Source organism: Cryptomeria japonica, chromosome 9 (assembly GCF_030272615.1).
Source record: "Cryptomeria japonica chromosome 9, Sugi_1.0, whole genome shotgun sequence".
Taxonomy (NCBI): Eukaryota; Viridiplantae; Streptophyta; class Pinopsida; order Cupressales; family Cupressaceae; genus Cryptomeria; species Cryptomeria japonica.
In genome coordinates, this window is record NC_081413.1 from 278969747 (window position 1) to 279041835 (window position 72089).

Below are 72089 nucleotides of genomic sequence, written 5' to 3' on the forward strand. Positions count from 1 at the left end.
GATCTTTTTGGTGTCTTATCTTAATATCTTATGTTAAAGGTTTCAGGTCCCGAAAAACTATTTTTTTAATTAATCAGAACTTATTATTTTTCATCAGTTATCAACTGTTACCCACAACCACTTCCGAGTTACTCTTAAAGTCTCTTGCAACAACTCATGTATTAGATTGGTTTTCATTCAACACTATTTGTACTTTCACTAGTTAGTATTTCTTTGTGCAATGATAAGAAGCTTGAGAAAGCCTTTGTTGCACATATAATGATAATACCATCTTTAAAAATACATCCCTGGTCCATAATTAAGTGAACCCCCATTTAGGACATAAAGTTGCCCTAGTGAATATGTCAATTGGGTTGAGTGCATGATATATTGTACCAATGTTATAGACACAGCGGAGGCTAGTAGTTTTTGGCACCATTGCAATTTAGGACTCTTAAGTTTATGATTATTCTTGTTAGTTGTTTTATGCAAGTTCCTTTTTTTCATACTTTCCAGTAACATAGGTTATATTTCAAAATCGGCATTAACCTCTTTACTAACAAGTTCAGGAAGACAAACCATAAGATCAACACTTCCATTGCATGCACTGGTAGAGGGAGGCTAGAGGAAGGTTTCTTCCTTATATAACAAGTGAAGTTAACATCTTGGCTTTAGGAGAAGGGCTAGAGGAACTACTGAAGTCAACACAAACATCATAAGATTTGTTTAGTGCACATTAAGATTGAACATATTATGACAATACATAAGAAGAACCTACTCAAGAACGTGTACAAGAAACAAGGGTAATAATGGGCGATGTAGACAATCTTGATGCACCAGTTACCTTTGCATTTCCAATCACTAACCAAGAGAGGGCAAAAACATTGAAGAAAATACCCCCAAATACCCTTCCCAAATTCTATGGCCTAGTCACCAAAGACCTTGATACTTTTATGTTTGAATTTGATGTACTATGTAGAAGCTATAATTATGTTATTGATGCCCATCATCTGAAAAAAAAATTCTGCCACTTTGAAGGATTCTGCACACTATGATGGTTTATGGGGTTAGGTAGCAACACCATCACCAACTAGGATACCATGAAGGATAAGTTTTTGCAAAAGTATCAGAAGTGTTCTAGAGGTGTAGATACTAGAAAGGAAGACATCTTAAGGATGTCCCAAAGAGAAGACAGATCCCTTGAAAATTACATAGATTCCAATTTTGTTTGAAGATATCTAAATGAAATAGGCTCACTCCTAAGTCTCTCAAGTTGGTCTTCATCTGGGGAATCAATGAGGAATGCATTGATGCACTCAATCTATTGGGTGGAGGTGAAATCACCCAAGAAAATTTTGATGATATTTGCAGTTTTTCTAGAAATTATTCTAGTTCTACTTTAAGAAAGAACAAAATTCATCTGATGCTTCCTACCACTAAGACATCTACTGGTATCTTAAGGGTGGAATTGAGCAACTTCCTTTCTGACAAGAAGGAAGATATAATAAGTCATTTGGCAACCCAGTTAGATACTCTTTGCATCAAGAAGAAAAATAAGTAGAGACAACACTTGGAGAGTATTTCCCTCATTGTAGGTAGAAGAGGTCCAATTGCAAGTGTAAAAAGATTGTTGCCATTTTTGAAGAGAAGTTGGTCCATCTAGATTTTCATGCACTAGGAGATGAGGATGGATAAGTCTTCTACATTTCTCAATACAAGCCATGGAAACAAAGAAAATGTATGCCATCAGACCCATTATCTTATAATTCTTCATTTCTTAAAATTCAACAAAATATCGCAAATTAGAATTTTCAGCCTTGGAATGCCATGCAAAATCCATAGTTGCAAGGTAATGCATCAAATTGGATGCCACAACAAGGTTCATGGCCACCTTAATATAAATACCCAAGTTATAACTAGTGGTAGGGCCCTCAAAGCCCATGATGTCAACCATGGTGTGGAAACCGACAATGAAAACAATCCAATGTTAATTACCCGCAACAACAACAACATGCATCTAATCAACCTACACTGATTCCCAATGTACCTCATCAATATCTATCCATTATTCCCAATCAAAATACAATGACCTTTTCTCCACCACGAGCACCACAATTTCCCTACTCAACTAACACCCGATCCTAATAATAAGCCCATTCAGCTAGCTTATTCTAACAAGACAACTCCATACTCAACTTATATAATTGATATCAATGATAATTACCTAAGTTTAGGAAAGAATCTTCTTGGTCCTAAATCCTCTTAGATAATAGAACTTTTTGATGAGGATCTAGTGACAGACATCACTAACCAACCATTGGACCAACCACCAACACATGTTGAGTCACCCAGTAAAGATTGACCTTTTCTTGAGAGGTTAGCCACACAAAATACCAACCCGCATCTAAGTTTGACCTCTTAGGACAATTAAAAAATATATGTGTGAAGATACCTCTCCTTCAGGACATCAAGGATGTTCCCATTTATATGAAGGATATTAGATAATTATACCTTAGACATCCAAGAAGGAAGAAAGAGGACCCTAAAATAGTACATGTCATTCGATAGTTGGTTGAAATTATGCTAAGAATATTAGTGGTTCCTAAGTAGTAAAACCTAGCAAGCTCAAAAGTGGATGTCGACATCAACAAGACCCTCATTAAGAATGCATTGATAGACCTTGAGCAATAATAAACACTAAGTAGACAATGAATGATTTGTAGTTGGAAAACATATGACTGACACCAATAGTGTTACAAATGGTAGATAGGTCCATTGTTAAACCAAAACAAATAATTAAAGATCTGCTGATAACTATAGATTTATGTGAATACCCTATTGATTTTGTAGTTTTACAACTTAAAACCAATTTGGGTGGCTATCCACTTATTCTAGGACAACCATTGTTGGCCACTGCTGGTGCTTTCATTGGTTGTAAGTTAGGAAATATGACAATATCCAAGGGGGATATAATTAAGAAGTTGGTACGTTATCCTCCAGATCAACCTCATTCAGATTTGGAAGAACCCATATGGCCCACACTCGAGGAGGAGGAAAAATATTCTTTGTAGGCTCTTGTGACAATTGATAGGCATCCCATAATGGAAGTGTAGGATAAATATTATTTCCTTGCTAGAATCATACATAATTCCTATGGCTTGGACCAGTAGCAAGAGGAGTTCCTATCTTGCCCGACTTGTCCATTCCATAGTTTGATGGTTGATGAAGATTCTTCTACTCCACAAATATTTACTGATATTTTAACTAATGATTTTAGTCTTAAATATTATTGATCTAGATCTTAATTTAGTTACAAAATTAGCCAGTCCCATAGAAGTATATCTAGGAAGAACACTTAACATCAACAATGAGTTAACAACAACACAACATGACCAACTATTGTAGATGCTACAGACACATATTATCATTTACATGGGACTACCATGATATGAAAGGCATTGATCTATATATTTGTATGCAGAAGATATATATCAATGAAGGTTGCAGAATGGTAAGACAACCACAAAGGTGAATGAATCCAACACCCAAAGACATAGTTAAGGCCAAATTGTAGAAACTTCTTGATGCCAGATTCATATATCCAATATCAGATAGTGAATGGGTCTTACCATTGTTCATTTTCCTAAGAAAGGAGGAAAGTGGCGAGTATGTGTAGATTACAAGGAGTTGAGTGCTCCAACTAGAAAAGACCATTTCTCACTTCCTCTTATTGATCAAGTTTTGGACTCATTGGCTGGTAAGAGGTATTTCTCTTTCCTATATGGATTTAGTGGTTATAATTAGATTAAAATAGCCCTTGAAGACCAAGACACAATAACTTTTATATGTCCATAGGGACATTTTATGCACCAACTACCTTTCAAAGGGCCATCTTAAGTATATTCTTTGATTTTTCTCGTAATACCCTGGAAATTTATAATGATGATTTTACAATCTATGGTAATAACTATGATGAGGCACTAGCAAATTTGGAGAAGGTACTACCAAGGTGTCAAGATCACAATATATCTCTTAGCCATGGGAAGTGTTTCATAATGATGAAGGAGTTATCCTTGGACATTTTATTTCAACAAATGGCATTTAAGTTGATCCAGCTAAGATTGCTATTATCTCAAAGTTGTCAGTGTCATAAAAGCAACTCAGGATGTTAGAAGTTTCCTTGCACATGTAGAATACTATAAGAGTTTCATCAAGGATTTCGACAAGATAGCTTCACCACTCTACACATTAATAATAAAGGAATCAAAATTTGATTGGACTTCCAGTCGCCAACAAGCATTTGAAATACTCAAAAGATGCTCTTACACAAGCACCAGTGCTAAGAGAACCTAACTGAACCATACCTTTCCACATAGATATTGATGCACCATATTTTGTAGTTGGAGCAATATTAAGAGAGAAGGAAGGTAATATTGAATATGCTATTTATTATGTTAGTAAGAATTTACAAGGTGCTAAAGTTAATTACATGATTACTAAAAATGAAATGCTTGCAGTTGTTTATTCCATAAACAAATTCAGGAATTTCATCATTGGTTTCCCTATTTTTATTCACATTGACCATGCAACAGTCCGTTATTTGATGAAAAAATTGGTGGTAAGTGGGAGGCTTGTAAGATGACTACTCTTGTTGCAAGAGTTTGAGATCACCATTGTTTACAAGTCGGACAACGCTAATGTTGTTGTAGACTTCCTTTATCGATTGATCAGTTCAATAGAGGACCCAATGGTGGATGACTTATTTCCTGATGAAAATATTTTTACCATTTCAGTCTATTCACCATGGTATGTTGATATAGAAAACTACCTAGTTTTAGGTAAGATGACCTCCACACTTTTCTGCAAAGGAGAAGAATCAGTTAGTACATTGTAGCTTTTCTTATTCCTGCATAGCTGGATACCTCTTCTACATAGGGCTTGATAATATTATGCATAGGTGTCTAAGGGAGGATGAGACATATGACATAATTAAATCTTGCTATGATGATCCTCATGGAGGCCATTTTGTAGCCAAGTGAACTGCAATCAAAATAGTTAACTCTAGATACTACTAGCCTACTATACACAAGGATGTTGTCAACTATACAAGGTGATGCAACCGTTGTCAAAGAAAGGGAAGACCTACAAAAAGTGAAGAGATGCAACTTCAACAATAGTTATCCTTGACACCATTTGATAAGTGGGGATTAGACTTTGCTGGACCTATTGAACCCACATCCAATGATAAAGCCTACATCCTAGTATGTACTAATTATTTAACAAAATAGGTAGAGGTCAAAGCCTTGAGAAATTCTAGAGATACCAAGGTGGCTCAATTTTTCTACGAGGAGATATTTTGCATGTATGGAGTACCGCATGAAATAGTAACTGATCAAGGTCCACAATTTACATCCATATTGATAGCACAATTGGTTAAAGAATTTGAAACAAGGCATAAGAATTCGACACCCTACCACCCACAGTTTAATGGTCAGGTAGAAGTAACAAACAAAGAATTGGAGAATATCATAACTAAGATAATGCAAGTTCACAAGAGAGACTGGGTTGTAAGACTACTTGAATTGGTTTAGGCATAGAGAACCACATGGAAGACAACCATAGGGTTCACACCATATGAACTTGTTTATGGGACAAATGTAGTTTTACCTATTAAGTTTGGATACAAGAAATTGAGAAAAACATTGGGCCTATATTTTAATATTGATTAGACTCAAAGGGATTGATTACACCAATTGAATGCATTGGATGAAATGTGCATGATACTGAACTTGTTCAAAGGAAAATGAGTAAATGACATGATCAGTATATCAAAACAAAGGAAGTCATTGAAGGGGACTAAGCGTTGCTATATGATTCTAAATATCAAGACAACAAGGGAAAAATTCAGACACATTGGTTAGGTTCCTATGAGATTCAACCAGTGTTTTCCAATGGAGCTGTTCAACTCACTACAATTAACCCAGTCATATTCAAGTTAATTTTCAATGGGCACATATTAAAGTTGTACAAGAAACCTATGAACAAAGGAGACTTTCTACTCCACCTTGATAAAAAATTCACATCACCATCTTCATCCACCTCACTTGAATTTCCATTACCTTCCACTCCATCCATCTCATATCTTTAACCCATTCCACTACCACCAATTATAGCAGAGGGTTACCCAATTTTTACAAATGAACCTTTTGGTTCACTCACAACCACTACCTCTACATAACTTAAACCACCAATAGTCACATGCACACACTACACATATTTCTTTCATGTTATTTAAATTTTATTTTCAATGCCACAATAAAATTTCTACTTGGGACGATGCAATATATTTCGATCGAGAGTTGACTCAATGCATTAATCAAAACTTTCGTATTTTCATGTAGTACATGCTTTTCTTCAAGTTACACATAGCAACGACATGAAAACCTTCAAATGAAATCATTCATTTTCATTGCAATCAACACACTTTCCATATGCATGCATATTCATGTTTCCACCACTTATCAGATCTGCATGTGGCATCACCACAGTATGACACTACTGCCATCATAAAAGCTTTTTTTGTCACATCAATCACATCTATAATATTATGATTGTATTACATATCTTTTATGACGTCTCTTGCTAGATCACCCATTGTACTTCAAATAATTACATATGATAACAACATGCATGATCCACATCAAATCTCATTTATGACATACTTAGCAATATTTTCAATTTTGCAATTCACATCAATTTACATCATAAATTGGGCCCTTGATACTAGGTGTGCCCCTTTTAATTTAATCTTGATTTAATCCTAATATTACCCTAATTTAAATCTTCAAGATATATTTGCACATCTACACATCTTGGTTTGAGCCACTGAGATGGATTTAGCACTAGAATCACACTATCTTGCATCCCTAGAAAATCAATTTTTTTTTAGAGGACAAAGTAGTATACTTCATGGTCCTGCACTTTTTTCCTTGATTTTTGAGAGAATATTAAGGCAGTCTTACCCTCTTCAAATCCTTCTTGGTGTCAAAAATCATCAATTCTAAGTCAAAATTTTATGAAATTTAAATTTAGGGTTTCATATATATGACAGGTTTTTCCCTCATTTGAGGATCCCTAATCTAGCAATTGGAAGGAGATCCTTGTGGAGTGTAAAGTGTTTCTTTATGTGAAGTCTCAGATCTGCAAATTCATCCATTAATCAAGTCTTCATCAGCGTCTTCATCAATTATGGAAGCTTTAGGATATATTGGAGAATAATAAGGGAATCACCGACTGTTGATTGGCTTGTACCTCTTCCTTAGGATTTGGTATGATTTCATGTTGTTTTCATGTCTCTATATTGATCTTAAGATCTACATCACATTAGTTTTAAGATTTGCATTAAAATTGTGACTTAAAGTATTCTTATTACAAGCATTTAGGGTTTTCTAAAAAATACAAGGTTGAACTCTAGTTTGTATTTAGCTCAACAATCTTACAAACACATAATATTCAAGAGCACACACAAATTTTTAGTTACAATATCGACTATTTATGGTGTTGACTAAGGCAAACCCCTCTACAACCACAACACCACAATTCTTTTTAGATTGCAAGTACAATTATAGGTTTCCATTAGATCAAATAGTTTTCAGAAGATCTCAAAAATTAGGTACAAACCTCTTGTCATATTTTGGGCTTGGTTGTCCTCTAGGACTAGGGTGCCCCATGTCTTTGGTCCTCCTTGTTCAACTCAAAATTCTCAGGATAATGCTTAGATATTCTTAGAGATTGGACCTCTAGTTTACAACTCATCACAGTTTCTCAGACAAGGGCATACAATGCCCTGGTCCTATTAATTCAAGCTTATTTTTTGATCATAGGTGCACAACAAAATTCCATTCTTAGATCTGTATTTATTTATCCAATTGTGTTGTCAATAAGTTGATTGTTCTTGCTATTTTATTTAGTTTTGTTTACATTCTCGTCATAGTTTTACATTACCCCTATATCTCACATATTCCCTTTCATAGCAACAAAGGAATAAAATCCCTAAAAGTATCCCTTGACTCTCTTTCACAAGAGTTAATCAAAGAGGATCACTCCTTTGTGCATTGACACCAATTTACAAGCCTATTTGTAAACCTCATCTGATTCCAAATATCCCCTGAGTACTCCTACTTCTACCATTAAAGATGAATCACCATATCCTCCTAAAGATACCTCTTCATCCGAAGAGGTATTCCTAGATGATGATTGGGGGTCTCTAAATTTTACACCATTTTTTATCGGAGAATTTAAAATCTCACCAATAGAGCCTGAGACTTAAAAGGAGGATGATATGGTTGAACTTGAAAAACAACCCACTTTTTCTAAACAACTGATTAGCAACTTTGTGGTTGCTTCAAAATCAAATACTTCTTCTAATTCATCTACTTATAAAATTGAGACATATGAGGCTCTTCCTCCCCTTATGGAAATGACTACTCTTTATGGTCCTGGTTTTCATATCTTAGATAAGAGTGGATACAATGGGATTGGTTGTGGTGTAAATTAACAAGGGATAAAAGTTTCTTTAGAGAATCACGCAAATGAGGCATCTTTTGTTCTTGGCTATAATCCCTCTAAGCCCACGAAAGTCTCTAAGAGATCATCCCTTAATGCCAATATCATCTTTTCTTTGAATTCTATTTCATTAATACATCCTTAATTAATTGCTTCTAACTCATTCCCTTCCCTTGACATCTATTCTACGAATAATTCTGATGCAGAGAGTCTTGGAGCTAATCCTATTCACCTTCTTGTCTTTCTTGTCTCACTCAACCCTCTATCTCATCAAGCCCATCCAATGGTACTTGGTAGGGGTTTTGATATATATACCTCTAAGGTCTAATCCAATTTGGCTTGCCTCCAAGGTATAGCCACTGATCTTAATCAATCAACTCTTCCTATTGAGGATTCCACCTCAATCCCTAACACACTCCCAAGGCTCCAATAACCTCTGCAAAGGATCTTGCTTCTCCAACCTGTTCTATGTGAGTAACATGAGCTTACATAGTGTGTTTGATTAATTTTAGGGGTTTTTTCACCTTCAATCCCATTGCCAATCTTTCCTAGCCTCACTTAATCTCTACTGGCTCTAAATAGGCCTAATACAATTAGCCCTCCTATGACAGTTTTTAGGGCTTAGTTTGAAAAATTACCACAAGGCCAAAAACAAATTGCAGATTTGAGTACCCTTTTTAGAGTTACAAACAATATTTAAGAATTGCATCTAGGTTCTTGGTACACATATGGGAACCAAAACTATCCTATTTACAAGGGTTTAGACCTCCCCGGGTGACTCACAAATCTGGTCTTAAAAACCTTCACTAGTCAAATCATCTGCACAAATAAATTATGAACTATTTAAGGAAATTCAAAGGGATTTACAACCATGTCTCAATTTTGGCTCCACCAATCCATATGTGCTTTTAAAACACACCTCTTGTTGTCCTAGACTCACCAACTCCTAGTTGTGAGCCTAGGGTTTCATTGTAGCTCCTCCACAAAGGCTTGCAAAATAACACAACCTATTCTAAACCTATTTAAAAACCCTAAACTATAATTCCACATGATTACATCTAGTACCATCAATGGATGCTCAGGTTAGAGCCATTTTCCCCTTAAACCCTACTTTGCAAGGGTTTTACACCTAGTCATAGAGAATGGATTAGATCTTTGCAACCATACGCAAACAAAATTGCTAATTTACCTTGCTGGAAAGAATATTCAACAAACTCCCATGCCCTGCAATGAGATTCTACTGACAAGTCTGCACTGGACTGTACAATGCAACCAAAAACAAAGAAAACTGCCAAATCGATGAAAAGACAAGATTTGTTCTTGCAAAAAAACTTACTTTTGCATTCCAGATCCTCCAACGCGTACAATGAAGTTGTTTTTGGCTTATATGCTCATGATTCAATTGGTTGAACTAACTTTTCAACACCAACATCCAAAAATGCAACTTTTGCAAAATGTTGCAAAATGTTGCTCAACAACTTTTACATTTTTTGTCACTTAGGATGCAACTTTGCATTCGAGTGTATAACAAGGCTCCCAAAGGCCCTCTAATAATCCTAGAAGAACTAAAAACAATACATTAAACCCCTATTACATGATGACTTTTTTTTAGAGTACTTCACCTGTGATCAACATCAACACTACAACTTCCTAGGGTATCAACAACCTAAACATATCAAAGCTTGGACAACTCAACCATGGCTTCACTGAGTCTCAAATGGTTGGTCCATTATTACAACTTGAAATAAAACACAAAAACTTAGAACAAACCAAAATTGCTTTCTTGGAGTGATGTGTGCCTTGCACCATACTCCCCCAGGACAAAGAACTCAAGTCCCTTGAGTTAAGAGGTCTCCAATTTCCACACCATGCTGGAGTATATCTAATTCTAAAATCCACATAGCATCTGATTCAGGTAACCCTACCCACTTTACAAGATAATGCTTGTATACACCTTTCCTTGTCTTCTTGACTACCTTGGTGTCCAAGATACTTTCCAACTTGACCGGTTGGCATGGTGGCAAATCTCTCACCCAATCTTCATTAGCCTGTGATGAAGTGTCCAACTAATTTATTTGTGATTCTCCCTTGTAAGGATAGAGATCACATACATTAAAGATAGGATGAATGCCCAAGGTGGGAGGGAGTTCAACTTCATATGCATTATGTCCATATCTATGTACCACCATGAGAGGCCCAATCTTCTTTATCAATATCTTAGTAGGCTGCCCTTTTGGAAGTCTCTCTTTCCTTAGGTATGCTAGGACCAAATATCTAATCTTAAACTACACATTCCTCCTTATTTTATCAACATTCATCTTATACTGCTCGGACTTTTGTTGTAAGGTCTGCCTTACCTTATCATGCACTTCTTTGATACCTTCTGCAAAATTCTCACCTTGTGCACTCTTGGGTGCCATAGAAATGAGATCTATGAGCTCTAGTATGCCCCTAGGATGAAATCCATACACTATCTCAAAGGGACTTTTACTTGTGCTTCGGTTAATTGAGTCATTGTATGCATATTCTGCCTAGCCGAGTACCAAATCCCAAGTATGCCCATGTTGTTTTGTAAGGCATCTTAGCAGATTACCCAATGATCTGTTGACTACCTCTGTCTAACCATTTGATTGAGGATGATAGGTAGATGAAAAGGATAATTTGGTGCCCAACTTTCTCCAAAGTGTCCTCCAAAAGTGGCTTATGAACTTCACATCCCTATCACTAACTATGCTGATTGGAAGGCCATGAATTCTGACTCTCTTTGAAGAAGAGTCCTGCAATGTAGGTGGAATCATTGGTGCTCTTGCAAGGTATAAAATGTGCCATTTTGCTGAACCTATCTACCACTACATACACACTGTCAAATCCCCTTGGAGTTCTTGGTAAGCCTAACACAAAATCCATACTCAAACATTCCCAAGGCCTCTGAGGGATGACCAAAGGTTGGTATAGACCTGCATTACTTGATGAACCCTTTTCTCTTTGACAAATTGCACATTGTTCTACAAACCTTCTCACTTTTGATTGTAACTTGGGCCAATGGTAAAACCTACTAACCTGCTCCAAAGTTTTATCAATGCCAAAATGACCTCCTAGACCTCCTTGACGATTTTCTTGGATAATGTTTTGTCTCATAGAACATTGGGGAATTCAAAGAAGATGTCCTTTGAACAACAAACCCTCTTGTATCATATATTCTGAATAAGAGACATTAGAGGTGTTAGATAAATTAGTACAAACAACATATATCTCTGCAAAATCTTTATCATCCTTGTAGAGGTCTTTTAACTCAGTCAATCCCACACTTTGCAATTGTATCTACTGCATTGTCATGGCTCTCCTACTTAATGCATCGACTACCTTGTTTGTAGTGCCCTTCTTGTGCTTCATAGTGAAGGTGTAGGATTGTAGGTATTCAACCCACTTTAGGTGTCTTTGATGCAACTTCTCTTTCCCATTAAGGAGACTAAGGGCATGGTTGTTAGTGTAAACTACAAACTCTTTGGGCAGCAAGTAATGACACTTCTTCAATGCTTGCACCATGGCATACAACTCCAAATCATATGTGGATTATCTTTTCTTAGCTTCATTCAATTTCTTTGAGAAGAATGCTATAGGATGACCTTCTTGGCTTAAAACTGCCCCTATTGTCGTTTGGCTAGCATCACATTCTACTGTAAACAACTTACTGAAATCAGGCAATCTAAGGGTTGACAACTCTGCTATCTTAGCTTTCAATAATTCAAATCCTTATTGGCTTTCTCTGTCCACTTAAAGTGAAATTTAATCCCTCCTTTAATAGTGTTGAGTACAGGAGCACAAACATGGCTAAAGTTTCTCACAAACTTCCTATAAAAAGATGCCATTCCATGAAAACTCCTAACATCACTTATGCCCCTAGGTATAGGCCAATTAAGTATTGCTTCTAGTTTACTTGGATCCATTTTTAAACAACCTTGTGAAATGACAAAACCAAGGTAAACTAACTCTGTTTTCAAAATCTCACATTTTTCAAGGTTGATTTTGAGTTGAGCCTCCTTCAACTTCTTCAAGACCATCTCCACATGCTTAAGGTGTTCCTCCTTGGACCTGCTGAAGACCAAAATGTCATCAAGATACACTATAATAAATTTACCAATAAACTCAACTAAGACTTCATTCATGAGCCTTTAAAAGGTACTAGGTGCATTGGTGAGGCCAAAAGGCATCACCAACCACTCATATAGCCCTGCATTGGTTCTAAATTTTATCTTCCATTCATCTCTAGGTCTGATTCTTATCTAATGATAACCAGATTTCAAGTCTACCTTTGTGAAGTAGCTTGCTCCACCTAGATTGTCCAATAGGTCCTCTATCCTTAGCATGGGAAACCGATACCTTATAGTGATCTTATTGATTGCTCTTGAGTCAGTGCACATCCTCCATTTTCCTCCTTTTTTAGGCACTAATACAGTGGGAACAACACATGGACTCAAACTCTTTTTAATAAACCCCTTTTCCAAGAGTTCTTGCATTTATTTGGCGATCTCTTCATTTTGGCTAGGTGTCATTTTATAAGCAGCTTTGTTAGGTAGATTTTCCTCTGGTATCAAATCTATTTGATGATTTACATCTCTCATTGGAGGCAAATAATCAGGCATATCATCTCCTATAACTTCTGCATATTGGTTTAGTAAACCTTGCACCTCTTGAGTCACTTCACTCATTGGATCTGTCTTTGCTTCATCTTTAGGCTTTAACATTGTAGCATAGCCCTGATTTCCCTCTTTTTTTAATACTCTAGGGAACTCTTTACCACTCAGCAACATAACACTGGAACCTACTTGCTTTTCCTCCTTTGGATTATGTAATGGATCCATTTGATACTTCTTACCATTTTTGGTGATGAGATAACTATTGTTTTCTCCATCATGAATGGCTCTCACATCATATTGCCATGGACGGCCCAAAAGAAAATGACAAGCATCCATAGGCAATATTTCACATAGAAGTTTGTCTTTGTAGTCACCAATATCAAAGTCCACCCATGCTTGTTCATCAACTAAGACATGTTGACCCCGGTTGAGCCATGACACCTTATAAGGAGTGAGATGAGGCAATCTTTTCAGTTTGAGTTTGTCCACCATTTCAACTGAGACAATATTCTATGTGGAACCTGAATCCACAATCACCTTACAAATTTTCCCAGGTGACTTACAAGTGGTTCTAAATAAACTTTTCCTCTGTGGTGGCTCTTGAGCTTGGGGTATCTTAAGCATTGTTCTTCTCATGATTAAGTTTTATCCATCTATCACTGGCCCTGCCTTACTGATTGAAGAGGTATCACTTTGAGTATCCTCCTCTTATGCTAACTAAGTCCTTCTTTCACCCATGTATGAGCTTGTTGAAATTGAGGCTTTTCCTGAGCACCTGCTCATGGTAAGTCCATCTTGATTGTAGTGATAACACCTACTGATGAAGATTGCATTTCCTCTTCTTGAGCTTCCAAACCTGCCCCTAAAATTGCTTCTTCCTCTAAAGGATCCTCTATATGTTCCTCTTTGTGAGTCCCCACTTCCTTCTTGGTTTTGAGGTTCTTCATTTCTTGAGGCATTCTTCCCTCTGCCAAAGGTTCCTCTACCTCTGAATTTTTTACCACCTCTATGTTTCTGATTTTGCTCACTTCTCCTTTTGACCTTTTCCTCTGCCTTTGATGCCACCTGAAAAAACTTATGAACAGTGTCTGGTGTGAGGATGCTTATTTCATCTTGTATGTTTTGCCTAAGGCCATTCATGTACTTGGCCAATTTCTCCACTTCATTCTCATGCTTCCTAGCCCTCAAACTTAGTTTTTGGAATTCCCCCATGTATGCATTGACATCTAGTTCCCTTTGTTTCAAATTTTGCAGTCTCTTGTGGATTTGAACTTCATAATCCCCTGGTAGGAATTGAGCCTTAAGCCTTATCTTCATACGCTCCCATGAAGTTATCTTTTTCTTGCCTTCTTGTACCCTTTCTTCTTGCACCATGTTCCACCAAACCAATGTTGATCCTCTCAATCTTGACTTGGCCACATTTACTCTTTTCTCCTCTGCTACCTCCTTATAATCAAAATTATTATTTAATGCTTCTATCCAATCTAGTAACTCCTCTCCATTGAAATTTCCTCCATAGGTGGGTAATCCATCCAAGTTATCCTTGGAGATGGATTTGACTGCATCCAAGAATAGTTTTTGGTCTTGGTGAATTTCTACTACTGTCTAGTCATCCTCATTTTCCACTTCTTCATCCATCTCATGTCCCCATTCTGTCTTAACCTTCCCCTTCTCCTTAACATCTCTGGTTCCTTTACTTCCTTCTTGATCCTTCAATCCTTCTAACATCTCTGCCACCATTTGCCAGATGGCTTTTGGAGTCATTTCCTTTGGAGGCATTGAACTTGCTTCTGATTCCTCACAGTCTGACATACACCAATGTTTCAAAGGGTGTCTCTAATACCACATTGATGCAGAGAGTCTTGGAGCTAATCCTATTCACCTTCTTGTCTTTCTCGTCTCACTCAACCCTCTATCTCCTCAAGCCCATCCAATGGTACTTGGTAGGGGTTTTGCTATCTATACCTCTAAGGTCTAATCCTCTTTGGATTTCCTCCAAGGTATAGCCACTGATCTTAATCAATCAACTCTTCCTATTGAGGATTCCACCTCAATCCCTAACACACTCCCAAGGCTCCAACAACCTCTCCAAAGGATCTTGCTTCTCCAACCTGTTCTATGTGAGTAACATGAGATTACATAGTTTCTTTGATTAATTTTAGGGTTTTGTGCACCTTCAATCCCATCACCAATATTTCCCAACCTCACTTGGTCTCTACCGGCTCTAAATAGGCCTAATACAATTAACCCTCCTATTATGGTTTTCAGAGCTTAGCTTGAAAATTTACCACACAAGGCCACAAATAAATTTCAGATTTGAGTACCCTTTTTAGAGTTACAAAAAATATTGAATAATTGCACCTAGGTTCTCCATACACATATGGGAACCAAAACTATCCTATTTTCAAGGGTTTAGACCTCCTTTGGTGACTCACAAATCTGGTCTTAAAAACCTTCACGAGTCAAATTATTTGCAAAAATCAATTAGGAATTATTTAAGGAAATTCAAAGTGATTTCCAAACGTGTCTCAATTTTGGCTACACAAATCCATATGTGCTTTTAAAACGCACATCTCTTGCTGTCCTGGACTCGCCAACTCCTAGCTACGAGCCTAGGGTTTCATTGTAGCTCCTCCACAAAGGCCTAAAAAATCACACAACCTATTATAAACCTATTTAAAGACCCTAAAATATCATTCCACATGATTACAAATTGTGCCATCAATGGATGATCAGGTTAGAGCCATTTTTCCCTTAAACCCTACTTTGCAAGGGTTTTACACCTAGTCACAGAGAATGGATTATATCTCTGCAACCAGACACAAACAAACTTTCTAATCTACCTTGATGGAAAGAATATTCAACAAAATATCATGCCCTGCAATGAGATTCTACTAACAAGTCCATACTGGACAGTACAATGCAACCAAAAACAAAGAAAACTGCCAAAACGGTAAAAAGACAAGATTTGTTCTTGCAATAAAAACTTGCTTTTGCATTCCAAATCCTCCAACGCATACAATGAAGTTTTTTTTGGATTATATGCTCATTTTTTAGTTGGTTGAACCAACTTTTCAATGTCAACATCCAAAAATGCAACTTTTACATTTTTTGTCACTTAGGATGCAACTTTGCATTCAAGTGTATAACAAGGCTCCCATAGACCCTCTAAGCATCCTAGAAGACCTCAAAACAATACATTAAACCCCTATTACATGATGACTCTATTTTAGAGTACTACACCTGTGATCAACATCAAAACTACAACTTCCTAGGGTATCAACATCTTGAACATATCAAAGCTTGGACAACTCAACCATGGCTTCACTGAGTCTCAAATGGTTGGTCCATTATTACAACTTGTAAGAAACCACAAAAATTTAGAACAAACCAAAATTTATTGCCTTGAGTGATGTGTGCCCTGCACCAGATTCCTTTCCCGAGTTGTTGGGATTCTATGATAATCTTCCTCGTTATCACCATAATCATAGATTTCCTTATTATTTAAATGTCAAGGCATACTTTGGGAAAGACACAAAATTAGGAGGTGATAGTGAAGAGATGCTTCATGAATTTCCTCAACCAATGGATGTTCCTCAATAAAGAAATATTTTTGTGAGTGATACTATTGATGCCAAAATAGATCCTCACAATGAGGAGAAAATCATAAAGATCAGAAAGTATTTAAGCAATGATGAGTAAGATGATTTTTTTTCTCTATTACGTGAATTACCTTAAATATTTGCTTGGATATGTTTATATATGTATGGTTTGATCATAAAATTACGACTCATAATATTGTATTAATCCCGAATTCTAAAATCCATAAAGTGGAAGATTAGGAAAATGAACCCTAAGATAGCTTTTCTTGTTGAAATAGAAAAACTTCTAGAAGTTGGCTTTATTCAGTCTATTGATTATTCCCCTTGGATTTCAAATACTGTTGGGCCATTTCCAAAATTGATAATAAGATTAGAAGGTCAACCAAATTTCGCGATCTCAATAAAGCTTCTTAGAAGGATGATTTTCTACGTTTGAACATTGATATCATAATTGATTCTACGACACTTCTTCAATGGATGGTTTTTCTGGATACAATCGAATCTTTAATAATCCTCAAGATCAATATAAACTTCTTTTACGACTCCTTGGGGTACATTTTGTTGGGTTGTGATGCCTTTTGGGTTGAAAATCGTTGGCATCACCTATCAACACGCTATGATCCTTATCTGTTATGATTATATGCATAAATTTTTGGAAGATTATGTTGATGATATCTTGGCTAAGTCTATTTCTCATCAAGACCATGTTGGGATCCTTTGCCAAATTTTTGAAAGAATTCACAAATATGACATGTGCTTGAATCCTTGAAAATGTGTTTTTGGTGTGGATAGTGGAAAACTATTAGGATTCATTGTTTGGCATCATGGTATTGAGGTGGATACAAAGAAAATAGGTTCCACTGTGAGCATGCCACCTCGTTGAAATATCTTTGTTGTGAAGTTTACAAGGAAAAAATCAAGCTATTCATAGGTTTGTTTCACAGCTTGCAAATCAAACTTTCCCTTTTACTCAATTGCTTAAGAAAGATACTACTTTTTGATGGAGCACAGATTGTCAAAAAGCTTTTGAATACTTGAAACTTTATTTGGCCAATCCTCCTATTTTACAATTTTCTATTCCTAGTCAACCTTTGCTTCTTTATATTGTCACTTCTTCTCATGCTCTCACATTTTATTGGCACAACATAATAGTGATGGTAAAGAATGTACGATTTATTATATAAGTCGCACTTTACTCGATTATGAGGTACAATATACTACGATAGAAAAGTAATGTCCTGCTCTTGTTTTTGTAACTCAAAAGTTAAGACATTATCTTTTGAATGCTGAGACACATGTATCTTATCGTCAAATTTGATCCTTTAAAATATATTTCTAAAATCGATCTTTTAGGATGTTTGGCAAAATGGGTCATGTTGTTTCCAAATTTGACCTTAAGTTTATTTCTCAAAAAGCGATTAAAGGGCAAACCTTAAATGACCATTTGACAAATGCTCCTTCTCCTCTTACTTTACCTAATTAGGATTCATTACCTAATGATTTTGTTCTTCCTGTGGATATTGATAACACTTGGGAATTGTATTTGGATGGATCTAAGTGTCTAACTGGTTCAAGCATTGATATTATTCTGACACCACCTTCTGGAAAACCTATCCCTTTATCCTATTGCCTTAATTTCCTATGTACTAAAAATATCATTGAGTATGAAGCCCTTATTGTTGGTTTAAAGGTGGCTTTATCTTTTAATATTCAACATTTGCATATCTATGGAGATTCACAGCTGATTATAAGACAAGTTATGGGAACATATCAAGCAAAAGAAAATAAACTATCTCAGTATCGTAACTTTTCCTTATCATTGCTAAAGAAGTTTGCTTCTTATACCATAGATCTTATCTCTCAAAAGGATAATAAACATGCAGATTCAATGGCGAGCTCAACCTCCCTTATATCTCTTGATGATACTTTTGTGGATTATAAATTCATCATTCATAATCTCAACTCACCTGTTGTTACTGACAATCTTAGTGAGGTAGATTTTTGTTATGATTTAGATCCCAATGAGTGGTACTCTCATTTATTTTGATACTTGACTGATGCTATCTTTCTAAATTCTACAAGTAAAAATACTCGAGTTTGAATTCGTAAACTTGTTGCACAGTACATTATTCTTTCAAATGTCCTTTATTGATGAGCTTATAATGACCTCCTTCCTTGTCTCAACAAATTAGTGATCCACATTGCTCTTGAGGAGGCACATTTGAGTGCTTGCAAGGGGCATTTTGGGGGAAAATATTTTTTTCAAAGGTGATGCAGGAGCACCGATGTAGTTCTTACCAGTAGAGCAGTTAGCAATGGAACTGCTTGGAGATCGTGGCATTTCTTCTTGTTTGAGAGTTTAGCGTTGTGGATTTGGATTTATTCCCTTTTGTTCATGGTCTTTGTTGTGTTCACATTTCATGGCATTTGGATTTGATTCCAGTGAGATATCGATTCTGGTATTGGCCCATTGATATGTCCTTACCGGTTAGTCTTGCCATGTGTTGAGTGAAGTTGAATCGGGTTGCGGTTGATCTTCGTGACTTGCAGATCATTGATTTATGTTTATTGTGCCTTGTCCGATGTTTCCGGAGAACCACGTAATGTTTTATGCATTTTTGAGTTGTTCTTAGTTATTTGAGCCAACATATTACCGTTAGCACGTTTCATGAATCGGTTGGTCTTTGGGCCGACTTGATCAAGTTATTATTATTTGCAGACGATATAAATTGAAGTTTGCGAATCATTTGAGAAGATAAAAAACTGAAGTTTGAGATCAAACGAAGATGTAGAACTGGCGAGATTCTAGTCTGGTGGACTAAAGCGAAAAGGGCTTAGGTCCGGATTAGGGTTCAACCGACAAATTGTTTCCGGAGGCCGATTTCATGTGCAGATGATCTGGGGATCTTATGTTTGTGTTGTAAGCATTGTTTGTATCTTGGACTACGATCCAACATGTGGCATATGTAATTCTTCAAGTTGTTATAAGATTTGTTCATACTGTTTACCGGTTATGTATTCTGTGATGTTACCAGTTGTTCTTTTTGCTTTATCTGGTGTTGTTTTACTGGTTACCGGTATATTTTGCATGATGTTTGTGTTAGGCTGCAAGGATAGGTTGTCCTTCATTGGATTTTCCTACCTTTATTGTATCAAAAGGTTTCTTTGAATGGGATACTATTGGAAAACTATGGAAAGAGACTCCTTTGCTTTTGTCAAAAGTGTCATCAGTGTCAGCAACATAACAATTTGATTCACACTCTTGCTCATGAACTTAAGTCCCAAGTGGCTTCTTGGCCCTTTTATTCATGGGGTTTGGATCTTATTGGTAAAATTTCTCCTTCTTCATCACAAGGACATACTTTTATTTTTACTACAAATTATTTTACGAAGTGGGTAGAGGCTATTCCTCTTTGATACACTACCACTGATTTAATCTATTAGTTCATTTTAGATAACATCATTTCTTGATTTGATATACCTTCCACTTTGATTTTTGAGAATGGTACCTCATTTAAGAATAAATATGTGAAGAAATTCCTTGAGAAATATCATATCCAACATCAATTTTATGTACCCCGTATTACCCTTGATCAAAATATTCAAGTTGAGGCTTCTAATCGGATTATTGAACAAATTCTTTGTAAGATTGTAATTAAGCATGGGAAGGATTCACATACTCTTTATAATCTTGTTTATGATGCTGATGCAATTATGCCTTGGGAGTTAGATATTCCTTCACTAAGAATTTATCTTAAGGGGATAATTGACGATGATTTTTATAGAGAAAAATGTCTTCAACAACTTGAAATTCTTGATGAAGAACATATACATTCTCTCGATCATATTCAAACCTATCAAAAAACTCTACAGCATAGCTATAGTGACAAAGTTATTCAATATTCTTTCTTAGTGGGTGATTTGGTACTCTATGAGAATCAACGTAAAGTGAATGCTTTGCTAAGCGAAAAAGGAAAGTTTGGCTTGAATTGGCTTGGACCATACATCATCATTGACATTTATGGATCAAGTGCGTACAAGATAGCCAATATGGAAGGTACGCCTTTTAAGGAACCCATAAAAATTATCATCTTCGTAGATAAAATGCTTAATCTTCTTCTCTCTCTTCCTTTTCTTCTTTTATTTCATCATTATTGAATGGTATGTTAGCATGTCTTTATTAAAGCATGTGGTATTAGATAGTTTATATTTAATATACTTGCTTCATTCTTGACAATAATTGGTTGTCTTGAATTCATTATGTATTTTCTTAGGAGTTTACATTTCTTTATGTTAGCTTATCATTTTAATTTTTTCATGTGTTAGATTATATCATGTCGTGTTTATTCAAGACATACTTTAATTGGATCACATTTGTGATGTAGTTTAACATAATTACATTACATCATCAATAGTATCATTTAATTAAACAATTAGTTTTTTTAGTTATATCACACATGTATCGATTTAATAATATGATGGCATTGAGCAATCATTCACATGATTATTAAATGAGTTAAACATGTAATCTGCCAAATTTGTTACTTTTAATCAAAGCAATATAACACATTATCAAGTAGCCACCATCCATAGAGTGGGTGATATGAGCACCACATTTTGTATGAGTGGTGATGATATGTATATTTTCTATCGAAAACTGGTAATGTGGTGCTCATATCACCCACTCTATGGATGGTGGGTACTTGAGCCCTTTGGTCCTTGGTGTGGCGATCCTATAGGTGTGTGTCGATGGGTTGATGTGGAACGTAAGTGACTCATTGATGAGATCCTCCTATCCCTATCTATCACGATACCTCTATACATCGTCGACTATACTCAAATATTTGTGAGCTCACACTATAGTCTCTCCCTCCCCTCTCATGCAATCTCTATAGCTCTATTCTCATAACAACAAACATGTCGTCATGTCATCTAACACTCTACTAAGATCTGCGTGTGATTTGCGAGGACTGTGGAATGTGCAATGATGTGATAATATCAACAAGTTAGTGATAGATAAATTCATACCACCACTGTGTGCTAGTTGTAGAGAGAAAGAGAGAATTTCATATTAGCAATAAATATACTCATATCTCATCAATAATTAAATGGATTAATTTTAAAAAGAACATTTTCAACATCCTCCTCCTCTCCGATTGCATCCTATCCTCTATCCTTTGTTGGTGAAGGGAAGGAATTTCAGATATGATCTCTCGCATGATTAGGATCATCTCCCTCATCCTACTCCTTCTCCTCTACCTCCCCATCTATCTCACTAGGCTCCTCAAATGCCTCATTTCCTCTCTCTTGACTACGTGAATCTGCTGGTCTCACCCATGGATAAGGATTCCCTCTCAGTTAGTCTAGATGAAATATGGATCTTGGATAAGAAGCCTCTGAATATCTGATTTAGTTGTATTGCACATCTATGTCATCCTCAAGTGGGGGGACATATGTATCATGCCTCTCCTCCTCCTCATCATCAATGATCTCCACATCATGTATTGTAGGTCTAGGTCTGGCTCCTAGTATCATGACACAATGAGAGTGTTATATGTAGATCACTACAATTGTGAGATAGCCTTGCTCTAGATTGAACTGCCTCATGAATTTGTCGAAATAAAATGGGATGATAATGCAACTATGACGATCCTCTAGTAGTTAGTCTCACTGCATATGATGTAGTTGAACATGTTGTCTAGCCCAATCATGCATCCATCTCTAAGGTATTCATATGATATCATCAGGCTGTAGACGGTCTATCACAACTCTCCAATACAATAAGTCTCCTCTCTACCAAGGTCTTGTGCATGGATATGCATGTGCTCAGAGATCCTCTATTAGATATTTGGTTAATCCCAAAGACACTGAGAGGGGGGGTGAATCAGTGTCTGACCGGTAGATGAAAGATTTAAACTTATTTTCAATTCTATAACTGAAATTAATATATCGGTAAGCAAATAATAATGCAGTAAAGAGAAACAAAAGAATCGGCATCAATGCACACCATAACACAGATATTTTGGCGAGGAAACCCGGTAAGGGAAAAACCTCGGTGGGATTTGTGACCCACAATATTTACTCACTGGCCAATATGAATAAATATTACTTAGTACAAAAGGGGCCTGCACATGTAGGAAGGCCAACTGCCTAGAGCTCACTACTCAACAACAAAAATGGAGTCCCACTAACTACACAATTGGATGGTTAAATCCAATAACAACGTACTGCTTCAAAATAGCATCTGCAATGCTGGATTCAGTACCGGTTTAAGCTCTGTTTGATACCTCTGCCAAAAACCTTGCTGGTAAATGATTATGCTTACACAGAATAGTCTTCGCTCTGCTCTGCTTCTTATTCACTCTCAAGATAAACACATCAAAGTGCATATATAATTATCCAGTATCATATGCCTATCTTATCACATATACCACTTACATACACACATTTCATTACCTACTTCTTTTCAAATGACCTACAAGATCTCATACATATATGAGTCCTTACAATACATCATATCGGCCATACAATTACAATTTACATTACATAAACATTATTATTGCCAAGTTGGCTTTGGATGCCGGTATGATCTGTTGCCGGTGTAAACTAGATGCTGATGTGAATAAAACTTGTAGTATCTGCCGGTGCTGATAGGTGAAGTCTGTTGCCGATTGAACCTTGTTGCCACTTTGTTGCCATCAATGACAACATCTACCATTCTCAACTGAGTGTATAATACCAACAATCTCCCCCTTTGGCATTGATGGCAACACTCATGAGAAAAATCAAAAACTGAAATCCAAAACTGAAAGTGCTCCCCCTAAGTAAATGATCTCCTTCTGTTCATTTGTCACCATGCCTTACTCTATACATTTTTCTCACTATACCACTCCCCCTTTGACATCAATGACAAAGGATGTCAAAAGTATAAAAAATTCAAAAATTACCTAGATACCTGTAGTCTGTTATGTACAATATGAAAATATATGCCAAAACTAAGTTAAGACCCTACAGGAATTTTGTACTATCAGAAATTATTATCTCTGTCTGCCTGATCATCCCAGTAAGATAGTGCATTTGTTTCTTCGGTGATCTTACTCCTTGAATTGTTTCCTTGAATAGTGCATTTGTTTTTGATGGAGCAAGTGCCGGTTAGGATTTTCTCTTCTTCCTATCCACCCTTTTAAATTCTACAGCCTTGTCACTTTCAGAGTCGGATGAGGTCGCCACAGGAGAAATATGTGCTACCGGTTGCTATTCAGATTTTCTTTCTTATGCAACAACACCACTCACTGGATCAAGTTTCAATAAACCCTTAGTAACAACTTCAAAAAAATTCGAAGCATCTTTTAATATTTTCTCTTTTCTTCCTTTGCTTCTGGATTTCAACATCTTTTTCAATAGTTTCAGCATTGCCAAAGATCTTCTCACTAGGTTCTAGTGGAGCATCTAGGAGTATCTTGGCATAAGATTACATAATGTTTGAATCCACTTCATAACCCATCTCAGTTAACCAGACAGTTCTAGGTCTAACTGCCCCCATCCATACTTCATCTCTCTTAATAACAAAGCATATATGTTTGTCATATTTATCAACAATATTCTGAGGGATTCTTTCCCTTTGCTTCATTTTAGCTTGAAATTCCTTGAAGTATTCTTTTACCTGCTCGTGTCCTTCTGAACCCATGCTGGTAATTGCCTCCTTAATCTGTTTTCCAACAGAAATATCATAGGCAAAGTCTTTGTGGCCTATACCGGGAATCTCCTTTGAGAAATATAGCATTAAAGATACAATCAAATTCCCAAACTTGAAAGTTCCCTTCTTATCACCTTTGATCTTATCCAAATTTTCTAACAGTTCATCTTTCAACCACTCACAAATATCAATTTGAGCATTGTTCTTTATCATCTCATAAGCACTATGAATGCATAGAATGGAAACACAATTCAACCTATTTGTATGAGCAACCTTATATCCAATAACCATACTAGCATATTTGACATTGTTATCAGGTATGTCGCTAACCTTGAGTGATCTATTATCTGATGTAGCCTTGGTTAAGTTCATAACCTCTTTGTTTGGAATTTTCTTTTTCTTCTCATGCCTAGTGTCGATAGAAGGTAAACCAATAACAACCCTAATTTCTTCCTTAGTGATTTTGAAAACGAAGTCTAGCCATAAAAATTCGCCATGAATTCTGCTAAGAACATAACAAACAATATCATCTGAAAAATTCAGGCATGTGAAGGATGTCTACGAACCCTAAATCTTCCACAATATTGTGTTCAGGTTTGATTACACCTTGTTTGTTTGTGATAACATTCATGAACATGTTATTTAAATCCTCGGACCCTAAATCTTTAATATTACAGTGAATGTATGCCCTAGGGTCTTCAGCAAATGCAACTCCCTTCGAGATTTTTGAAAATGCACCAATGGAGTCATCCAACTTAGCTATATTAGGGATTATCTTAAAGACTAGTCTAGGATGCTTGATATTTTCCACAACAGTAGGGTTTGCAATGAATTCAGGAACAGAAGATGAAGAAGCCATGTCGTAAAATAAATACCTTTTAAGTGAAAATCTTGGATGCCCTAAAAAAATCTTTGATGCTTCGCTTCTTGAATGTCGGTGCTCAACTTCTGCGCTCTTTTAATACTTGAATGCTTGGTAAGTCGAAATGAGAGATTTCAGTGCTTTATAACCAAAAATTTAACTTACAACTACAATAAATGCTTCGCCGGTTAAGTGAATACTCAACATATGTGCCGATAAAGAAGAATTATGATTTCTTACCACCATCTGAGGGTAAAATGCATGATATTCAATTAGGTCCCTTACCCCTATGGATTATTCCTTAGTTAGATGAAGAATTTCTTGCCGGTGCAGGATTGCTCTGTTCTATCGATGTAGAGCTAGATTCATCATTTCTTTGATCTCTCTTCTTGACCCATGGTTTAGAGAATTCTTTCTTGATTTCATTCACTTTTTCCTTGCCTTTGTCATTAGATCCTCTGTTGTTTGTCAGTACATTCTCGCTTCTGCAAAATATTGCAATATGCCCAATCTTGTTGCATGCATAACATGTTACATTATTTCTTTGGATAGCTTTTCCTCAACCTTGCCCGATTTGAGTTCTGCATTGATTAGATAGATGTCCAAATCTACCACAAGCATAACATTTTACATTCATTCTGCAATTGTTTGAGTTATGACCATGTTTATTGCATTTGGAACATTGACCAGTGGATGGGTTTGTATTATGATTATTCCTATATCTACATTGGTTTGCTCTATGACCAAATCTGTTGCAATTAAAACATTTCCCATTGAATTTATAAGCATTGGGTTGCCTTACTGGTTTTTTGTGATCATGATTATTTGCAGTTCCAAAACTTTCTGCATGTTCAAATCCAAGTCCAACTGTTTCTCCATCAGGTTTTTGACTTTTCAGCATATCATCAAGCTTGTCTGAGCTCTTTTTGAATTTGTCCTTGTATTCATTTGCAGCGACCAACTCACCTTCCAGAGTGCTAATTTGTCTCATAAGTTCATCTTTGTCATGTTGCATCTGAATCAACTCTATTTTAAGCATATCATTTTCATAACTAAGCCTTGTAGATTCATCAGATCTTTCATTAAGCCGTCTGGCCAAATCTTCCCAATTCTTCTTTCTATCTTCAATATCCTTACATAGTCTCATGGTTAAATCTTGCATCTCATTCTTCATGTTACTGTTCTCTTGTCTCAATTTCTCTGCAATATCTCTGAGAGTTTCTTTTTCTTCATCATCTTGTTTTTGTAGTTGCACATGTAATTCTTTTATCTTATTTATTGCCATGACCAGGTTTACTTGAAGTTCTTCGATGAATTCCCGAGTAGATCCGAGTTCATCTTCCAGTTTAATATTCTTCAATTTTTTTGCATCAAAATCTTCAAGAGCTGCTTCCAACTGTTGTATCAAACTTTCCATCAGTACCGGTTTCAAAATCTTCCTCAATCTGCTAGGCTTCTGCAAATAGAGGACCAGGCTCTGATACCAATTGTTAGATATTTGGTTAATCCCAAAGACACTGAGAGGGGGGGAGTGAATCAGTGTCTGATCGGTAGATGAAAGATTTAAACTTATTTGCTATTTTGTAACTGAAATTAATATACCAGTAAGCAAATAATAATGCAGTAAAGAGAAACAAAAGAATCAACATCAATGCACACCATAACACAAATATTTTGGTGAGGAAACCCAGTAAGGGAAAAACCTCGGTGGGATTTGTGACCCACAATATTTACTCACTGCCAATATGAATAAATATTACTTAGTACAAAAGGGGCCCGCACATGTAGGAAGGCCAACTACCTAGAGCTCACTGCTCAACAACAAAAATGGAGTCCTACTGACTACACAATTGGATGGTTAAATCCAAGAACAATGTATTGCTTCAAAATAACATCTGCAATGCTGGATTCAGTATCGGTTTAAGCTCTGTCTGATACCTCTGCCAAAAACCTTGCTGGTAAATGATTCTGCTTACACAGAATAGTCTTCGCTCTGCTCTACTTCTTATTCACTCTCAAGATAAACACATCAAAGTGCATATATAATCATCCGGTATCATATGCCTATCTTATCACATATACCACTTACATACACACATTTCATTACCTACTTCTTTTCAAATGACCTACAAGATCTCATACATATGTGAGTCCTTACAATACATCATATCGGCCATACAATTACAATTTACATTACATAAACATTATTATTGCCAAGTTGGCTTTGGATGCCAGTATGATCTGTTGCCGGTGTAAACTGGATGCCGATGTGAATAAGACTTGTAGTATCTGCCGGTGCCGGTAGGGGAAGTCTATTGCCGATTGAACCTTGTTGCCACTTTGTTGCCATCAATGACAACATCTACCATTCTCATTTGAGTGTATAATGCCAACATCCTCAAGGGAAACATCTACAAGGAACCCTACAAGTCATGTACACATCATATGCTCAAGCATCTAGACCTGGAGGAGGGTGCATGTAATAAAAAGTTTTCCCCTCATAATAGACATAGTCTCCCAAGTCATGATAGAGATGCGCTAACATGATCCGTCCCCATGCAAACATAATGCGATGCTCCTCAATCTCACGTATGGTATAGGTTATTCCTCCATGCATGTGACTACCTCGACCATTTGGACATACAACCAATGCCATTGTAGAAATCATCAATCTTCTCGGCAATGGGATATGACGTGTTGGATGCAGTAGCCATCAGATAAATATCTGACCCCTCATCTCTCTAGGCATCACTCTCTCAACAGAGTATATCTAATATCTACTCATCTCTACTCGTGATCAAGGTGACTGATATCTCATAGGCCTCCCTCTCAATGGTAATCACAAGATGTGATATACATCCTCTAGTGTGACTGTTATCTCTCTGACAAGAAAGGTACAATGTAGATGTATCATGATCCCATCTCTCCATCAAGGCCATCAACATAGACCCATGAAATTTGATTGCTAGCATGCAACATACCCACCATTAGCCAACTACCCAAAGAAGACTTTTTCTCATCCAATGTAAGGTGAGCGATTTGACTCCGAAGATGGTTGTATATGTGATTCGAGGTATGCTTCCATAAATACGGTATATCCTACAAGAATCAAATGTCACGTATTAGTATCATCATCATAAAATATATGTCCTAGCCCCACGAGTGCCACTTAATGCCCCTTTTTTAGGACCATGGCGCCCTGATGGAACCATGGCGAGCAGAGGGGACCATGGCGCCTAGATGGGACCATGGCACCCTAAGCGGACCAAGGTGCCCAAGTGGGACCATGGTACCTGGGTGAGACCATGCTGCCCATTTTAGGTGTCCCATGCTAGAAATAAGGCTTCAGACAACCAATCAACCAATCAAAAGACAACAAATCAATAGGGTACAACTTGGTGGGCCTACCTCGTCCAGTGGGATGTCCTCTAGGATCAATTGCCTTAGATTTTCCATCCTGGTATGCACTTCAGGTCATCAGTGCGATATTTTATACTATGTGGGATTCTCCTCTGCACTATGAGAGAAAAAGGTAAATAAGACAAATGAATAGTGTTCTTATCGCTTTTTAAAGGTAATTCTTTTAAAAACCCTAATTCTGCATTTTGTACTCACTTTCATATCTTGAGCTAGAGTGCTTTGATTCTTGCCCTGTCAGTTGCATTAAAATCGTGTTTCAGTTCTCTTTCTTGCCAAATGATTGCCCATCAGTTTTGATCTTATATCAAACCGTGTTGGAAGCATTTGCCACCAATTTTCCTTCATAATTCAAAGTGGTAAACATGATACCTTGTTTCAAAATACTAATTAGTAAGTTGAAATAGGGCCCGGGTATATAGATACCCTCGAATTTCATCATTCTTAGTAATCATTTAAAGAGATTTTATGATTTCAACTAACAATGTGGTTTTTTCAAATGTAGTTCCTAACATTGTACTGTAGATACTATTGGGGGCTTTGTTTGATATCTTATGAACATATCCTTTTTCCAATGAATGTTTACTTTTTTGTACTTTAGCTTGCATATACATGTAGTGTCATATGATCTCTAAAGTGGGGCATAAATGTATCAGTGTAAATTGTACACCTTTAATTAGGTTGTCCAATTCCACGCTTAGGTTAGCACCTGCCTTAGTGTGTCCCATTGAATTTTGTATTATAGGACTTCTTTAGGAATTTAATTATTAATTTAATTAAACCCAAGTTCTCTCTCATCAATTTACATATCATAAAATTGGGCCCTTGATCCTAGGTGCACCCCTTTTTATTTAATCCTGATTTAATCTTAATCTAACCATATCTTCAAGAAATATTTTGCACATCTACACATCTTGGTTTGAGCCACTGAGATAGATTTAGCATTAGAATGACGTTATCTCACATCCCTATAAAATTGAAAAAAAGTTCATAGGACCAAGTATTATGCTAGTCGGTCTCACACTTTTTTCTTTTAATTTTGGGATAATATTAAAGGGATCTTACCCTATTCAAATCTTGCTTGGTGTAAAAATTCATCAATTCTAACTCGGTCTTTTATCAAATTTAAATATAGGGTTTTATATATATGGCGATTCTTTCCCTCATTTAAGGATCCCTAATTTAGCAATTGGAAAGAGATTCTTGTGGATTGGAAATCGCTACTTTGTGAAGTCTTAGATTTGCAAATTCATCCATTAATCAAGTCTTCATCAACATATTCATCAACTATGGAATCTTTAGGAGATATTGGAGGATAATAAGGGAATCACCGACTGTTGACTGGCTTGTATCTCTTAGGATTTGGTATGATTTTATGTTGTTTTCATGTCTCTATATTGAGCTTTAGATCTACATCACGTTAGTTTTTAGATTTGGATTACAACTGTGATTTAAAGCATTCTTATTACAAGCATTTAGGGTTAGCTCAAAAACACAGGGTAGACCTCTAGTTTGCATTTAGCTCATAGCGATATTTCAAACACATAAGATATAAGATCACACACACATTTTTAGTTACAATATGGACTATTTGTGGAGGTGGAAATCACCAAAACAAGGGGGTTGACGAAGGAAAACCCCTATATAGCCACAAAACCACTATTTTTTAGATTGCGGGTACATTTGCAGGTTTCCGTTAGAGCATATAGTTTTTGTAAGATCTCAACAAATAGGTACAGACCTCTTGTTAGAATTTGGGCCTAGTTTCCAAGGACTAGGGCACTTGATGCCCTTGTCCTCCAAGAACAGGGTGCCCCACACCCTGGTCCTCCTTATCCTACTCCAGATTGTCATGATAATGCTCATACACTATCAAAGATTGAACCTCCATTATACAACTCATCACAATTTCTCAGACCAGGGTGTACAATGCTCTGGTCCTGTCAATTCAAGCTCAATTTTTTATCACAGGTGCACAACAAAATTCCATTCTCAGATCTGTACTTATTGCCTCAATTCTGTTATCAATTAGTTGGCTATTTTTATTGTTTTATTGACTTTTGTTTACATTCTCATCATAGTTTTACATTACCCCTATATTTCACATATTCCCTTTCATAACAACAAAGGAACAAAAACCCTAGAAGTACCCCTTGACTCTCTTTCACAAGAGTTAGTCAAAGAGGATCAATCCTCTAGGTGCTTTCATATTCCAACGTTTGGATGAAAGTGGAGCTAGATCCTAATACTATCCGATTCTATTTTCACCCAGAACACACACACACACACACACACACACACTCACACATACAAACACATGCATTATATGACTAAATAACACGAATGACTTACTCCAATATTTTTCTCAAATCTTTTAATGAATGCATTATGAAATTAGAATTGTTTATGAAATCAAATTTGTTTATAAAATAATACTTGCTTATGAGATCAAATTAGTCTATCAATTACAATTTTTTGTGAAATCAAACTTGTTATGAGTGTAAAAAGCATTAAAATAGTCATCTTTTGAAATGAAAACATATTGATATTTTTGCTGTCATATCCTAATAGTAGGACATTGCATGTTCATGTTAGAAATGCATGTAGATATTTCAGGTTACTCCGGGGTTTCCTCTTGCTTATTGTTTCCAAATAGCTAGGTGTTTTTTGTAGGGTTGGGTATTCTTCATGTCATGAAGAATTATAGGGAACTGTATGCCTTGTGGTTGTGATAAAAGTGCCCAAGCCATGTTATCGTCTCCAGGACTTGTGGATAACTATTGGGGTCGATGGCCTTCAAAGACTCATTGATTATATTTCATATATAATTTCTTGAATATTATTTATATTTATACATCGATATTTATATTGAGTTAACTTTATGACATGAGAGCCTAAGTTATACTATTTATATTTCTCAGTCATGTTCTAACACTTGGATTAGGCATTCTTACATTGAGATATAATATGACAATTATATATATTGGATTTATATCATTTGATTTCCATATTTATGTGAATTTGAGTGTTTATTTTATTTCATGGTATAGTTTAAGGGTTGCAAACCTTTCAATAAAAGACATGAGGAAATGTTAAAAAATATCTCCTTAACCCTTATCAAGAGTCTAAGGAGAATACACATGATAGGCCAACACTGGGGTAAGAAGCAAACTGGCTTTAGGTTGGTTTAAATGTCAATCTAGGGATCGTAAGCTTGCGAAAGGTGTCATGGCTATCTGCACAAAGGTTGTAGGTAACAAGTCGAGTGGGGATGGAATGTAATTAGAAAATAAATCTATTGCAAATCAAAATAATTCTGACAATAGAAATTGTCACTTCCTGACGACAAAAAAAACAACTTATAATAATTATAAAATTTAAATAAATCATAAACCATACTTACAAATAATACAGAAACAACATTCAATCAAGAAAGGAAATACACATAATGCTAATCTATAAAAGTCACCAGACATCCCAAGAACTGGGCCCTTCCTCCTTAGTCTGCCAGGTGATGAAATAAAAGCTTTACTACACGAGACCGATCATGCAAACACTGATTTTATTTATCAGAAAATAATGTTTGCAATGATACAAAAGGTCTGATACAAAAATCTGCACACCAAAGTCTGCCTTCAAGCTGATATATATACAGATTCAACAACTACGTATAATAGTAATTATTATGTTTGGGGCTGCAACCAACAAACTATATATAAATGGATTACGTGAAACCTTTCTTTCTATCCATATATTAAAAATGGATTTGTTACACCTGCAACTAGAAATAGGAAACTAGATGGTAAGTGCATTTTTATCGCAAGTATTTCTCCTCAACAACTAGCAAATGAATCGAGGGTTCCCCAATTAAATATAGAAATTGAATCATTTTATAATGTGGAAGTGGCGAGACAATTGGTGGATGGGTCTGTGTGCCAAAGGGGCTGAAGCAGTGGGACAAAGCCATGTCCTCTAATAATGTTGAATGCCAAATGCCAAAATATGATGCCTTGGTAGATGTGGGCATGACATTGAGCTGATGTGGGAGTCCATGAGGCAATAATGGAAGAAAGAGCTTAGTGATAGGAAGGTTCTTGCATATAAAGTGACAGGAAGTCTGCACCCTTAAAACTGCATGCTGAAAGATTTATTCTCCTAGCATAGTGAAAGATATATTAGTAAATATAATTTGATATTATTTATTCACAAATATTTTATCTAAAAACTAAATTTAATATTATTTATATATATTAAATCATATACAACATAAAATGGGAAAATGGTATGGAAATGGATATGAAGGCACGTGAAAAGACATAAAATATGAAAATAGAACATAATTGGCTCTCATCATCACACTACTTCTATGATGGTTTTCCAAGAGACGTGATTACTTAAGAGAAAAAAAATTGTATTACATAATGGACATAGGTAATGATGCATGATGGTAATATATAAAGGTCAAGGAAACATAGGAGTAGAAATTAGGAGAACACATATAGGCCATGAAGCAAAGAAAAGGGAAGGTAATATACGATGTATTGGAATGATGGTCCTACCTTGGTTGTAAAGATGTGAAGTTTTGATGAATCTTGCAAGGTGATGGTGACAGTTGTAGATATTAATAGTAATAGTTACAAAGGGTTTGTCTTGAGTTTATATAGGGATAAGATGTCATTATGCATATTTTATGAATATCAAGTGTTTCAAACTATACAAACAATTTTCACAATTTGAATGAAGCATTTTTTGAAAGGACGATCATAATTTTTTTTTTATCACAAGTGCATCCTATGGTTTTTTATATTAAAAGCAACCAAAACAAGAGGGATGACCCGGGTACTGAACAATAAATAGTGGCAAGCCAACTATTAGCAGAGCAACAAAAAAATTACAACCCCCTCAACTTTCCTCTATCAAAAATAATAATCATTCTATGCATGTTCATCAGATATATAAAATTATTAATAAACATTTTAAACATTTGCCATGTAGGGAAATAGGTAGATAAGTTCAAACATAAACAAAAATTAAAACTATAAGCCCAGAGGCTACTAGGGCCGAACAAAAAACTAGAGGTCCAAGACATAGGAGCGAACTAATTCTTTTTTCCATGGCTCCTCTTGGGGAGGAGCTTCCTAGCCCATTCCTTGGCGAGGAATTTGAAGAGGGCCCTGTAGTCATCGTCCTCCTTGCCTTTGCCTTTAATAGTACTTTCCTACAGAAGACACAAAGTGGTCGCCAAGCAATACATAATGTTCAAAGCAAACCTGGAGACATCCTGTAGCTTGTTTTCCATGGCCTCCATTTTGCTGGTGATTTCCTGCAAATTATCAAACAAACCCTCCACTTTCTTACCCAACTCCACCAGGTTGCTGTCCTCTTCCTCCTTTATGTTTCTCACTTCCTCCACCACCATCATCTTATCGAACCTGAGGGTTGGGGAGGGAGAGTTTGTTTGGGATTTCGGGCCGGCCTCCAGACTCATGGAATTTTTTGGGCTCTCAGAAGCATGGGTGGAGCCAACAGAGTGGGGAGTCGAGGTAGACTGAAACGGGGCCACATTCTCAGAGGGGATGGAATTCCTAGTTTCATGGGATGTGGAGGGGTCTCTTAAGGATTTCTCAGGGGGTTTGGAGGTCAATCTCACAAAACGGCGAGGGGTGTTGGCCTCATTTATAATCTACACATCGGAATCAATCTCCTAAATTCTAACTTTCATTGGGGTTCTAGCCTCCTCAGGGTGGTGATTTTTGTTCTTCCTACTGCAGGAGCCAATTTCAGGTAGCCAAGGAGGGCTTGTAGCGGGTTTATCAGTGGCAATGGCTAGGGGACAGTTTTTAGTCACATTCTGGACAGAGATTGTGCGAGATGGGAAAAGGGCCAGGTGGAAATTGTAAAGGTGAAGGATGAGTCCTTGGTGTAGAATGGGAAAGTCTTTTCCTTTTTTCTTGGTCTCAACAATATCTTTTAACATTATAGTCCAGCGAGTGCAACAGAAAAAAAGGAATGGAGATCAGATCTTTATTTCTAAGATGGTTAAGGAAAGGGAAGTGATAATAGTAAAAGATCCCATACCGTGCTTCCAGAGTGAAGTATTTAATAATGATATAGAAGACCTCATCCCATGGTGGCGGAAGCTCCTCCTGGATGAAGCCACCCACCCTCTTCACATGGTTCTCCCCTTTATGGAAAAATTGGTTCAACTGGTGGTATCCGAAATGCGGCTTTGTTTTTTCCATTTCCTCCCCTCCATGGACAGACCCGTTGCTTGAGCGATCACCTGTTCATTGATTTTGGAGGAAATACCCCTAATGGTAACCCTTCTATCCTCCCAAGAAGCCACAAACTAATTAGACAATCTCTCATCATTTCCTTTCACGCTTTCCATAAATTTATCAATCCTACCCTCCAAACAAACAAACCACACCACCAACTTGGCTTTAAATTTGTCCGTTTTGTTAGGTTCCAGTCTTAGCCTGTCACCCCCCATGGTCATTTCTTCCAGTTTAGCAGAGTGAAAGAGAAACAGGGTATCAAAGAAACAAAGCCAAACCAGAGCAAAGGCAGAGTCGTGAAAAAAACATAGCCAACTCTGGGATAAAATCATACAATAAACGGTGTGATTATTGCAAGTTGTGCCTAAACAGATTTCACTTTCACAAAATCTATTACACTCGTGCGAACCCTCAATCCAACCAATGTGATTTAGCCGATCCCAGCTATTGTCTTTATCACCGCCAATAATATTCGTTTGGATGATAATTAGGAAATTATCATTCTTGATATCTGTACTATAACAATAACTATCATCATTATTAAACCCCCTTTGTAGTTGATGAGGTTCCTCCAACATCGTAAGCCATTTTGTAGCCTTCCCACTGTAGCCATATAATCACCAGCAACATTCCCTTCTCTAAAGATGTGGCGGATGGTGAAACCATCAAGGTTAGTCAGAAGCATCCTAGCATCCCTCAAAATGGAATCCACTTTCCACCCAACAACAGATCTACCCATAACCGCTTCCACAATGATCTGCGAGTCACCTTCAATTTCTGGATGTTTAATGCCAATAGTAGTAGCAAATCTTAGACCCTAGAGGAGAGCCATTCCCTCGGCTTGAGTGACAGAATGGTTCTTTAGGTTGCTCGCATAGGCTGCAACAGTATTCCCCTGGTGGTCACAGATGACTCCACCTCTTGCTTGGCAGGCATTTTGGGCAGACCCATCAAAGTTCAATTTTTACCAATGGGGGTTTGGGGCTAACCATTTAGTCTTTTTCCTGTTGATCTTTTCACTGTTGTTGAAAACTTCAAATTCCGGGGGGGGCTTCCATAGTTCAACAATTTTTTTGTCCATCAAGTTAGGAGGATTGGGGGGGGGTTTCTACTTAGTGACTAATATATTATCCAAAATAATTTTGAAGCAATTGTAGAAGACTTTATCCAGGGGGGATTCAACATCTCTGAAGATTCTATTATTTCTTTCTTTCCAAACACCCCAGTAGATATGGGGAGGGATCTGCCTCCATAATTGGAGAATCAGGGGGTGGTGGGAGGTAGGTGTCCATCCAGTGACAAACTAATTAATGCTATCTTGAAAAACCCATTGCATACCACATTTATCAAGGGTAATGGTCCACAAGTGTCTAGCGAAGGGGCAGTGTATGAAAAGATGGTCAATAGTTTCCTCTTCAGCTTTACATAAAATGCATCTATTGGAAAGTTGAAAACCCCTCCTTTTTAGATTGTCCTGAGTCAGGATTTTTCCATGCATTAGGGACCACCAGAAGAAGTTGACTTTTGGGATCAGCTATGAATTCCATATCTTCCTCCAACACTCAAGATCACCAGTGGGTCTCAGGAGCTATCTGTAAGAAGACTTGACTGAGAAAGCCCTCGACTGGGTCCCCTTCCAAAAGAATCTATCTTCCTGGGGAGCTAAGGGAATTCTACATTCCAGCATAAGATCCTGTAGCTCTAGAGCAATGGGTAACATGTTAGGTCGATTAGAAAAGATCTGGGCTATGTTCTTCCATCTTCATCTTCCCAGCTCCATGTAATCAACAATGTACTCCCCTAAGTGCTCCTTTAGGGGATACATTAATTGGCAGAATCGAGAATCTGCCAGAGGTTTGTCATCCACCCAAGAGTATTCCCAGAACCTAATCTTCTTGCCATTTCCAATCTGCCATTTCAGTCCTTCTCTGATAACCAGTCTAAGTTTCAAGATATTATTCCATAGTTTAGACCCATGAGGTAGGTCACTAGCACTCAAATTACAATAGATTTGCTCCCTTTCCAAATAATTGGCCCTCATAATGTTACACCAGTCCGCCTCACATTTAGCTAGGGTCCATACCACTTTTGCAATTAAAGCCTTGTTCAAGGTATGTATCTTTCTGATACCAAGTCCACCCATGGATTTGGGTAAGAAAACAGTGTCCCAATTTACTAGAGAGAGGCGTTTATTTTCCTCCATGCCCGTCCAGAGAAAGCTTCTCTGGATCCTCGCAAGATTTTCCCCCATAGCACCAAATATTTTGACAAGGAAGTACACCGGGATGCCCTGGAGGGAAGCAACAAGGAGTTGGAGCATGCCCACACTACTAAGGAATTTTCCTTTCCAACCCACAAGTTTCTTCTATATTCACTCAATGATGGTATTCCAAAATGCAGGGGTTACTTCTTTAATAGTGAGGGGGAGACCCAGGTAAGTCCCCGGAAGAGCACCAGACTTACACCCAAGTATAGAGAGGATTTTAAGTTGAAGGTCGCCAGAGGTGTTGAAGAAGAAGAGATTACTCTTATCATAGTTGATACATTGCTCCGAGGCATAGGCATAATCCACCAGTAAATTCTTCCATAGTTTGGCCTCAATTACTGAGGATATCCCAAACAGAAAGGTATCATCAACAAATTGTTGGATCACTGAGGGGGGAATAGTAGAAGTTGCTTTGAATCCCTACAGTCTACCATTGATCATCATATCAACCACATTCCTACTCAAGACTTCATCAATCATGATGAAAAGATAAGGGGACAAAGGGTCACGTTGTCGAATACCTTTTTCAGCTTTAAAGTAGCCCCTAAGGGTCCCGTTGATCAAGACCGAGAACTTGACCGTAGAAACACATTCCTGAATCATGTCAACAACCTTTTGGTTAAAGCCCAGTTTTAAGAGAGTTTTAAATAGGAAGCACCAGTTGACTTTATCATAAGCTTTTTAAATGTCAAGCTTGAAATCCATAACTGGGATTCTGCTCCTGTCCATGGAGTGGATTATTTCATGGGTGGCAATGGCTGCATCCAAAATTTGATGACCATTGACAAAACCTTTTTGGGAGGGACTGATGAAATTTTCGAGAAGGGGCTTAATTCTATTCACCAAGACCTTAGATATTATTTTGTAGATAGAATTGTAGAGGCTTATGGGCCGAAAGTCCTTCATATAGCTGGGGTTTGAAGGCTTGGGGACAAGAACGATGTAGGTGTTATTCCATTTTTTCAATAATTTTCCAGTCTTGAAGAAGTCCTTCACCACTTTAGTAACATCATAACTAATGATGTCCCAATAATCCTGGAAGAACGTCGGGGGGAAGCCATCTGGGCTCGGGTCTTGAAGGCACCCAATCGCAAAGACCGCCAAGCTGACCTCCTCCGAGGAGATAGGAGCAAGGAGCTGACAGTTATCCTCCTCCCCAATGGCATTAGGGAGATTACTCAAAAGCTTGTCCTAGAGAGACACATTATTTCTTCCAGATTCAGTATACATATGGATGAAGAAGTCAGTGGTAGTTTGGCCAATTAGGGATTCTCCAGTGATCTCCTGATCCGAGTCATCCTTTAGACTTTTGATAAAGTTTCTCCTTTTATGGATTCTCGCTCAGCGGTGGAAGAAGGCCGAGTTTTTGTCCCCCTCTTTCAGCCACTGAATTCTGGATCTTTGTTTCCAGTAGATTTTCTCCTTAGAAATTATTTCCTTCCAATTCTTACGATATTCTTCTTCCTCAACCAACAGAGAGTGAGGGGGGTCGCCTGCATCCATATTGCTCTGGACTTGTTCTAGTCTGGAGTACAACTCTTTTTTCTTCTTGAAGATGTCACCAAAGGTTGCCTTATTCCAACCTTTAATTTCCCTGCGGATGAGTTTCAGTTTCTTAACAATTCTGAACATTGTAGTCCCTTGGATCGGGGTAGCCCACAATCCCTTGACCAGGTCTCTAAAATCAGGGTGCGAGGCCCACATAATCTCATAGCAGAAAGAGGGGGGACCCAGGCTGGGTCTATCCTTCCAATGGAGTAGGAGGGGGCTATGATCAGAAGCGGTCCTTCGGAGAGTCTTTATGTAGGAGTTGTGACCAATATCCTAGTTGGTAAAGATAATAAATCTATCTAGTTTGACTTGAATTAGATGATTTCCTTTCCTATTATTTAACCAAGTGTAGGGGACACCCTGAAGATCAAGATCAAAGAGGCTAGTAACATCAATAAGGTTAGCGAGATCTCCCATGCTATCTGAAAACTTTACTAGGCCTCCACATTTATTACAGGGGTAGAGGGGGGTATTAAAGTCTCCTGCCAGCATGTAATGAGACTTCTGGTCCACAAGGATGAGTTCAGAGATTTCCTCCCACAGCAGACGCCTTCCCACTTTGGAATTTGGGGCATATATATTGAACCTGTGCTAGTAGTGCTCACCCTATTGAAAAGTAACCGCTTGGAAGTTCTGAGTGCTAACATAAATCTTTCCTTGGAATTTGAAGGGGTCCTAAAGGGTAGCAATTCCCCCAAACGCCCCCAAAGCATCCACATACAAAAAGGCAACCCCTGACCAAAGTTTACCAGCAATGGTTACAAAAGTTTGGTAGGACATTTTAACCTCCCAAAGAAGACAAATATCAAGTTTCATTTCCAAGATATATTGTTTTATAGAAAATTTCTTATGGGGACTGTTAAGACCCATTATGTTCCAGGAGAGGAACTTCATATCTTATTTTTGTTGATTCCATCAAGGGTCAATTTTCTACCCCTTTCTATATCCCTTGCCATAGCTTTATGTCTCAACACCCTCTCTGATGGTCTTCCGACTTTACTTTCAGTACCCCCCACATCTGCGTTATTAGCCTTGGATTTCTTCTTTTGGGTCAGCCATTCCTCATTATCCGTCAGAGAAGATCCGGGTGGTGATAACTTCACAAGAGGAGTCGGTATGGGGGATTTATCTACTTCAACAGACGTCTCTGCCTTGCTAGGGGAACACAAAGGGGATGTGATTAACACCTTTTTCACGCCTGAGGGGGTCATAGCACCATCGGGGTTGGAGGGTTGAGGGGTTGTGGGGATAATAATAGCCAGAGGCTTGGGGGAGAGGTAGCCATAACTCGTAGCCAAGGAGGGGGAGGGATAGGGACTAGAGGATAGCCAAAGACTTGTCACTGGGGGGATTTCACCCTCTTCCAGGGGTACAACTGGGCAAGCTTTCTTCACTGGATCAACCAAGGTTTTTAGAATCTCAAGTATCTTGTTAGTGTGGGGGTAATCATCAGGGATTTCACTCACATTAGGCAGTCCCAAGGGGGCTAAGGAAGAGAGAGCACTTAGGCTGATGGATTCATCTACAATAGCCTTTTCTTTCAGCTTGGGTTCTGCAGACGCCTGGGTCTTACACTTAGCATACGTGTGCCCTTGTTTAGCACATTTTTGACAAAAAAGAGTAGCATTTTCATAGACAATGGTCTGAGACCATTTTATCCACTTCGAGTGAAGAGAAACAAAATTGGGGAGAGCTTTGTTAATCGCAACATTGACACAAAAATGGGCATAAAACAACTTGGATTTAGCAAGAGTGACTGAATCCACTGTAACATAGCTTCCGAATGAGTTTCCAATCTAGTGGAAGATTTGTTCATCCCAGAATTCCAACGGGAGGCCAGGGAGTCTAACCCAAACAAGAGCCATGTGGTTGAGTTCGACTGAAGGGTCGAAACTAGGCTTCCATTTAGCCAGAGTTAGAAAATGTTTCCCATAGGCCCAGGATCCTGAGAGGACAAAGATCAAGTCTTCCTCCGCAGTGAAATTGAAAAGGAAGAGACCTCCTGGCATTCCCGAGATGTCAACACTGCCCTTTAGCTTCCATCTTGATTTAGCCCATCTCCTAATCATGTCAATAGATGGCCTAAAGGAGAAGAAGCATCCAATTATTGCCAGGTGAAGAGATGAAGCGATTTTATCCATGAGACTATCCAGGAGCTTGATCTTCATTCCTTCATCGGTTTGGGTAAAGTTAGCCAAAGCCACTTCCAAAGTCGTATTAGTGGGCCCAAGAATGGTGCTTTTCCAATTGGATTTGCAATCTTTCTTACCAAGCTCCGCATTCTTCTATCCAGTAGTAGATTTCAGCCCGGGGGGGGTATATTCCTCTTATTAGCTTTCAAGTTATCCAATCCTTTGTCTCCATCATTCAGGCCAGAGTCCGTTAGTACCAAAGATGAAGAGCAGGAAGGAATATTAATCTTGGTGGTTTTTTTTGTATGACTTGCAGACAGTGGGGTCCTAGCAACGAAACCAGCAACATGTGAACAGACCGTCGTATCGGGGGGGGGGGGGGTCCGGTTGCAAGGAGGAAGGGACCTCCCCAGAGGGGGAGGTCATACAAACGGTTCAGATTCAAATGCAGGCAGAGGCGGGAAAGTTGCAGAGCACCCACGAGAACATGTTTCTTTGAGGCATTAAGTGTATCCTATGTTATGACTTGTTATACACTTTATTTTTATGTGTTTTACTATTAAAGACCAAATAGAAAATACAAGGTATGTAAACCCACACGAGATGTTTAAGGACCTCATATAAACCCCGTCTAAAACTTTGTTTCTTCAAAATCCCTATCAAAATTGTTGAAGACCTTATCATATGAGGTGTCGAGATGTGAAGTTAATGTAGGTGATCATGAGATAGAAAAGGATAGTGAGGGTTTGTGTAGTGTTATGAGGTGGTGTACAACATAAGCAGTCTTGATGTTCTTGTTCAATGATATTGTGAAGTTAACATGATGTGTAGAAGTCAAGTGCAATGATTGAAAAATTATAAAACGATGGAGTAAATGGTTTGAAGAGATAGTAAGTTTCCCTAACATATCATGACAATACACTATGAGAAATGTTTAACATATGGTAAGATCAAATAGTGAGAGCATTAAAAGCTATTGCAAGTATGAATAGAGCCACAAGGAAAGAAGTTTAAGAAAAATAATTAGATGTTATCAAGACATACATGACAGTGTCTTAGTCATAAATTTGAGTGAAAAAAGCTAAAAATGACAATAAAAGGGTTATTTGTGAACCAGAGAATATTTTATTTAGATTATAAATTGTGATACTGTACAAATAGGTGTTATTTGTGAAGAAAATTCCATTTTATCCTTCTAAATTTTTTAAAACTTCTATCTATTTATAAACTAGTGATACATGGATATGTCAAAACTAGAGTTGTAGTAAAGTTGAGTTATTGAAAACTTGTGTGAGAAAACAATAGTATAGATCACAATAAACATTTGGTGGATCACCCTGATAGTCTTCGGTTCATTTTGAACATGTTATTTATTGAACTTTCCTCAACAACACTAGCATAGGTTAGTTTAAGTGAATTACAAAGGAAACCAACCCTTTCTAGACACTTTGTGAGGTGTTCCCATTTTTCACTAGATAAATGAGTCAAGTACTTGGCAAGGGTGTACATCTAATTGTCAACATAATAAATAGCGAAATTATTTAATTAGAGAAATGTAATTGGTTCTCTAGTACAAAGTTTTCTTATGTGTTTTATTCTTCATAAAAATGTTGTTCAATATATTTATATTGCTTTTGCGAGAATGATGTACTCTTCTTTATATCTATGCAAATATATATATAAAAAGTTGTAGTTTTTGGTTTAAGTTTACGATACAAATGTAAGTTCTTGATAGTTTGATTTAATTTTTTTATATAGGACAATTTTTGGTGAAGGTGGGCATTCTCAAGCCACTAATTTTTGGGGACTTTAAAATGAGATATTTTAACCATAGTAGTTCAATTTTGAAAGGATAATTGTTAGGTTATTATGTTTTTTAAAATTTCAAGGCAATCGGGAAGGCATTAGAACCCAAGAATGGAATAATATTTAGTATTAAGGACTTGATCATTATTTAGCTAGGAGATTAAGTGGTCTAAGGAAAATAGCTCAAGGATGGTTTCACATAAATTAGGTTTCAAGTATTAACAAATGCCACAATATTTTCCTATGAAATCATTGTTCTTGCTAATCTCCATCTCTTGTATTTGTTTTATGAGATAGCATTTAAATCCTCCCTAATAGCAATAATTCATTTTAAGAGGGGGTCTAATTTTGCGACAGTTAACCCTAGAGATGCTTTTCAAGAAAATGGGGCCAAATAGACCATAGGTATTCAAAAGAAAAAATGAAGTTTCTGGCCAAAATGAAACCATATATAGTTGTTAGTGTAATTGATTCACCACACTTTTAAGCTAAGTGAAGAAGGGATATCACAAGATATGTAGTCCCCTAGAAGCTTCAATGAAATTCACTTCAAAATCTACCCATCTTATCCATTTATTTGTAAAGATATTTTTCATGAGCACTTAGTTTGGTTTTTTGAATCAAACATAAATCTAGTTTTTGAATATCTAAGAGACTTTAGCATGTCATTTGTTATGGAAATTCAAGCCCTTAATATTCCCTGATAAAGTATTTTCTAGTAGCGAGATAATTTTCCCTTTGGATTCTAGTGCTTATGTAATTAGGTAGAGTGCTTCCTTCCTTGATTTCTTCCCCCTTCTCTCTACTAGGGTGTAACTTAGATTCTTTTGACGATGTTTGATTGTGATCTTTAAAATTTATATTCTTCAGTGACACTTCAAAAACCAAAGGGCCCCACTTTGGTGTAGAAATCAGGTTTGATTTGGTAAGATTCTTTTGGGAGGAAGAAGCCAAATTCTTTACCTTTTCTATCTCATAATTTTTTTAGAAAGTTGGGGATTCCATATGTATCAATAAGGACCCTTAAAGAAATATTATCATTAATTTCATTAATTTGGACAAATTCCTTCTTCGCAACCTTGAAAGAAAAAACATGCTCAAGAATAGGATTGGTTTTCTCAATTTCAATAATTTGAGACCATGACCTAAATATTGATTTGAGGTGGATAGTGGAAGGAAAATATTTAAAAATATCAAAGTTTGAAATAAGTGTTAACATAGACTTTGAAGTCTTCATCTACCGCTTTTTCATAAGTTTTGAAATTTTCATGCAAATAATTTTTAATTTTGGTTAGATCTTCAATATCCAAAAATTCCATAGGGAGATTATAGAGCTTGAAACAAGAGTTGGTCAAACTTAGGGAACAAGCATCCACATCAAAGATTGGCTACCACTTTTATGACATAATATTTACCCTATAATGGAACCAAGAGCTCTCTTCCATGTTTTTGTTTCAAGTAGCTTCATTAGGGAATATTACAAAGAAAAAGCCATTGGGTAGTGTTTGAATTTCTACATTTTTACTCTATTTTCTAGCAATCTAAGAATTCAATTTTATAAAGGTTGGCAAAAACCTCATGAATTTTCTAATTGGTCCATTGGATTTTAATCATTTGATATAGTCATTCATCACAACTAAATCTATGGATACTTCTAACATGCCAAGAGTCTTAAAGTTATCTTCTAGAGACACCTATTTTTTTTTCTATTTTTTCACTCCTTAAGGTGAAACTTGCCTCTCCCCCCAATCAATTGAATCATTTTTGTTGTTCATTACCGACTCTAAACTCTGCGAGTAGTGCCTTCTATTATTTCGAGAGGAATGTGATCTAGCTTTCTCCTAAAGGAAAAACACCACTAGTTTTGGAACCCTCACTTGGCATTGGATAATCGTTTCAACACCACATCACACTTAGAGACACATTTTGAGTACCTCCAACTCCATTCTAAAATTTCTAATTTATTCATTTTCACTTCACTTAATCACACTCTTATAAAAGCATATGGCTTTTATTATGAGTATTTAAAAATATTTTTACTTTCCCCCCTTACATATAAGTTTATTTTTCTAAAAGTAGTCACATTGACTTAGGACGACAAGAAAAATGATGATCTCATCTTCAAAACTACCTCGTGCTTTGTATTGATGTCCTTATTTTAATAAATTAAAAACTTGATTTAATTGCATTTGGAAAAAACTATATTATACAGCCACTCTATATGTCTAAATACTAATTATTGTCAATTAAAAATTAACTAAAGCAATATACCTAACAAGAATACCAAAAAATAAAAATATTAGTCTTAAATATTTATGTTTACTCAATAAATAATAATTAAAGGGCTGACCCCATAGTGTAACAGTGAAAAAGTGGCATTGTTAATGGTGCCACAAAGGTTCAAACCCCATGGAGGATGGAGAGACAAGGAAGAAGAAAAGGAGGAGGAGGAAGACATGTAGGAGGAGGATGTTTATGAAGAGGAAGGATGTGCTTCATTACCGAGAATGAGGTCCCTAAAAAATCTAACATTTCATCGATCAAAAATAAAAAATAAAAAAGATTTAAAATATAATAAACACTTTATTAAAAAAAATCAAATATGATAGAAATAATTTCATTTAAAAAATAATAAATTGATCTATTTTGAAAATACTCCAAATCATTAGATTACATCATCCTTTACTTCTTGATCACTTGTTTGTTATTATTGATAAAACATGATTAATTTGAAAATAATATTGATAGAACATGATCAATTTAAAAATATTATTTTCAATGACTCCAAAATATCAAAAAGTAAGACAAACTATTATGATATCATGCACCTACATGTATAAAATCATAACACACAACATGAATAAAAAATGAAAACCCACTAATAATGATATAAAAAGAAACATATGCATTAGCAAAAAAACACCCTTAACAAGGATCACATAATGAACCAACGTATAAAGACAATGCTTGCCTATGCCATCATAAATGGGGTCTCATTTCTAGATTGTGTACATAAAAATTTAAATTTAATTAATATATTAAAAAATATAAAAGTAAATATATAGCCAACATAATTAAATATGGAAATAAAACATGTAAATATAAAATAAAATAGATATTTTTTAATTGTTGAGAAAATTAACTAAAACAAATATACAAAATAGTTATTTTTAATAGAAAATTTATTAGGCATCAAATTTTAAAAACTTTAATTATTTTTTCATAAATAAAAAATATGAAGATATACATGTAATATTATATTAATATTTATTTTCTTAATACATTGATATAAGTTGAAGGGTCTAATTTAAAATTTATGACATAAATTAAACAAACATTTAGATAGTATAGTAAAAATATTTTTATAGGTCTACACTTATAATAAATTCTTTACTCCACGTGTTAACATTGTAATCACTTGACAATTGAGGTTCCCGTCTCTTTTGAGGATAGTTCTTCCTAGGATGTTAATGAGAGTCATCCTTCGGGAGTGACTTTGTCATGTCCTTAGGCCCCTACCATGGATTCTCTTTCTATATTCGACTCCTACTACTTTGGTTACTTCCTCTCAAATTTAGTCTCCTCCTATGGTCGATACCAGTCTCCTGCTTGGTCAAGTTGTTGTCCCTCCTTTAGATGTTCTTGATCCCCCAAAGATGAGGCCACCTCTTGTATCCCATTGTAATGCGGTCCTAAATGATAACATTACTTAGATTGTGGTTTGTAGGAGGAGGAAAGGTTCTTCCTCTTCTCCTCATACTCTTTTGTGTGTAGTGAAAGAGAAGCCTCAAGTATAGGGTCAAGACCCTTGTTTTCCACTGGTTCCTTGCTTTGGTCAAAAGCTTTCTAGTTGCTAGTTCATTTTCCTTTCCCTATCTTACATCTTGTGAGATTTGCCCCATTTACCTCGATGGCTAACATATAATGGGTTTGAGCCCTTCCCGTACTTATTTAATCAAAACTTTATAATTATATCAAATAAAGTCAAAGTTTGAAAACAAGTTATTTCAATAGCCTAACTTTTTCAATTACTTTATTTGTACATTCTTTCTATAACATTTAAAAAGTTAAATGAAAACAAAATAATTTTATTTTTTTATTTATTTTTCCTTTTAAAACTATTTCATTTAAGATTTTTTTTTGGTAATAAATTATTTTAGTTCTATATATATTTTTAATTTTACTTTTGAAATGCAACAATTCATTATTAAATAATTCAAGAGTGACTTTTTTTACTTAAAAATTATTTTATATATTTAAAAAATTATTTTACTTATTTACAATAATTAAAAAATATTTTTTTCTATTTAGAAAATATTTTACAATTGTTTTCATTTACTTAAGAACTATTTATAGTTATAATTGAAAACAAATATATGTAAGTGTATTTGTTTTTATGGAAGTGCCTTGCTCTTAGGACAATTAAAAAACTTATTTATTTATATAGATTTTTGAGTTCAAGATAAAATCATGAAAATTTATTTCATTATGTATTTAATAATTATGTTAGGAGATTTAACATATACTAGAAGTATTGGTGGAGTGTGATTATATTCACAAATATTTAGATAAAATAAATACTAAACAATTTTTTTTACCAACCAACAAATGAAATTATTATTAATGAATGATAATTTTTTGGATATATCATAATAAATTGCATGTATTTAAATATAAAATATTAGTTAAAAGGTGGTTGGATTTTTAGTGAAGTTTAATGGTTATGAATGAATCTAGTGTGGATCAAGTCTTGCTATGTGCCAACCTTTGATATCATGCCAAATGAAGTCTAGATCACACCATGGATGACTTTTGTGGAATGTACACTCCTTAATTATCAACTCTTAACCAAAGAATTGTTAGATTAAATTCATGTTCTGAATTTTGCAAAAAATCAATTTGGATTTAAAAATCAATTTGGATTTAACACACACACACACACACACACACATTACCAAAAATATAAATTAATAATGATTAAAAAAATCTACCATATATACAATAAATTTACTAAATTTATTTTAAATAATCTATTCCCTTTTGTTATGATTGTTTTAAAATAAATTTTGACTAAATTTATTTTAAATAATCTATTCCCTTTTGTTATGATTGTTTTAAAATAAATTTTGACATTGCTAATATTGAAAAATGTGTTTTGTAAATGTGTTGTAACTTGTGATTAGCTCAAAATATTATATTTCAACAAAAATCTTAAATAAACCTCTAACAAAGTTGTCAAATTATGGACTGTAATTTTGGCTATCTTCTTGCAACCAAATAGAAGCTCTCAAGAATGTTAACACAACATTGAAAAGAGACTCTGCCTTTGTAACTTTCCCACTCGTTTCAAGTTTGAATTTTTTCTGTGCATGGTATCTATTCTAGGGGGACCCCTGTCTCCTCGCCCCATGTGCTACCTGAGACTCCCACTAAGCCTCCCTTGTCTTCTTCTCCACATGAGGGACTTGCTTTTGAGGACATTGTGGTAACTCTTGGTCACCCTATCAACCCTTTGACGTTATCTCCTGATGTGTGTTGTTGTATCAATACAACTTTGGGTGAAGGGTTGATTACAAAGGATACTGTTGGATCCTTTTCTACAACAGAGACTTTGAAGACCGTTCCTCTGTGCAGTTTAAGAAATAATTCAAATTCAAAGGGCTATAATAATGTTCTTGTTTAGGGGGGATATGTTCCTATTATCCCTTAAGGCCACTCCAGAGTATCTTGATATTGTTTAAGGTACTTCCATTAAGTTGCTTGATTTAATTATGGATAGAATCCTTTCATTCGTGAGCATCTCTCTAGTTGGTAAGTTCTTTTCCTTTCGCCAAACCACTGACAAAATTTGTAGTTGGATTTCTATAAAATGGAAGCTCAAACAAAGTGTCACTACTAGTGCCATGTTGAGTGACCTCTTCCATTTTAATTTTATTACATGGAAGACCCCATTGTAGTCCTTACTATGGGGCCCTGGCCTTATGAAAAGCACCACTTATCTATGTGCCATTGGAAACTAAGGCTCGACCCAAATATAAATCTAAACAAAATTGCCCCGATTTGGACTTGTTTGCTTGGTTTTCCACTTGAGTTCTTGGATGAGGAAATTTTTAAGTGGATTGGCAACTCGTTCGGTCACTTTGTTTCTTATTGATGGAGTGACCAAGGCTTAATATAGGTTAGTGTTTTCTTGTTTCTATGTGAATGTTTATATTAACAAAACTCTTCCTAATTTTATCTCTCTTGAGTCTAAATTAGAAAATTGGACCCAATCCATCTTGTATGAAAACACTACTATTTTTTGTCAAAAAGTTCCCCAAATTGGGCCATCTTATCTTTAATTGCAAAGCCCCTAAAAAATAACCCCTAAAGCTGAAAGATCATACCCAAATGGATGAGGAGGACCCTAAGTTGAAAGGCCAAGTTCATTCATAAATAGAGGTTGGGAGTGACCACCCTTCCATCGAGATCTTTAAAATAATGGAAACCCTACCCAAATAGACTATTGTCAATCCCCCAGTTGAACCAATTATCTCATTTATGGTTACTTCTAAACCCATTGGTTAACTTGGTCTCCTAGAGGGTACAAAAATCCCTTCCTTTACCACCTTGGTCCAAAGCCCTAGACCTAAGAGCACCTAGATGGATGTGGTTCTTTCTCCTAAAGCATATCGTGATTGTGCTTCACTTTTTGATAATTTCTCTTCAACTTTGTTTCAACCCCCCTTGAGCTCTATTCTATTGCCTAGTGCTAGCTCAAGTATTCCTTTGGATGGAGATGGACGGAAAACTTAGAAAAAAATACTAGAGGTAAGAAAATTGATGTGGGAGTAAAAGAAAAGGTTGGGCATCCATCTTGGTGCCTCACAAGACATAAGGAATTTACAAGAAAGATTGTAAATGGAAGGTAGAAGACCGTGGAATCCTCCTCAAAGACCCATAAATGAAGATCCTATCTTGGAATATGAGAGGCATCAATAGCCCTAAAAAACAACATGCTCTCAAGAATACTCTCTTTGAGAAAAATATTGATACATACTACTATTCCAAAAATTTAAAATGACTAAATATTCCTTTAAGTCTATTGCTCACTACTTATAACTGGGAGCTTACTTCCTTATCAATGATGGTAATTGCGTCTTTGGTGGAATCACTACTATGTGGGACCCTAGAATTTTTTTGGGACCCCTCTTTCTCTTTTTGCCAACAACTTAGTTGTTAAGTTTTCCAACCCACATCATTTTTGGATCCCGGTCAATTTATATGCTCCTAACTCGAAATGTGCCCACATTACGGTTTAGGAGGATATTGCTATAAAAATTCTAGCTAATAAATTTTCCAACTAGCTTATTGTTAGCAACTTTAACACTCTTCTCTTTTCTTTTGAAAAATTGGGAAGTTTGATTGATTACACCAACTATCTGGCTGATCTAATAGACTTCATAAACAAGGTCGGCCTAATGGATATTGATTTTCTTGGTACCTAGTCTAACCACATGAAAGGTGCCAATCTTATCTAAGTTAAGAACAATACATGAACTCTTCTTTCTTCCATAAATATGCACTCCAACATAGGAAGAAAACACCATTTGATGACTCATTGATGAAAATGGGAACTTGATCACAAATGATACCTAGCTAGGCACCATGGCTTCTAATTAGTTTCACTAATTCTACTTGGAGAATGACATGACTAGTGACCTAGGTTTGGAGGAAATATTTTTAAACTTCTTACCTACAACATTCTCAATATAGGATCACACCCAACTCATGATACTAGTTATGAAGATGAATTTAAATATGTTGTCTTCTCCATGGGGGCCTATAAAGCCCTAGGAATGGATATCTTCCCATGACCTTTATCCAAGAATATTGGAATATTGTGAGGTATGATATTACTATGCCTATCATGAATTCCTTCTGTACTAGTAAAATATTGGATAAACTTGAATTCTTTTATAGCTCTAGTTCTTATGCTTCCCCACCCTACTAGAATGTCTAATTTTAAGCCTGTTAGTTTATGTAGTACGGTCTACAAGATGTTTTGTAAGGTCCTTGTAAACAAGAATCAAACCCATGCTTGGTAGAATTATCAATGATAACCAAAACGGATTTGTCCTTGGGTAAAAAATCTTGGATGCAACTATCACAATGCATGAAATCATGCACTCTATGGATAGAAGCCACCTTGTAGGTGTGATCTTTAAACATGACATCTCCAAGGCTTATGATAAGGTCAAATGGTACTTTCTATTTAAAGTCCTCAAGAAATTGAGATTCCAAGATAACTTGGTCAGGTTAATAAGAGAGTGTCTATTGTTAGATATTAAAAGTTGGTCAGTGGAGTCCCTAGGGGCTTCTTTGGAGTTGAAAGGGAAATTAGATAGGGAGACTGCCTTTCCCCTTACCTTTTTATTATGCTGGTAGAGGTGTTAGGTAGGAAGATTTTGAATCTTGTTTCTAATGGTAACCTCAAACGTGTCAAGCTACATCCACTATTCATCCATTAGTTATTCAACAATTGAATAAATGTTTACATCACTATGCCATGGTCTTTTGACAGTCTATTAACTATGAAAACAAATCTATTTCTTGAATGTAATGCTAACTGTTTGAAAAGGAAAATTAAAAACATCTTGGGTTGCCAAAGTGTCGTCCTAACTTGGGTCTACTTGGGGCTCCCTCTTATTATTAAGGAATCCAACCCTACCTTTTGGAGCTCTATCCTAGAGAAGTTACAAAATAAATTAGTTGGTTGGAAAGACAAACTTCTTATTAATGCTGGAAAGTTACAACTCCTTGTTGCTTCTTTATAAGGTATACCTTTTTACTTCCTCTCCTTATTTAAAATCCCCTTGAATATGACTTAAAAACTTGAGAGAATCTAGAGGAACTTTCTTTGGGTTGGGACTAAAAGTAGGAAAAGACTTGCACTGGTTAGCTAGGATAAAATTTCCCTCCCAAAGTTTTCTGGTGGTCTAGGATTAAGGAAACTAAACCACCTAAACAAATCTTTGATGGCTAATGTTTGTTGGAATTTTACTTGGGAAAAAAAATATTGGGGTAATATCATGGGTTCTAAATGCCTAAACCATGAATTTTTTTATAGGGATCTCTTTGAGTTTGGCTATCTGAGTGGTTCTATGATTTTAAATAATATTATTAAATCCTAAAGAATAATGTCTATGGGCCTTAAATGACAGGTGGAAAATGGCCGAATTATTCACTTCTAGGAGGATAAATGGTTGACTGATCAACCTCTTGCTACTTAACCCATCTACAAGGCTCTCTAGGGACAGGTTGAAGATTTTTTTGGTTCCCATGTATTAGATTACATCTCACATAACAATCTTTGGGTGGATGCGGCAATGTGTTATCAAAATCAAACTTATCTATTTTGGATATCCTTAATGCTACAAGAAGAGCTCCACCAAATTAGGCTCCTTCTCTTCCCTAGGGTGGACAATTTCTTTTTGGACCAAGAATCCTAAAGGAAACTTATCTATCAAATTAGGTTCCAATATGCTATTGAAGGATGACAACAATGGTGGTTTTTGGACGAAAGTCTATAATTCTCAACTCCTCCATAAGATTAGTTTTTTTGGTGGAATGTTATGCATGATAAAATCATTACCCAAGATAATATAACTAAACGTGGTTCCCAGTTTCCTAACAAATATTTTCCTTGTAAGTAGGATGGAGAGACAGTTCCTCACATCCTCCTCCATTGCACTATTGCTCACAAAGGTGTGGGGTTATGTGTTGTAGAAACTACAGATTAGTTTGAGCATGAATAAAAAGCTACCCACCTTTATTAATGACTGGATTGGCCCGTCTTACCATCCTCTTATTAGGGGAACTATGGAAACAAATCCATCCACACCTTGGCTAGAGCCTCTAGAAAGAAAGGGATAACTAGACCTTTAGGGATGAAGATAAGACCCTAGAGAAAGTTTTTATAATTTTCTATAAGCTCTTGCTAGAAAGAATCTCTATTTCCCACTAGGTTTTCCATTCTCTCCCTCCTACCCTCTTTGATGCTACCCTTGTGAATAATTTGAGTCTTCGTAATTCCTTTTCTAGGTTTGATAACTCAAAGAAGATATTCCAAATCAAGACTAAATGGTCTCCCCCTTGGAATGGTTGATACAAACTAAATTTTGATGGAGTGGCTCAGGGTAACCTAGGCCCTACTAGGGGGTGAAGAATAATTTGTTCTCGTACTAGGGCAATGATGGTTGGTTATGTGGGTTGCATTAGCTTTTGCATGAATAGGCAGAGGGCATGGCTCTTCTCTAGGGGGTCAAGTTTTCCCTCTCAATTGATATTAGGCATCTCATCATTAACGAAAACTCTAAATTGATTATTGATGTTGTTAAGGGTTCCAATACTCTAGTATGAAAATTGGAAGATACTGTGATTGACATCAAGAAATTTCTTGTGGGTCTAGAGTCATTTGAGTTGAAACACACCTTTAGAGAAGGGAATACAGATACCAATACTTTGGCTACCCTAGGATTGGCTATAGTGCCCTTGCGATGCTAGCTAAGTTTTAGGTGTTTGCTTGAAAATGTGCAAAGACTCCTATTTGAGGAGTGGACCATTAATTTTAGTTATGATGATTAGCAACATTGTTAATTAGATTGATGTGAACCCCTCTTTTCTTAGGTGGAGTAGTTTGGAGTGGATTGTTATAATTTTTATTTTGAGATTGGTTGATTACTGGCGAGAGTTTATGAATTGGGTTGTCATGATGACTAGGATTAAAGTTTGGTAGCGTCTTCAGTTTTCCATGGGTGATGAGTGGGTTGATTGTATGACTTAGACAAGTGATGTGGCTCCTCTAACTCAGTAGTGGTTCCCTTGGTTTTATTTGCTATCATGGTGGGCTTGTATGGTGACCTGACGCCCAATTAGTTGGTTGACCAACATGATGCCCCTTGGTTTTACATCATGATGATGATTCTTAAGATTGATAGTGACTATTGTACTTCATATATCTCCAAAGAGATTCAACATTTGTATCGCAACCTTTAACCCCTATGATTTGTTGGCGATTATGAATATTGGAGTTTCCTTACTTAACCTCTTTTTTTGTACTATGCGTGTTGGGTGGCACGTTGAAAATTTTTAAGTGCCTAGTAATAATTCTTATTAATATGATACACACCCCATCTACTCCAATCTTTATGAATTTTTTCTTTTGTTGTCTTCTTGTTGGCTTCTCAAACATCAAAAATTTGTTAAGTTTGTTCTACTTGCTACTTTTATGAGTATGGGAGGTGGCATGGTGAGAATTAAGTCTAGTGCCCATTTTGAGTTCAAATATGATAGTACTATTTGGCACATATGCTCTAGTTGGGGGGGTCTCTTAAATCATTGAGAGTATCAACAGGTTTGATGAATTGCCAAAGCTATTGGTCTACCCACTAGGGGCAGAAAATAGGAAAATTAGTGTAGGGTTGCTAACAATGATAGCCTTTCCCTTTTTTTTAAGGAAGGAGATAAACTTGTTAAGTTGCATTGAGGTTTTATTGTGAGGAGCTACTTAGGCCTTGTACCAAGTATGTCTCATGATAATGAAATTATTCACTCTTGAGGGTAGATTTAATGTTTACTATTATTATCACCTTTTGCTTCTTAATCACTTATGTCATAGTGCTTTGATTTGCTTCCTATTCTTCCTATTCAACTCCCTTGAAAAATCTATTAAGGATGCCTTGGAAATGGAGAAGAACCTTGTCAAGAAGCCCATGTCACTCCATCAAGGGCTTATTTTAAGCTCTACCACTTCCACTTATCACTATGTCTACCCAAACCTATAATTTTGATGGAGGTTCCTTTTCTTTTTTATTCCTTGCCTGCAGCTTTGATCTTGAACTCTCCTAGTGGTCACTAGAGTAAAAACAAATGCCTAAGGATTCTGGGTGCTAGCAAAGCTTCTCCTTTGGATAGTAACTTAACCTGTAAAGCCACTATTTCTAGCTTGCCTAATCCCTAAGGGGTTAAGGCCACTCCCAATATGCATCTATCCATGCATAGCCTTGTTGCGGTTGGTCTTTGTGACCTGCAACAAAGTACTACTCCTTTAACATTGGCTAAGAAAGGGAAACTCAAGCATTTTACACCCCTAGCCACAAAATCTAACAATAACTTGGCCCATCCCCAAATTAAGGAAATTAACAATAATAATGATAGGGACCAAGCCAATAGGGAGGAAGATAAGAGTGAAAGTAACTCCAACCTAGGAGGTCTAATAGGCTAGTAGGAAAGTCTTCAATAAAAGGAAAGATAAGATGGAAGGTGACAAAGTTGAGGAAGATAATGAGACAAAGGAGGAGTTGAAGGATTCTAAGGAGGATAACAACATGGAGAAGATGACCATTGGCCACTCGGATAATAGTAAGTCGATAATTGTGGACCTGATCGAGGATGCCCACCTATCTGAAGATGCCCTCCCGACTGATGGAACCCACCTAGTAGAGGAGACTCATTCCTGCATTAAATGTGACAACATTGCTACCAACCTTGCTACCATGAAGGTAGAAGTTATTGGCTTTGAAAAGAAGATGGTGCACTTTTCTAGGTCCACCTCGAAGGTGATGCATGGGTTTGACACTACCCTATTCCAACTACAGAAGAAGATTCTCAGGAATGAGGTTGAAGATGAAGGAAACTATAAGGATTTGTTTAAATTCTTCATTAAGGATTGGGGTGGCCTATTTGCACATATCCACTTATCTACTATTTTTTGGTGCTTTACTTGTCTTAGTTTCATATACTCTAAAGACTTTAATAATGCTAGTTTTATTACTCTAAATTTCTTTTGATATTGTATTTTGGACTGTTAATGTGCTTTTAATGGCTTGTTAAAGCTACCTACGGGGGGCTATTTGTCTATAGGGCTAGCACCCTAGTTTTGTTGCTTATTAATATAAAAAAATATTTATTGGATTTATAAGTTAGTAATCTAAATATTTTCAAGTGATAAGATGTTAGATTGGTCCAAATCCATCCTTGGATTAATTATGTTTAAAAACTTATTTAAGATTTTTATCAAATCAATTGACAAAATATTTTTAGAAAATTAAATTATGTTGCCAGCATAAAAGTGAATGAAGGCACACAACTATGTTTCTCTTTATCCTTTATAAGACATTTCTAAGTCTAAGTTCTTAACATTGTTTATGATAGGTCTAAACACTCCACTAGTTTTGTCATTCTCCTTTGGTTTTGTTTTTATTTCTATTTTCAATAATTTTTAATATCTTTTCTCTTTTTTTTAATAAATATATTTTTTGAAAAGTTACAAAGTGTATAATTTGTTTAAAAATTTTAAAAAATAAAAAAAAATAAAAATTTTCAATTAAAAATAAAAAATAATGTAAATAAAATAAAATAGTTATTAAGTATCTCTTATTGAGGGGTTTGAGATGGTACATAAGAAAAAAAAATCTATTTAATGATGGACAAGGTGGCTTTGGCAAGAGAACATGCATAATTGATATGCTGATAGGATTTGATTAAGATGGTTGTAATTTTGGTTATCATTAATATATAGAGTACTTATTGCTAAAGGATGTGGTAATCAAAATAATCATTTCACACAAGTGTAAGTTTAATGATAGTATGCAAGATAGTTTAATAATTTTACAGGTTGCTGAAATTTGAGGATAGTGTGTATTCGCAAGTTGTTGTGGTCTAGACTCTTTTATTTGGGAATAATTATTTATTTTTCAAACTTGGTGAAGGTTAAGAGAAGAGGCCTAGAGGGTAAGGGTAAGTTATGAGTTGGAGGAAGAAGATAGAAGGAGAGAATTGGAGCTGAGGATATGATCAATAATTTCACTACATATCTTGAGAAGATTGTTGTGAATCATTAATTGTATTTTTTGGTTTTGTATATTTGGCAATTGGCAATTGGCTAAGAGCATGGATGGAACATTATGTAGGTATTTGGGAACAATGAAAAACTCCTCTTGGATCCTAGTTAGTAGTTTGGAAAAAGGAATATTTTTGATGTAACATAATCCCTTAATTGTGGATTGGTGTTATCTATGGGAACATGGACATATTTATTGCATGATGATAGATGGGGTGGAGAACTAGCTAGAGGCTTTCTATAACTATAATCTAAAATATCTTCATGGATATAGAAAATATTTAGAGGATTCATTGTGTAGTGCTTATGGGGTGTGTGCACCAAAATGGTGTGTGCACCAAGATGGTGTGTAAAAAAGTGGCACCCCCCCCCCAAAAAAAATAAAAAAATAAAAATTGGAAAAACACAAAATGCGCACAGGTTATTTGAAATTAAAAAAACCTCGTATGCATTTTGGCTCGTTTTTCTGAGCCTAAATGAAGCAAAACCGCGTATGGGGTTTTCTTATACTAAATGCGTACGCGGTTTAGTTTTCAAAACCCCGTACACATTTTGTTGTCAATTAATTTTTTTGGACTGCGGTCACTGGGTCATTTTCACCCACGACTGCAAGAAAAAACACTTTAAGGGTTTCAAGCAACACAATACGCGAATAAAGTTTTTAAAAATCAAACACACACATAATGAAAAGAGGTACAAGATTGAATTTTTTCATCTATTGTATGCATTTGATAAATTATATTCGCAATTAGAATGTAAATTCATCATTTTTTATTCTTGATTTTTATTTTTTGTTATGAATACATATCAAATTCAGAAAATAATGCCCCCCAACAAGACACACCTATTGAAAACTTAGGGAAAAACCCACAAGAGAACCCATAGGAGAACCCACAACCAAACCCTCAAGATACAAACCCTCCATATCCTCCAGTAGACCATTCACAAGCTACACAAGAGGATTTGATAAACTAGTTAACACAAAACACTGCCAAAATAACTAGACTAGTGAATAGACTGAAGGCATCCAAGCATGAGCATCATGCACATCCCTTGCCACAACCCTAGAATCATTGGCTAGTAGTGCCAATGAAGTTTCCAATCAAATTACAAAATGGGGAAGCTATAGGGATCGGTGTCGTGCTCTTTATTCTAGTGGGTTGTCATATAATGAAGTGAAAAAAAAACATAAGGAAAGCACAAATGTGTGCTCTTTTTATTAATCTGAAAATGGGTGAGATCTTACCTCTTAATTCAAAGAAGTTTCCTATACACTAGTGTAGCCATTTGTAGATGAAAAATGTTTTTTGGGATAGGTGGTGGAAAGTCTTTGACCAACCACCTTGTAATAATTTTGAGGTTCCATTATATTTTTTGAGGAAACTATATTGTGAGTTTATCCTTATTGATTGTGTTGGTGCCCAAAACCACAGATTGGAAAAATTAAGGGTTTGCCAAATCCTCAACTAATCCAGCTAGCCTTGGCCAATGAATAGGGATGGTCGAAGACCAAATCCCTCTACACTTAAGGCTCCACTGAACCTAGGTGGGTGTACCTCTTCGTCTCAAGCACAAAGAGATTATTTAAAGTGGTTTTAAGCCTTTTAGCAAATTACAAAACTGACAAACTATTGTTCTGCAATTATGCTTTATTATGTGCTTAAGTGAATGCCTTTGAAAAGAAATGAAAATGAAAATGATTATGATAATATATTAAGAATAAGAATGCTTTCAGGACTTAAAAGAAATATGCAAAGATCAGTTCATATAGAATTTGGGAAGATTGTTTCTCTATCAAGGACCTTAAATGCATGGCCAACCAGGACCTTAAAAGATAAATAACAGACCAGTGCCTCTATCCAGGGATATTTATGACACTTTGTGGACAAAAATCTTATCAACTCCTGAGACAATATTAATCATCAACTATGAAGGTTTAAGTATGTGTTACACAACAATGAAAAACCCAATCTCACATTTAATGTATCAACATGTGGTGGCACATCATAGCAAATCAAATGATAGATTTATCAAGAGGATAGAGATAACTCATCAATGCAGAAGTATGCACAATATTTAGAAAAAGAAACAATGAACATTTATATATTAATCCTTAGGAGATGATTACATACATAAGCTACACTTGAAAATACTCCATTATAGTCTGTTTGCACAAAAAATATACTTCTTCTTCCTATAGACTTCCCTAATACATATAACTTGCAGTCCTTCTAGGCACTATGTCTTTTCTGAATCCTCAGATGCCTTTACATACAAAAATGACTCATTATAAATACACATGCTAAGAGATACGAATGAAAGGACACACCCTTTCATTATCCTAAACAACTAACTAAACAACAGCTAAACAACCTAACTAAAACATCAATTGCACTATAAACACAAAACTAAAAAATGACTTAAGATTTTCGATCCAGCTGATGTCCGCACTTCTGAATGTACCGCAAATAGCTTGCGTCTTTGTAAGTTGTAGCATTGAATATTGCATCCTTGGCTACGTTCTCTATCACATAAAAGTTCTCCAACTGATTGACCATGTCATTCATATCAAGAATATCCATTTTGGCAATGGATTGGGTTGCACTAAGCAAAGACTTACACTCAGAAAGCCATATGGTCTTGTCCTTGATTACACCTGCATCATCTACCAAACTGGGAACCCCATGTTGAACAATTTGCTGGCACTCGTCAAATTCAGATTTCAATTCCTTCGTAAATTCATCATGTCTGACAAGCAAACACCGAACCTTCTTCTTTACCTTTTCCCTAGTTGATGCATCTTGTAGCAACAGGTTGAGTCTATCTCGAATTCTGGTATTAGACACCATATTGTCCATGTTCCTTCGATATAAATCCCTGAATTCATTCAATGCCTTCTCCATATTATCATATCTTTTACTCATCAATACACAAGCAGTATCAGCCCTGATGCTCTTTATCTCCCTCTTCAACTTATTATGCTCATAAGCTAATTTTTTAAATTTCTTCTTCCAGTGGCCTCCTGAATCAGTAATTTGAGGGATCAGTTGCCCACTCCTCTTAAGGGCTTCTTCATACAAGGCCTTATATTTATTTTTCTGTGCTATCTCATGCTTCATCTGAGCCTTATTGAATTTTGAGATATTAATACCTATGTCAACAGTGACCATAGGATCTACCTCCAACTTTCAGGGTCATCATGTGACCAAAAGCTTTATCCACATCTATGATTTTTGGCCTTTTATTTGCGGGGTACAATACCCATAACAATATTGCTTGTTCATCCAGATCATATCTTGATCCAATGAATATATCATTAATGCCTTGGACATTCAACTTCAAGTCCTTATTGTCTGAATGTAATAAATTGTCAAAAATAAAAGATGCACTCAAATCCCATCCTGGGAAAAGAATAATACCTACCTCCACTAGCAACTACCTTCCTCTCTGAGGGCTCATTGTCTCCATTTCTGCATCAATGTCAGCCCTAAGCTTCTGCAACATTGCCTCCTCATTCTCTGGTGTGATATTTGGCATTGCTTCCCTCAACTTCTTCCCTTTGAAGTGGTATAAGAAAGATTTAAACTCTTTAGACTTGATGAATTGATCATCTGAAACAAATGAAATGGGCTATGTCATTCTTTCATCTGTTTCTGCATTTAGCGCAACGAGGAGCTTATCCTGTGCTTCTAGTTCCTTCTCTTTCTCAGGTGCACAGAGCTTGGAAACTACTTCGTTCTCACTTGAATCACTTTGAGCTGGGTCTCACTCCATGTTTTCTAGTCTCTGTCTTCTCTCCTCCAATTTCTTCTCTAAGGTCTCCATAACCTCTGTAAGCTCCCCCACTTCCCTATTTTTATACATGTCCTCAAACTCATCCTCCTCATGAAAGTAATCTCCCAACTCTTGTCTCTTCCTGCTCATGTGGATGTAGCCCTCAGGATCATAATGCATTCTAGATGTGTGTTGGAATAGGTTGTATTCATCCACCGACTTCCTGTCAATAGCCTCATATGCTCTCATAGATAAAATTTTAAAATCCAGGAAATGAAGTGTGCCAGGGAGGAAGACTTGCGTGTGTGCATCTCCAAAATGTTTGGCATTAGAGACACTTAATTGCCTTAGAATTTTCAAAAAAGCAATCCTGTGTGGTGCAGGCTTCGGTAGCACATAGGGGTAACCTTCAAATCCATAGCACCGAACAAAAGTGAAATTTTGGCATGAGTACCAATCACCCCAATTGTGATTAACCTTCAGATTTTTGTGCTCATGAGGCCTAAGAATTTTTTTTACATCCTTAGAAAATGATCCTTGCAGAGGCTGACCAAAAAGCAAGGAAATTGGTTTAACAAATAATTCTTCAAATTTGAGGTAATGAGAATTTACATATTTGTAATCCTAGAGAGAAACCCATAACTACACTGGTTGATTCTGTTTATTCTTCCCAACTATTTTTACATTTAAACCTTTTGGCCATAACCCTCTAAATCTCCCATAAAATAAAATAATATGCATCAACAATGAACAATGCTTGAAGTGCTTGTCTAGATTTTCTTTCAGGTTCAAGAAGCCTTCATGAAGTCTATCCACCAGGTATGAAGCAAAATCAAAAGCTCTAGGCTCATGTCTCTGAATATCTGTTGCTAATACCAACGGTCCTATGTTTTCTACATCAAGAACTTCAACTCCTCCAGCCTGAACACATGCCATATATGTGTACTATAAATATTTCTTGAAAATAGTCATATCATAAGGAGGATTGTCTTCCTCTATTAGCCTCCCCTTCTTTGCTTTGTGAATAGCGAGGTTCCAACCCTGGTATGTAGTATCCATTTTTCTGTATTCTTCTTTCAAATCCACAAAAGATAAGGGCACCTTCACTTCCAGATCTATTGCAAAAACCTTCTGAATTGTGGCTATTGCAAAGTGAACTAAAGTAGTCTTGTCGGGCAACAAAATGTATCGCTTGTTTGTATCATAATGTCTTACTAGAAGCTTCAACAAATCAATATTTACAAAGACATTAGGTACCACGAGTTTACCTATACCGGTACTCCACGAGTTTGAAATTGGCATGGGCTCATCCATGTGGAAGTAATGGAAAAGAAACAACTCATCCCCTCACACTGTTGTGAATACATCTCCAATCTTTCTATATCTGTCTTCCAACTAGTCGCGAATAGGAAAATTCACCTTAGCTCTGCGTGACTTGGCTCCGGAGAGCCCATCTGATCTATCATGTCTTGATTTAATTTTCTTCGAGCCTCACTGACTTCACCCTTTGATTTTTTTGTCATGGTACTGGATATTTCAACAACCTTCCTCTTCCCTTTTGAGCTTGACCCTTCCATCTCTATAAATTCCTTTACTCTATGCTCAACAACTCATAATATCTCTCAATAATGAACACCTGATAACTTTCTGCAATAACTTTGTGCGAAATGTTGTTATGCAACACTAGCTATATATCCCAAGGAGTCCAATCTTGTACTTAATTACTACAATCTTGATGGATTTGCTTCATGTGGCAACGAACCTACTCAATGAATGCATTTAATGGAAGCCATTTTGTCGGTTTTTCACATCAAGACCTCCAACGGCTAATCAACTAGACTTTTCCCAATGATTCAATTGTTTGGCGCTGTTTGTTATGACTTTACCACTTCTTACCTTCTGATTGGCATAATCTATCCTGATCGACCTATTGGGTCTTGGGATAGCAATTTTTCTCCTATCTCGATGGTTCACTTTATCCTGATGGATACTCCTTCAGTTTTGGCTTTGCTTTTTGTTTTCATGCTCCATCGACATAACTCTCCCTAATGCATTCACCTTCGGTTTTCTTTTACTTAACCCATTGGGTATTGACATAGTTCATTTTATGTCCCTTTGATGCCCCGATGATCTCAATATACCAATCTACATTTTGACTAGGCCCCCTGCATTATCGACATAACTCACCCCGAAGAACTCCTTGCAACTCACCATCCGTCTTAACAGTGCTATCAGGATTTGACATAGCATAAAAGTTCTTCTTCCAATGTCCCTATGAGTCCTCACTTAATGTTTACTTTATCGGTATAATTTACACTGATATCTCTGTAGGTGCTTTTATCTTCATCGGGGGTCAGAATAGCCTTTTTCTATTCCTCCCGAAGTCCTGATGAGTCTCTGATGCACTTTTATGGTTTATACCTTCGAGTCTGTTTTATCGGTATAGGTAATACCGATAGTTCCCCCTTCTGATTCTCCATGTCATCGGGGATCGACCTAACTATTTTTACACTATCTCGATATCATCTTTTTCTCCGATGGACCCGCCTTCAGTTCCCTTCAGTCATCGGGTATCAGGATAGATTTTTTTCATTATTTTTGATAAGCCGATATATGCCAATAGAAAATACCCACCTTCCGCCTCATCGGAACAAGCTATCCCGATGGTATGATTTTCCAAGAGCACGCATCGTGTTGAATATTACTTAAGTGCCTTAATGAATCTGCACTCTGATTTATCGGTATATGTCATGTCGATAATCCTTCTTTTGCTTGCCAATGTTGTTTCATCAGGATTACTTATGCCGATAATTGAAATTTTACACTTTTGAACAAATGAGCCATCCACCTTAAATATCAGTGATCCCAACTATCCCACAAGGTCTGATTCATACTAGAAAACAATCTTAGATTATACCGTAATGACTTCTTTGCTGATTAAATGTTTCCATATTGGGTTCCTTATGTAGTCTATACTTAGTGCATGCCCTTAGTGTGCCCAAGCGATACCTTGACATTCTTGAAACAACTGATCCTTAGAGAACTTTACTCTTGCTAATAAGGTTCCTGCGCATGCAAACCAACAATAAATACTCATATGATAAAAGAAAAGGCCTCCATATAGCACAAAATATTTTGTAAAAATATGTGCTAACAGTGGCTCTTTCTGGGGATGTATGTTCTATTTAAGGACATAGCAAGATCCTAGTTATCTCTAGAAAGCAGATAAAAAATGAAAGCAAAAAGAAATTTAAACTATTATGATACAAAAATACTTCCTGCTCATCAAGAGAAAAAATGCTTAAGGTACTGAGCATGAACTGGGAACTCCTGCACTTGACCATCAGTATCCTTCAAGTAATAAGAGTTTTCTCCACCTTTTTCTGAAATGATAAAAGGTCCTAGCCAAAGCGCATCAAAATTTCCATGCTTCCCTTTATCCTGATCTTTGGCATTCCATTTTAACACCCATTCCCCTTCTTCAAATTACCTGTCACATGCTTTCCTATCATGTAAAGCCTTTACCATTTGTTGTCTTTGCAGGTTTCTTTCCTGAGCTTCTCTTCTACATTCATCCAACTCAGCCAACACCATAAATATGTCTCCCTTAAAGTTTACTTCTTATGAAAATTCTTCTGCAACAAAATTATAGATTGGGAGCAGATTATTCAAGGGTAACCATGCTTCTTTGCCATATACAAGCTCATATGGAGTGAATCCTGTAGACTTCTTAACTGTCACTCTATCATCCCATACTGCTAATGTCAATTTTGAATCCCAAGCTCTTTTATTATTACCCAACATCCTTTTGATAATTTTCAACAAGTTTTTATTGTTGGATTCTGCCTGTCCATTTCCCTGGGGATGATAAGGTGATGAATATGACAAAGTGATGCCATAATTTTGACAGAAATTAAAAAAAATCATTTGATCTGAAACACATCCCATTATCTACCACAATCTTTCGAGGTACCCCAAATCTAATCAAAATGTTTTCCAAAAGAAACTTTATCACAACTTTGCTGGTAGCTTGTCTTGTGGGAATGGCTTCAACCCACTTAGTAAAATAATCAGTAGCCACCAAAATCCACTTATGCCCACCACTAGATTTGTTTGCTATCTCACCTATGAAGTCAATACCCCACATCTGGAATGGTTCCTCTGTATGCATGGGTTTGAGAGAAATGGCTCCATTATACTTAAGCTTCCCTGAAAACTTTTGACAAGCCTCACATTTCTTGATATAAGTATGGCAATCCTTGAAAACTTGAGGCCAATAATAACCTATATTAATAATTTTATGAGCAATGGTCTTAGTTGTGAAGTGACCTCCACATACACCTTCATGTAATTTTTTTAAAACAACAGACGCTTGACACTCATCTAGACATAATAGAATAACACCATCTCTATTTTTCTAGTATAGGTCTCCATTAAGTAATACATACCTAGATGTTTGAAGCTTTAAAGTTCTCTTCTGACTATCATTTAAGCTATCCAGACATTTCATGTATTTCAGGTAATATACAATATTTGCATACCAGGGACACCTCTCAATGCTAATTTGTACATCCTCCAACTCTACCTGATTTGCTTGTGCTGCTTGAAGATTGGATTCTGCCATCAACTTCGCTAGACCTTGACCTCTTACCAATTTTGTGATTTGTAGATCAATATTGAATTCTTGGATTTGGTTTATCCATCTACATCTTCTTCTAGTAGTTTCTGATTGTTTGAAGATGTCTTTAACAACAACATTTGGTACATAGGTAATAATAGTGGCACCAACTAGATAGGGTCTTAAATATTTCACAACTTTCACAAGAGCATAAGCCTGTTTTTCATTCAAATCATAATTCAATTATGATGCTTGCAATGTTTTGCTAAAAAATGCCATTGGTTGTTCATGACCTCATCATTTTTTTGTAACATGACAACAACAATAGTATGGAATGAGGCAAATGAAAGCACTTGAAAAGGTTTAGAGAAATCAGGTGATTTTAAATCAGGGGCTTCCTTGATGGCTCTTTTGATATTTACAAAGGCTTCAAGAGCTTCATTAGTCCATTTTATTTCAGCACCCTTTTTCAAGATTTTAGCAATAGGCTTTATGATTTTAGAGAAATTTGAAACAAACCTTCTCACAAAGTTGATTTGACCGAAGAAAGATTGGATTGTTTTAACAGTTTTTGGGATTTGAATTTTATCAATAGCAATAATCCTTTTTGGATCAATTCTAACTCCATCTTTTGAAACAATATGACCTAACATTTTTACTTCGGTAATTGAACACATTTTTAATTGACACAATTGTTTGAAAATGTTGAAATTGTCTTAATTAGAACTTGTAGATTGATTACTCTTTTTGTCTCTTTTATATACAATGACAATTGGGATTTGTAGAACTAATGAATGCATTGATATGCTAGAGGATCAAGAGAGGGAAGAGGTATGCATCTCTACTTTATTTTCTTGATTTGATGATTATATGCACATGTACATGTGAACTTTAGATAAATTCTAATCTTATCATTTTTCATACAAAAAATAGTCATAGTTGCTTCATCAATGACGAGCCCTCCTAAGTCTACTGGAGAAGCATCCCAGGCTCCGATATACTTTTGTTCTATATATTGTAGATTTTTAGTGTTTTTGATCTATATATGTTTTTACCTTGTATTAATTGTATTTAACCGACAATACTTATCATTGTATTAATTTTATTTAATCTTATCATTTTTCATTAAGGGAAATAGCCATAGTTGCTTCATCAATGGCGAGCCCTCCTAAGTCTACTGGAGAACCATCCCAGGCTCCAGTACACTTTTGTTCTATATATTGTAGATTTTTAGTGGTTTTGATCTATTATGTTATTGTATTAATTGTATTTAACCTACAATAGGCCCCTTCTCAGTTTGGGCATAACGTAGATCCTCTCAGGTTCCATTTTAACAAGACTCCTAAGTTTGACAAGGCAACAAAATAAAAGACGGTAGATCCCAGATGAGGTAATCTACAATTCAATTGCAAAGAAATTATAGTTGAATGTATAGTTATGTTGATAATTGTGAACTATTTAATACAAACAGATTCTAGCTTTGCTTTTGAATTGTGGTTGTGCAACCATCTACAGAGCCGCGGATTGCATCAAAGAGGATCCATTTTGATGATCCACCACAACTATAGGATCATATAGTGTTTTTTGTGGTCATCGAAGGACCAATACATCTAGATATAGTCTACATTTTTATTGTATATTGATCTGGACATGGCATATACCATATTTTTGTATAACTTTTATTGACTTGGCATATATACCATTATTTGTATACATACATAGTTATTGTGCATTTTGATATATATAAATGTTGATATTCGATCCAATAAATGTGCATTATGTTCATTATTGTGCATTTTGTTGATATTGATATTGATATTCAGTACATACACAATTTGTTTATTGTGTTCATTATTGTGCATTTTGATATATATAAATGATTTATAATTGATATAGTATTTTTTGCTCAAACAAAGACATACAATTCATTATGTGAGCAATATATCCAAAGCAGTCAACGAAATAAGTCTGAATGACAACAAACAAGCTTACAAAATTGTAATAAAAGAGCCTCCAATAGACAATCATTAAAATTTGTCTCTACCTAAAATAGTAGTTGCAAGCTAGGTATTGCCAAAACCAGTGGCTTGCTAATCAATTACTTCAGCTAAACAAATTCCTTTTGTTGAATTCTACCCCATATAGAAGACTTAACAATTACCATCACAGAATATGAAGCATTGCAACAATGGAATATGATTTGATAAGATTTTCAGATATTGAACTACCCCTAGAAAACTCAATGTCTCAATCACAATGAAAGTCTTGGATCACTTCAAAATAGCTTCCACTTTTACTAAATTCCTAACAATAGCTGGATCCTTGTCTGATAAATTTTGATCTCAGCTACTCCATAGAATTGGATAATCTTTGATATCAAACTTAGACAACTATTTGGTGTATTTGGTGACTGCCCTTTTATAAAGTTAAATGAATATTTGCCTATGTAATCAGCAATATGAATGTAAACAACAAAAAACTATTTTCTACAATCATGGGTTACAATGAAATAAGGTTATTTGATAAGCTTTATAAAATATTGAATTAACCCTACAAAACTCCTTGCCTCAATCACAATGAAATTCAATTGTAATGATCACATTTGATCCATGGTAATGATCACTGGATGTTTTTTATTCCTTTCCTTTATATCTGTCAATGTGTGTGGTGCAGGAGCACCCTCATGATCACGATGGTCAAATTTGGGTTTTTGTCTTGTTTTATGTTGTTTCATCTAAATAAGGTCATTTGGGATCATTAATGATCAGTTGGAGTCATTTGTGAAAGTTTGGGGTCATTTGGATAAAAGATGTAAAAGTTGCTCAGTTGTCGTCAAAGTTGTTTACTTGTTGTCAAGGTTGCAAGATAGGATAAATTTGATTCCATTCATTGTGGGAACGGACTAGAAACATGAGTGCGATAGGGTGGGAAGGTTTATGGTAAGCATGCTCTTTTTGTGCCTCCCAACTTGTTGGAACATCCAGAGCCATACCCTACCAACGCGATCTCTCAAGTGCTCTAAGTCCAAAAAAATGTCAAACTTTGACAGACTGTTTCTCGCAATCTAGGATGCATACAATTGAACTGTTTAAACTTATAGGGTCATGTGAGGCCCATGTACAATGACCTATCCTAGTTTTTGAAGACTCAGAGCCATTTTCACATGCTAGCATTTTTTTAGTTAGTGCAAAAATCATTAGATGCATGCAATGCAAGGTTGCAAGATAGGCTAAATTTGATTTCGTTCGTCACGGGCATGAACCAACATCACGAGTGTGTCCGGGCAGACAGGTTTACACTAGGCATGCTCTTGTTGTGCCTCCTAGCTCGCTTGAACATTCAGAGCCATACCCTACCAATGCAATCTCTCAAGTGCCCTAAGTCCAAATAATTGTCAAACTTTGACGGACTATTTCTCGCAATCCAAGATGCATACAATTGATCTATTTAAACTTATAGGGTCATGTGAGGCCCATCTACAATGACCTATCTCAGTTTTTGAAGACTTAGAGCCATTTTCACATGGTAGCATTTTTTTAGTTGGTGAGAAAACCATCAGATGCATGCAATGCAAGGTTGCAAGATAGGCTAACTTTGATTCCATTTGTCATGGGCACAAACTAGCAACACGAGCGTGTCTGGGTGGGTAGGTTTACGGTAGGCATGCTCCTGTTGTGCCTCCTAGCTCGCTGGAACATCAAGAGCCATACGGTAGGCATACACGTACTCATAAATAGTCATAAATTAGGTCATGTACTCATAAATAGTCATACAAAATTTTAAGTATAATCGACAAATACAAAATGCATCACAAAATTCCATTTATGCACAAATTTACATATACAAAATATGCATATACAAAAATTTACATATATAGAAATTGACATATATCCAAAAATTTACCTCTAAAAATGGACAAATCAGCTCTTGGCTATTTAAATATACAAAAAAATTATTTACAAATTAGCTCATGGGCATTTATATATAATTTGGCATTTAAATATGCCTAGCTTACGACTGTCTAAATATACAAAATTTGGAATTTAAATATGTACAAATCAGCTCATGGCCATTTAAATATACAAAATTTTGCTTCTAAATATGAACAAATTAGCTCATGGACATTTATACAAAAAATGAATATAGAACAATTCGCCGATGATATATACAAAATTCTCAAAATCATTCTACCTTGAGCCATAGAATCATTGTAATACTCCAATAATTGAACACTTGTAGATGACCCAAAATCAACCAAGTGAGCCTTCTGGATGGACTCTAACCCATTTTGTGTCAAGTATTGCCTCGTGGTTGCATTCATGAACTTTCCATAAATTCTTGTTTTGAGGTCTACCACGATACTTAATCAATTGAATATTTGTTGCAACAACAAGGCTGGAGAAATGAAGGATATGTCTGTGTGTTTCAAAGTCCTTGAGCAACCAAACATCCAAATTCTTGATAAGGTATCTCCTAAGCCATGTGACTGTCATGACAACATACCCTATTGGGTACTCAATACCCTCTCCGTCAATGATTGTGGTTGCCAATTTTCTTTTAGGTTCAATACAACAACACAAAAAGTAATCTGTTCCTTTTTCATTGTTATTTTCTACAACAAATACGTACACATGACCTGCATTTTATAGAATGATAATTAATACAAAAAATAACATGTGATGTAACAAAATGAGCCAAAAAAAATCCTACAAAAAATTAACCAAAAAAATCACCTGGTTCCACTAGGTTGGATACATGGTCGAAATCCACTGATGCTTCCATCTAGTTCAATTACAGTGCTTTGGGAACTTGACATGTATCAATTGGAACCAACGGTCTATAAGACCATTTGTCAACCCACTCTTGTGATTCACATTCTTCCCACAAAAAATACATACATGAAGAGCAAAAACATACAATCTGTCTAGTATAAATTACTAGAGAACTTGCATTTGAACTTCTAAATGAGTGCATTTCACTCGATCTTGCAACCGTACAACAATCTTGATAGTTTTCAATGTTAGATTCACTGATAAATTAAAAATATCTATGAAACATTGACGTACCTGCATTACCTGGTCCCATTGTAGAGTTACACCATCGCATAATTGTTGCTGCATCTATCAACTCAACACCACCTTCATACTTCAATTCTTCTCTAGCTAGGGATCTTCTTACACATGCTCCTGCATCATTGTTCTCCCCCTTTCCATGGCCAACCTCAATGAAATTCCAAAAATGTTGTACACTGCTTGTCACATGGATCCTAGTCAACCAATAGAACATCCTTGCATTCTTGAATCGTGAGGTGCAATTATCTGACCATATTATGTGTTGGTTGTATTGTATGTTTCTTTCCCTTAAATTATCATAGAAAACTTTAAATCATCCTTGCACAAACTCTGATGAATGAGTACGATCATCACTTATGTAGAAGTGATACTCTCTTACGACCTTTCTATCCTTCTCTGTGCTATCATCTGCATGCATGAATGCTATGTGTATAAAATAGAAACTTGTGTAGAATGGTAATACATAGACTTCACTTCATTTTCAGGTTGTAGTGTATAATTTTCAGCAAAATCAACAATAGCTCGACAATGGTACCAAGAGGAAATGTGTCCTTACATAACTTGAATTGCTCATCTAACCACCGAGCTCTATGTGTATGCATTATGTCTCATATACTAGTTTCTCTTGAAACATTTTCATAAATTCAACTACACATATATCATTTTTCACCAACTCACATCTCTTCAATTCTTTTCCATCTTTAAACCCATATGTGACTGCCTTGTATTTTCCAAAAGAAACTAGTTTCTTACCAATTTCATGTGTGCTCTCCAAATGTACACATCTTGGTAAATGTTGCAAGCCACCACATGTAGCACAAGAACCTTTCAGACACATCATCTTATAATAAATGCAACCATCATGTCTTTTACATAGCACACTTGAAATAAATTCTCTTGGTGACTTAGGAGGTGCTTGTATATTGCGTTCCTGCAAAACATCGTTAGAGTGCAAAGTACAACATATATAATGATAAATATCATAGTGCATGGAAAATTCAATATGCATCCTACAACAACATGTGGTGCGCACATGATTAATCTTAATATAAAAAGGTTTTGCCATTTCCAAAAATATTTGACTAATTCTTATTTCAGGAAACTTTTGAAGGAATCTTTCATAATTTTTTTTTTTGATTCATATCCAAATAGTGTTTGGTATGTGGCTCACGATTTCTAGATCTAATTCTCCTTCTAACAACATCTCTTTAGTTGGGCGAAACCCTTGTGTTGTCATGCCAAAATTTTTCAATTAATGTTCTAGTGCATCAACAACAACCTTGTCTTTGTGTGATAGTCTACCCAAGAACACCCGAAGAGAATTATTGTTAGGATCCTCTATTTTCCCCCGCCTCTCTAATTCTTTATGTAATGTTGTTCTACTTATGTTTAATGGCTTAATTATTTTTCTTATCAAATGATCTTTTTTAATTTTCTTGCTCATTATGGTTTATGTAAAAACACGTCGAGTAACATTAGAATCTTTAGTACGCGATTTTGAACCAATAGCTTGATATGCATCAAATATATTTCTCACAATAGTTCTTTTACTATTACTTTTCAATGATCCTAGGCCTAGAATTTTCATTGTCTCTCTAAAATTCAAAATTTTAATCATTTAAACAATTAATTGGCATCTTCTAGTTTGATTTAAGTTTTCAAAATAGTGTTTCCACATTATTTTAACCATTCTTCTACAAGTTTGTTCGTTTATTTTATCGGGCATTGGCTTCAAAATATTCTCATTGATGTCAATTAGATACTTTCATTTCCTACGGATAATTCTAGGAGGTGTTAACATTGGTGCATTGCGTGCATTAGGTACATTCATCATTTGATTGATTATTCAATGTGGTCTCTTCTTCAATTGCATTAGGCTCATTCGGTAAATCAAATGTTGTTGGTGCATCTTTATCATTTGTTTGATTATTGATTGTGATTTCTTCTTCAAT